General features: G+C 50.7%; 1 protein-coding gene and 1 pseudogene across 2 annotated transcripts; one reads left to right on the forward strand and one right to left on the reverse strand.

The window, feature by feature from the left end:
• Positions 1 to 15,581: 15,581 nt before the first annotated feature.
• LOC142919845 (large ribosomal subunit protein eL43-like) lies at positions 15,582 to 25,382 on the reverse strand (annotated as a pseudogene).
• Positions 25,383 to 28,717: 3,335 nt separating this feature from the next.
• On the forward strand, positions 28,718 to 57,212 carry LOC142919850 (uncharacterized). Of its 2 annotated transcripts, none has more exons than XM_076062508.1 (8): positions 28,718 to 28,912; positions 30,689 to 30,774; positions 31,624 to 31,831; positions 39,711 to 41,154; positions 44,182 to 44,309; positions 49,126 to 49,322; positions 52,039 to 52,551; positions 56,311 to 57,212. In XM_076062508.1, the coding sequence occupies exons 2-8, from the start codon at positions 30,697 to 30,699 to the stop codon at positions 56,383 to 56,385; spliced, it is 2,643 nt and encodes an 880-aa protein (XP_075918623.1). In that variant the 5' UTR covers positions 28,718 to 28,912; positions 30,689 to 30,696; the 3' UTR covers positions 56,386 to 57,212. The 2 variants fall into 2 exon arrangements, with proteins under 2 accessions (XP_075918623.1, XP_075918624.1); XM_076062509.1 differs by lacking the exon at positions 28,718 to 28,912 and adding an exon at positions 29,644 to 30,139.
• Positions 57,213 to 72,089: the final 14,877 nt, after the last annotated feature.

Here is a 72,089-nt window from a genome sequence, read left to right on the forward strand (position 1 = left end):
AGGGATATTAGGGCCAGGGATATTAGGGCCAGGGATATTAGGGCCAGGGATATTAGGGCAGGGATATTAGGTCCAGGGATATTAGGGCCAGGGATATTAGGGCCAGGGATGTTAGGGCCAGGGATATCAGGGCCAGGGATATTAGGGCCAGGGATATTAGGGCCAGGGATATTAGGGCCAGGGATATTATGGCCAGGGATATTAGGGCCAGCGATATTAGGGCCAGTGATATTAGAGCCAGGGATATTAGGGCCAGGGATATTAGAGCCAGGGATATTAGGGCCAGGGATATTAGGGCCAGGGATATGAGGGCCAGGGATATTAGGGCCAGGGATTTTAGGGCAAGGGATATTAGGGCCAGGAATATTAGGGCCAGGGATATTAGAGCCAGGGATATTAGGGCCAGGGATATTAGGGCCAGGGATATTAGGGCCAGGGATATTAGGGCCAGGGATATCAGGGCCAGGGATATCAGGGCCAGGGATATTAGGGCCAGGGATATTAGGGCCAGGGATATTAGGGCCAGGGATATTAGGGCCAGGGATATTAGGGCCAGGGATATTAGGGCCAGGGAGATTAGGGCCAGCATTATTAGGGCCAGGGATATTAGGGCCAGGGATATTATGGCCAGGGATATTAGGGCCAGGGTTATTAGGGCCAGGGATATTAGGGCCAGGGATATTAGGGTGAGGGATATTAGGGCCAGGGATATTAGGGCCAGGGATATTAGGGCCAGGGATATTAGGGCCAGGGATATTAAGGCCAGGGATTTTAGGGCAAGGGATATTAGGGCCCAGGGATATTAGGGCCAGGGATATTAGAGCCAGGGATATTAGGGCCAGGGATATTAGGGCCAGGGATATTAGGGCCAGGGATATTAGGACCAGGGATATCAGGGCCAGGGATATTAGGGCCAGGGATATTAGGGCCAGGGATATTAGGGCCAGGGATATTATGGCCAGGGATATTAGGGCCAGCGATATTAGGGCCAGGGATATTAGGGCCAGGGATATTAGGGCCAGGGATATTAGAGCCAGGGATATTAGGGCCAGGGATATTAGGGCCAGGGATATTAGGGCCAGGGATATTAGGGCCAGGGATTTTAGGGCAAGGGATATTAGGGCCAGGGATATTAGGGCCAGGGATATTAGAGCCAGGGATATTAGGGCCAGGGATATTAGGGCCAGGGATATTAGGGCCAGGGATATTAGGGCCAGGGATATCAGGGCCAGGGATATCAGGGCCAGGGATATTAGGGCCAGGGATATTAGGGCCAGGGATATTAGGGCCAGGGATATTAGGGCCAGGGATATTAGGGCCAGGGATATTAGGGCCAGGGAGATTAGGGCCAGCGTTGTTAGGGCCAGGGATATTAGGGCCAGGGATATTATGGCCAGGGATATTAGGGCCAGGGATATTAGGGCCAGGGATATTAGGGCCAGGGATATTAGGGCCAGGGATATTAGGGCCAGGGATATTAGGGCCAGGGATATTAGGGCCAGGGATATTAGGGCCAGGGATATTAGGGCCAGGGATATCAGGGCCAGGGATATCAGGGCCAGGGATATTAGGGCCAGGGATATTAGGGCCAGGGATATTACGGCCAGGGATATTAGGGCCAGGGATATTAGGGCCAGGGAGATTAGGGCCAGCGTTATTAGGGCCAGGGATATTAGGGCCAGGGATATTATGGCCAGGGATATTAGGGCCAGGGATATTAGGGCCAGGGATATTAGGGCCAGGGATATTAGGGCCAGGGATATTAGGGCCAGGGATATTAGGGCCAGGGATATTAGGGCCAGGGATATTAGGGCCACGGATATTAGGGCCAGGGATATTAGGGCCAGGGATATTAGGGCCAGGGATATTAGGGCCAGGGATATTAGGGCCAGGGATATTAGGGCCAGGGATATTAGGGCCAGGCATATTATGGCCAGGGATATTAGGGCCAGGGATATTAGGGCAAGGGATATTAGGGCCAGGGATATTAGGGCCAGGGATATTAGGGCCAGGGATATTAAGTCCAGGGATATTAGGGCCAGGGATATTAGGGCCAGGGATATTAGGGCCAGGGATATTAGGGCCAGGGATTTTAGGGCAAGGGATATTAGGCCCAGGGATATTAGGGCCAGGGATATTAGAGCCAGGGATATTAGGGCCAGGGATATTAGGGCCAGGGATATTAGGGCCAGGGATATTAGGGCCAGGGATATCAGGGCCAGGGATATCAGGGCCAGGGATATTAAGGCCAGGGATATTAGGGCCAGGGATATTAGGGCCAGGGATATTAGGGCCAGGGATATTAGGGCCAGGGATATTAGGGCCAGGGAGATTACGGCCAGCATTATTAGGGCCAGGGATATTAGGGCCAGGGATATTATGGCCAGGGATATTAGGGCCAGGGATATTAGGGCCAGGGATATTAGGGCCAGGGATATTAGGGCCAGATATATTAGGGCCAGGGATATTAGGGCCAGGGATATTAGGGCCAGGGATATTAGGGCCACAGATATTAGGGCCAGGGATATTAGGGCCAGGGATATTAGGGCCAGGGATATTAGGGCCAGGGATATTAGGCCAGGGATATTAGGGCCAGGGATATAAGGGCCAGGGATATTAGGGCCAGGCATATTATGGCCAAGGATATTAGGGCCAGGGATATTAGGGCAAGGGATATTAGGGCCAGGGATATTAGGGCCAGGGATATTAGTGCCAGGGATATTAGGGCCAGCGATATTAGGGCCAGGGATATTAGGGCCAGGGATATTAGGGCCAGGGATATTAGAGCCAGGCATATTAGGGCCAGGGATATTAGGGCCAGGGATATTAGGGCCAGGGATATTAGGGCCAGGGATATTAGGGCCTGGGATATTAGGGCCAGGGATATTAGGGCCAGGGATATTAGGGCCAGGGATATTAGGGCCAGGGATATTAGGGCCAGGGATTTTAGGGCCAGGGATATTAGGGGCAGGGATATTAGGGCCAGGGATATTAGGGCCAGGGATATTAGGGCCAGGGATATAAGGGCCAGGGATATTAGGGCCAGGCATATTATGCCCAGGGATATTAGGGCCAGGGATATTAGGGCCAGGGATATTAGGGCCAGGGATATTAAGGCCGGGGATATTAGGCCCAGGGATATTAGGGCCAGGGATATTAGGGCCAGCGATGTTAGGGCCAGGGATATTAGGGCCAGGGATATTAGGGCCAGGGATATTAGGGCCAGGGATATTAGGGCAGGGATATTAGTGCCAGGGATATTAGGGCCAGGGATATTAGGGCTAGGGATATTAGGGCCAGGGATATTAGGGCCAGGGATATTAGGGCCAGGGATATTAGGGCCAGGGATATTAGGGCCAGGGATATTAGGGCCAGGGATTTTAGGGCAAGGGATATTACGGCCAGGGATATTAGGGCCAGGGATATTAGAGCCAGGGATATTAGGGCCAGGGATATTAAGGCCAGGGATATTAGGGCCAGGGATATTAGGGCCAGGGATATTAGGGCCAGGGATATCAGGGCCAGGGATATCAGGGCCAGGGATATGAGGGCCAGGGATATTAGGGCCAGGGATATTAGGGCCAGGGATATTAGGGCCAAGGATATTAGGGCCAGGGATATTAGGGCCAGGGATATTAGGGCCAGGGAGATTAGGGCCAGCGTTATTAGGGCCAGGGATATTAGGGCCAGGGATATTATGGCCAGGGAAATTAGGGCCAGGGATATTAGGGCCAGGGATATTAGGGCCAGGGATATTAGTGCCAGGGATATTAGGGCCAGGGATATTAGGGCCACGGATATTAGGGCCAGGGATATTAGGGCCAGGGATATTAGGGCCAGGGATATTAGCGCCAGGGATATTAGGGCCAGGGATATTAGGGCCAGGGATATAAGGGCCAGGGATATTAGGGCCAGGCATATTATGGCCAGGGATATTAGGGCCAGGGATATTAGGGCCTGGGATATTAGGGCCAGGGATATTAGGGCCAGGGATATTAGGGCCAGGGATATTAGGGCCAGGGATATTAGGGCCAGGGATTTTAGGGCCAGGGATATTAGGGGCAGGGATATTAGGGCCAGGGATATTGGGCCATGGATATTAGGGCCAGGGATATAAGGGCCAGGAATATTAGGGTCAGGCATATTATGCCCAGGGATATTAGGGCCAGGGATATTAGGGCCAGGGATATTAGGGCCAGGGATATTAAGGCCAGGGATATTAGGCCCAGGGATATTAGGGCCAGGGATGTTAGGTCCAGCGATGTTAGGGCCAGGGATATTAGGGCCAGGGATATTAGGACCAGGGATATTAGGGCCAGGGATATTAGGGCAGGGATATTAGGTCCAGGGATATTAGGGCCAGGGATATTAGGGCCAGGGATGTTAGGGCCAGGGATATTAGCGCCAGGGATATTAGGGCCAGGGATATTAGGGCCAGGGTTATTAGGGCCAGGGATATTACGGCCAGGGATATTAGGGCGAGGGATATTAGGGCGAGGGATATTAGGGCCAGGGATATTAGGGCCAGGGATATTAGGGCCAGGGATATTAGGGCCAGGGATATTAGGGCCAGGGATATTAGGGCCAGGGATTTTAGGGCAAGGGATATTAGGGCCCAGGGATATTAGGGCCAGGGATATTAGAGCCAGGGATATTAGGGCCAGGGATATTAGGGCCAGGGATATTAGGGCCAGGGATATTAGGGCCAGGGATATTAGGGCCAGGGATATCAGGGCCAGGGATATTAGGGCCAGGGATATTAGGGCCAGGGATATTAGGGCCAGGGATATTATGGCCAGGGATATTAGGGCCAGCGATATTAGGGCCAGGGATATTAGGGCCAGGGATATTAGGGCCAGGGATATTAGAGCCAGGGATATTAGTGCCAGGGATATTAGGGCCAGGGATATTAGGGCCAGGGATATTAGGGCCAGGGATTTTAGGGCAATGGATATTAGGGCCAGGGATATTAGGGCCAGCGATATTAGAGCCAGGGATATTAGGGCCAGGGATATTAGGGCCAAGGATATTAGGGCCAGGGATATTAGGGCCAGGGATATTAGGGCCAGGGATATCAGTGCCAGGGATATCAGGGCCAGGGATATTAGGGCCAGGGATATTAGGGCCAGGGATATTAGGGCCAGGGAGATTAGGGCCAGCATTATTAGGGCCAGGGATATTAGGGCCAGGGATATTATGGCCAGGGATATTAGGGCCAGGGATATTAGGGCCAGGGATATTAGGGCCAGGGATATTAGGGCCAGGGATATTAGGGCCAGGGATATTAGGGCCACGGATATTAGGGCCACGGATATTAGGGCCAGGGATATTAGGGCCAGGGATATTAGGGCCAGGGATATTAGGGCCAGGGATTTTAGGGCCAGGGATATTAGGGCCAGGGATATTGGGGCCAGGGATATTAGGGCCCCGGATATTAGGGCCAGGGATATTAGGTCCAGAGATATTAGGGCCAGGGATATTAGGGCCAGGGATATTAGGACCAGGGATATTAGGGGCAGGGATATTAGGGCCAGGGATATTAGGGCCAGGGATATTAGGGCCAGGGATATTAGGGCCTGGGATATTAGGGCCAGGGATATTAGGTTCAGGGATATTAGGGCCAGGGATTTTAGGGCCAGGGATATTAGGACCAAGGATATTAGGGCAGGGATATTAGGGCGAGGGATGTTAGGGCCAGGGATATTAGGGCCAGGGATTTTAGGGCCAGGGATATTAGGGCCAGGGATATTAGGGCCAGGGATGTTAGGACCAGGGATATTAGGTCCAGGGTTATTAGGGCCAGGGATATTAGTGCCAGGGATATTAAGGCCAGGGATATTAGGGCCAGGGATATTAGGGCCAGGGATATTAGGGCCAGGTGTATTAGGGCCAGGGATATTAGGGCCAGGGATATTAGGGGCAGGGATATTAGGGCCAGGGATATTAGGGCCAGGGATATTAAGGCCAGGGATATTAAGGCCAAGGATAATAGGGCCAGGGATATTAGGGCCAGGGATATTAGGACAGGGATATTAGGGCCAGGTATATTAGGGCCAGAGATATAAGGGCCAGGACTATTAGGGCCAGGCATATTATGCCCAGGGATATTAGGGCCAGGGATACTAGGGCCAGGGATATTAGGGCCAGGGATATTAGGGCCAGGGATATTAGGACAGGGATATTAGGGCCAGGTATATTAGGGCCAGGGATATAAGGGCCAGGACTATTAGGGCCAGGCATATTATGCCCAGGGATATTAGGGCCAGGGATACTAGGGCCAGGGATATTAGGGCCAGGGATATTAAGGCCAGGGATATTAGGGCCAGGGATATTACGGCCAGGGATATTAGGGCCAGGGATATTAGGGCCAGGGATATTAGGGCCAGGGATTTTAGGGCAAGGGATATTAGGGCCCAGGGATATTAGGGCCAGGGATATTAGAGCCAGGGATATTAGGGCCAGGGATATTAGGGCCAGGGATATTAGGGCCAGGGATATTAGGGCCAGGGATTTTAGGGCCAGGTGTATTAGGGCCAGGGATATTAGGGCCAGGGATATTAGGGGCAGGGATATTAGGGCCAGGGATATTAGGGCCAGGGATATTAAGGCCAGGGATATTAAGGCCAAGGATAATAGGGCCAGGGATATTAGGGCCAGGGATATTAGGACAGGGATATTAGGGCCAGGTATATTAGGGCCAGGGATATAAGGGCCAGGACTATTAGGGCCAGGCATATTATGCCCAGGGATATTAGGGCCAGGGATATTAGGGCCAGGGATATTAGGGCCAGGGATATTAAGGCCAGGGATATTAGGCCCAGGGATATTAGGGCCAGGGATATTAGGTCCAGCGATGTTAGGGCCAGGGATATTAGGGCCAGGGATATTAGGGCCAGGGATATTAGGGCCAGGGATATTAGGGCAGGGATATTAGGTCCAGGGATATTAGGGCCAGGGATATTAGGGCCAGGGATGTTAGGGCCAGGGATATTAGCACCAGGGATATTAGGGCCAGGGATATTAGGGCCAGGGTTATTAGGGCCAGGGATATTAGGGCCAGGGATATTAGGGCGAGGGATATTAGGGCCAGGGATATTACGGCCAGGGATATTAGGGCCAGGGATATTAGGGCCAGGGATATTAGGGCCAGGGATTTTAGGGCAAGGGATATTAGGGCCCAGGGATATTAGGGCCAGGGATATTAGAGCCAGGGATATTAGGGCCAGGGATATTAGGGCCAGGGATATTAGGGCCAGGGATATTAGGGCCAGGGATATTAGGGCCAGGGATATCAGGGCCAGGGATAATAGGGCCAGGGATATTAGGGCCAGGGATATTAGGGCCAGGGATATTATGGCCAGGGATATTAGGGCCAGCGATATTAGGGCCAGGGATATTAGGGCCAGGGATATTAGGGCCAGGGATATTAGAGCCAGGGATATTAGGGCCAGGGATATTAGGGCCAGGGATATTAGGGCCAGGGATATTAGGGCCAGGGATTTTAGGGCAAGGGATATTAGGGCCAGGGATATTAGGGCCAGGGATATTAGAGCCAGGGATATTAGGGCCAGGGATATTAGGGCCAGGGATATTAGGGCCAGGGATATTAGGGCCAGGGATATTAGGGCCAGGGATATCAGGACCAGGGATATCAGGGCCAGGGATATTAGGGCCAGGGATATTAGGGCCAGGGATATTAAAGTGCCACAATAAGCCCATCCCTCTTGAAACAAGACCCGGAAGAAAATCCCAGCTTGGACACTTTTAAAGGTATCGAGGTGAAATATGAAGAGGTGATGGTGAAGAGGGAAGAAGTGAAGGTGAAGAGGGAAGAAGTGTACACATAGTGTACACACTGTACACACATACAGTGTACACACGTAGTGTACACACAGGGTACACAGTGGACACACACACAGTGTACACACAGTGACAGTGACACACACACAGTGTACACACAGTGTACACACACAGTGTAGATACACAGTGTACACACAGGGTACACAGTGACACAACAACAAACGCCATTCGCCACTAAGTGGCGGTGACGTCACCACGACGTTTGTGCCAGGCACAGTGACACACACACAGTGACACAGTGACACAAACAGTGTACACACACACGCAGTGTACACACTGTGTGTACACACACACAGTGTATACACACAGTGACACACATAGTGTACATACACAGTGTCCACACACACAGTGTATACACAATAATGTCCACGTTGTTGCTGAGCTCACACACCCAAGGGAGGGAGCAATGTAAAATGAATCTAAATCAACTTAGACTTCAACTCTGTGACGTCACCACTCTGCATTCCCTCATCGGCGTGAAACGCCAGGGGGAGGTGTACCTCGCTAGTGACGTCACTGCGCTCTTGAGCGTGACGTCACCTCCGCTTGTGTCACTGCCGATATCGTTCCAGTGGCAATCCTTATTAGGGCAAAGCAACGCCCAGTGACTGGCGGCTCATTAACATAATGTATCCGTTAAAGCCGTCGCGAGTTTATTGCGACAGGTTGAGCGACCACGCACCCAGCCCTCGACATATGTGCCGGCCTCATTAACATAATTTATTCAGTTACAGAGCCGCTCTTGGGAGAGAAGTGACGTTATACTACTTCCTGCTGTCGCGAGGTAACAGGAAGCTTCCGTGTGCGCGCTTGCACTGAAATCTGAGGTGAGAAATTCTCATCGTTGTGGTGGTGGTTGTGGTGGTGGTTGTTGTTGTTTACCAAAGTAGAGCCTCTCTCTCTCGTAGGGATGTCAGTTGAGTAGCAGCGAGCATGGGAATCGATGTCCAGGTTGGAACTTTACAACGCGGGGCCTAGCCACGCGGGGCCTTGCCTCCTGCCCTCGCCTGATTGCATTCACTTTAATTATCTCTCTTAAGTTTAATTTGTCTTCACCCGGCTTGCCACTTTGTAACTTTGTTTTATTGTAAATATTCACGGAGTTTTTTATTTTCTTTTGTTAGCAGGCCAAGCCCGCTTGAGCTGCTATACCGCTCTTGTTATCAGAAGCGACCTGCCCACAACAACACAAGGTGAGGCTTTGTCAACGTGTGTGAATGTTTTGACTTAAAACTTTGGTGACTGCAGGAATTAATATTCTTGGTTCTTTCGGTAAAGTCACGTAGATAGGAAATAAAATAAAAAATAAAATAAAAAAATAAAATAAAGCAAAAAACCCACGACGTTTCGATCGCAACACAAGTGGTCTTTATCTTATTGAATTTAATCTGTTATTTTTATTTTCTATCTACGTGACTTTACTGAAAGAACCAACAATACGTGCGTCAATGTATCTATCGGTCAAAGACGCTAAGCGCGTGCCGCTGTTGACTCTGAATGTGTGGAAGGGAACACCTTCACCAAGGGGAGAGAGAGACAGAGACACGGATAGCCTCGGCTATGTTGATTGATCCTCGATTCATTACTTGGTGGAGTGAGGAAGAATTAATGCTGAGCAGATGAAGGTGGCCAGGCATGGTTCTGGTCACACCACCACCTGTTTACTCATGGCAGTGTGTGACAGTGTCAAGTTTGTGTTTGCAGTAAAGTCTATTAACTCTGTTAAACACGGAGGTTATATCAAAACAATAGTTTATTTTTCGTTTTCCTCTGGAACTCTTATTAGAATGGAAACAGGAGGTGAACATAGCACACACATTCAGCTGATGTCGGATCTGTTCATCCCAGCATTCAAGGACATCTGAGCCTGGATTCACACCTCTAAGTTGTGATTGAACATTAATTTCTGCATAACACAAATAGTATTGTTTTCATATTCTTAGGTCTTTCGGTAAAGTCACGTTGAAGGAAAACAATAAAATAATAAAATATATATAAAACTATAAAAATTATCATGACGTTTTGACCATAACACAAAAGGTCGTCATCAGGTGTGGCAGTTTATTTTTAAAACGGTGTTTTTATTTATAAAAACGTCAGCGCCATGCGCAGCGATTTGGCAGTTTATTTAGAAGGACGAGTCCATCTATGTTCTGAAAAGAGGAGGGGGGAGACGAAAAATTAATGTATGCTGTCTGAAAGGCACCGTAAGCGTGAACAATAAATTAGGACCTGAAATCGTTTATCAAATCCTTTCAATAATTGCTAAGCCAGAATCCATCTTCTAGGTTGAAATTGTCTCTGTGCTTGTATATGTGGATAGCCTCATGAACGAATCTCTCATGGTAGCCAGATGGCTTACAAAGAACCCCTGTCTTGGAAAAGTCAATGTCATGTGAGCCTACTGAATTATAACAATGATCTGCCACGGCCGAGGTGTTGGTCCTACCGTGGTTAAGGTCTGCTTTGTGTTCACGAATGCGGTCCGAGACATGGCGTTTGGTTTCTCCAATGTAACTACTACCACAGAGGCAACTTAGTTTGTAGACACCAGGGTACTGTATGTCCGGAATCACATCTTTTACAGACGGAACCAGATCACGTATTTTATGTAATGTGTTGAAACGGACCTGGATCTTGTGTTTATTCAAGATTTTGGAGATCTTTTTGTGAGCCCCGCAATGTAGAGTAAAGTGATGGTTTTGAAATGCTCCTCAAGAGGGTCCTTCTTCATGATTTGAGTGATAGCTTTGCGGATTGTATAGGCGGAGTAACCATTAGCCTTAAGAGCTTGGTGTACGTGCTTAGAGCCCAATGCATATCCGACCAGGAACACATAGGCAGTCACTTTACCCTACATTGCGGGGATCACAAAAAAGATCTCCAAATTCTTGAATAAACACAAGATCCAGGTCCGTTTCAACACATTACATAAAATCCGTGATCTGGTTCCGTCTGTAAAAGATGTGATTCCGGGCATACAGTACCCTGGGGTCTACAAACTAAGTTGCCTCTGTGGTAGTAGTTACATTGGAGAAACCAAACGCCATGTCTCGGACCGCATTCGTGAACACAAAGCAGACCTTAAACACGGTAGGACCAACACCTCGGCCGTGGCAGATCATTGTTATAATTCAGTAGGCTCACATGACATTGACTTTTCCAAGACAGAGGTTCTTTGTAAGCCATCTGGCTACCATGAGAGATTCGTTCATGAGGCTATCCACATATACAAGCACAGAGACAATTTCAACCGAGAAGATGGATTCTGGCTTAGCAATCATTGGAAGGATTTGATAAACCATTTCAGGTCTTAATTGATTGTTCACGCTTACGGTGGCTTTCAGACAGCATACATTAATTTTTCGTCTCCCCCCTCCTCTTTTCAGAACATAGATGGACTAGTCCTTCTAAATAAACTGCCAAATCGCTGCGCATGGCGCTGATGGTTTTTTAATAAGTAAATACACCTTTTTAAGAATTAATAAATTAATGCAAACCGACACTTCTTTCTAATGTTTCTTGCCATTGGTTTTTTCACACCTGATGACGACCGTTTGTGTTATGGTAGAAACGTCATGATAATTTTTTTTGTTTTATATATATTGTATTATTTTACTGTTTCCCCTCAACGTGACTTTACCGAAAGAGCTAAGAATATGAATTACTGCACTCACGAAAGCTTTAAATCAAAAAGTATTGTTTTCAACACCCTTTGCTATGTCAGCTGAATTTAGCTTTCATAAATATTCCTTTTGTAGCCAGACAGCCGAAATTGTGTGCTTAGAGTTTTGAGTTAACATTCATCTTGAAGATATGAAGGCTTCCAGGCATATTAATGACATTTTCCCTCTCATTGTGTGACATAACAGCCCGTGGAGAGAAACCCTTCAGGTGCACTCTGTGCGGGAAGGCGTTTGCACGTTCATCAAATCTGATGAATTTGGGAAACTTTTCACTACATCATGAATATATTAATAAGTATAGACGTGTAAGTCACGTGTGCATTCCTCTGTGCCTGACGTGTAGATGGTGTGGATATTATTTTTTTCTGTCTGCGGCTGACGCTTCCTCTGCAGATTTGGTCTGATGAAGCAAAGGCACTCAGCGCAGCTCGGTACGACAAGTCAACAATGCGACCGGCGTGCATACAGCACGGACCGGACTGGAAATTTGACACGGCACCAGAGAACTCGCACAGGAGAGAAACCCTTCAAATGTACTGTGTGTAACAAGGCATTTGCATGGCCATCAGTTTTTCAGAACCACCAGAGAACACACACGGGAGAGAAACCCTTCAGGTGCACGATGTGCGTGAAGGCGTTTGCACAGTCATCTGATCTTGTAAAACACCAGAGAACACACACGGGAGAGAAACCCTTCAGGTGCACGATATGCGCGATGGCGTTTACACAGTCATGTAATCTTGTAACACACCAGAGAACACACACGGGAGAGAAACCCTTCAAGTGTACTCTGTGTGGGAAGGCGTTTACACTTTCATCCTCTCTTGTAATACACCAGAGAACACACACGGGAGAGAAACCCTTCAGGTGCACTCCGTGCGGGAAGGCGTTTGCACAGCAACCACATCTTATAGAACACCGGAAAACACAGAAGCATCAGATGATCCACAAGGAGTGGAGTCTGAAATCAGCTTGTGAAAGTCAAAGTGCCACAATAAGCCCATCCCTCTTGAAACAAGACCCGGAAGAAAATCCCAGCTTGGACACTTTTAAAGGTATCGAGGTGAAATATGAAGAGGTGATGGTGAAGAGGGAAGAAGTGAAGGTGAAGAGGGAAGAAGTGATGGTGAAGAGGGAAGAGGTGATGGTGAAGAGTGAAGAAGTGAAGGTGAAATGTGAAGAAGATGAAACTCTAAAATGGGACCTTCACATCGATGGAGGCAACGTGAAGCAGGAGGAGAATTCTGACTGTGAGGCAGAGCGAGGCAACTCCCAGCAGTTTGTGGAAGTGGAGGTGTGGGTGGACTTCCTAGACAATACAAAGTCAAGTGGAGACCCGGTAGATGTGTAAGCCAGAGACAATGTCGCTACAATAGATGCACCTTTGTCACAGGCCTTTAATGACAAGAACGTGAAGTTGAACACTCTGCTCCTAGTAAGAGCGGCCAGTCTTTGTGGACCTGTGGGTTGGGTCAATCTCTCACCAGGAGCGAGAGACAATAAGCCCCCAAGCATTCACTATGTTATCATAATAATTGCATTTACACGGTGCTTGCTTAACTGCCTCAGCAACTCGGGAGTTTTGTACCTCGTCTGAAGCACTCGAAGAGCATCCCCAAGTAGCAGCTGCCCCTGTGTGGCACAAGGTGGTGGCCCTGCACCGGCCTGCATGTGAACAAGAGCCTGTCAGTAGGGGGCGATGATTGATGCGTCATCTCAGTTGTGTCGTTTATAGGCAATCTTGATTCGACGCTTTCGTGACTGCAGGAATCCACACTCTTGAGTTCTTTCGGTAAAGTCACCACGTGGGTAGAAACATAACAGATCACGGCGTTTAGATCACAACACAAGCAATCGTCATCAGGTGGGACAACCACAGCAAGAGAAACTGCTGAAGTAGTAGGCGCCTACTCCAGCAGTTTCTTATTGCTGCTGTGCTTGTCCCACCTGATGATGATTGCTTGTGTTGCCATTCGAAACGCCGTGATCTATTATTTGTAGCGTAATGTTTAGAATTTGCTACATTTTGACCCAGACGCCAGCATGCAACGGCCTTCTCGTTTTGAATGACGCAACAATAGTTTGTTGTACATACACTGTTAAGCAGACGGTGCGTATTTGTAAAATTACTTCTTGTTAATACGATGTAACGTGATGCAGTCAATTTCGCTGCAGTAATTCAATGTTGTTAATATGCCCGTCAATGATTTAGAATGAATACTTGTCTGATTGTGCGCGTACATGTATCATTTTGTCTGAGGTCACACATTGAATAAGTGATGTTAGGACAAAGTGTGTGTGTGTGTTTTGGAAGTAACCTGTACAGAGAAGTCAGGTGAGACCCGTTGTTCTTGTGATACAGGTCAAAGGGTACTTTTGTGTTTCACGAAGCGTTTGCCTCTGGAGCAACTCATTTTCCTTGAAATAGGGAGCACGCTCGGATCATTCATCAGTTACAAGGCATACCACTTGAAGGTTACACGTATAGGAGGAGGTACATTCTCTACAACACAAATTGTAGTTTTGTCTTACGTGTTGACGTTGATTTTGTCTAACTGGGACTAGATATGGTCCTTGCTGATTCACGTCTGGATGTTCGTAACCATCGGTTGAAGCAAACCCCACTGCTGTTGTTGAGACGCTGTGCACCAATAAAGGTCCAACACGTTGACGGCCTTCAGGCCAGGAAAGTCACAACATTTGCACACGAAGGACGCATTCAACATTTGCACACGAAGGACGCATTCACGCAAGTACCCCATGCTCCGTTTTGAAGTTTTAGAATGAAACATCTTTGAATTGTGTTGTGTTTTGAGTTAGATGATTTTATTTCTTCATTAAAAGCTTGTATCAATTTACATCTGGAAGACTTCATTTCGTGTGAATTTTCTCTCGTCATTAAGTAGATGGCCTTGCCGGGGGTTCGGTTCAATGCGGACACACACTGTATACACACACACAGTATACACACACAGTGTACACACACACAGTGTACACACACAGTGTACACACAAACAGTGACACAGTGTACACACACACAGTGTACACACACAGTGTATACACAATAATGTCCACGTTGTTGTTGCTGAGCTCACACACCCAAGGGAGGGAGCAGTAGAAAATGAATCTAAATCAACTTAAACTCCAACTCTGTGACGTCACCACTCTGCCATACCTCATCGGCGTGAAACGCAAGGGGGAGGTGTACCTTGCTAGTGACGTCATGTCACCAAGGTATTCACCCCTCCTCTGTCCACCGAGCTCTTGAGCGTGACGTCACCTCCGCCTGGGTCACTGCCGATATCGGTCCAGTGGCAATCCTTATTTGGGCAAAGCTACGCCCAGTGACTGGCGGCTCATTAACATAATGTGTTCGTTAAAGCCGTCGCGAATTTATTGCGACGGGTTCAGCGCCCACGCCCCCATCCCTCGACGTATGGTCTGGTCTCATTAACATAATTTATTCACTTCGAGAGCCGCTCGTGGGAGGGAAGTGACGTCATACTACTTACTGCTGTCGCGAGGCAACAGGAAGCTGCCGTGTGCGCGCTTGCACTGAAATCCGAGGTGAGAAATTCTCATCGTTGTGGTGGTGGTGGTTGTGGTGGTTGTTGTTGTTTACCAAGGTAGAGCCTAGCTCTCTCTCGTAGGGATGTCAGTTGAGTAGCAGCGAGCATGGGAATCGATGTCCAGGTTGGAACTTTACAGCGCGGGGCCTAGCCACGCGGGGCCTTGCCTCCTGCCCTCGCCTGATTACAAAATCTAAACGTGTTGGTTTGTGATGTTTCAAATACTTGTTCATTACCAATGTCCTCAACACTTAATACAACTCTGCAGTACAACTTGAGATGCCTTGCACCAGCTCACCCAAGTGGCACCATGTGAATGAACGCAGCATCACTGGTCACTAAGTGGGCATTAGCGATGTGAGGGGGGGGGTGGCAGCAATGGTGCTTTGTCATTTCCCAATTCGCGAGCAATGATGCAGAAATGAAGAGCACACTGCACAGAACAAAAAACGCACAGGCACTGATGCTGGTTCATATACACTTTATTGTGATCTCCCTGGTGTGCTAGGACGGTGGTGTGAGCAGTGTGGGAAGGGTCCCTCGCTGGTCCTTCAGCTCACGCAGGCGGCGGATGGCAGACCTCACTGTGACAGCCGAGGTCGTGCTGAAGGAGGAACGGGCGGTTACACACATTGGGTGACATCGTAATAAACACTTCTAAACCTTCATCCTAATAATACACACCTTGGTCATTTTGAAAATAATTACCTTTGAAAATATTACAGAAAACGATAAGGAACGGTAAAAGCATCTTAGGCTTTGGCTCAACATAGCGTGCAAGACGTACTTGTAGGTCCATGCACCTCCTGCCACGGTCTTCGTGCACGAGCCGCAGTGCCAGATGCCCACCACCCTCCTCTTCATCTTGGTCTGGCTTTCACAAGGACAACACGAGCACCACAGGTACACTGAGCGGAAATCACCGGTCAAGGCACACAGTTAACAAGCGTGAGCACAACACGTGTGCGTGTACTAAAACACGAGGACCCCAATTTGTTAAGGACAACACGAGGGCAATTTATGGGAATTGTGGATGGAAATCTTCACTGGTAGTGCATTTATCATGAGCAACCACGGCAAATTGGTAGGGCAGAGGAAGCGATGGGAGTTGTGTCTAGCAAATGAGAATGTCTAGAAGAGTGTTTAATGAACAGTGATCGGTGTACACAGGCGACAAAACCCTGGGTTAGTCACGTGTAACGTCTGAAATTAAAATTGAAATAAGCCATATCCCATTTACCCAGACAGAAACAGCCACTGCCACTCCTTGGGGTAACGACGTTTAACTTTTTATCGGTCCTTTAAAGTCTTGCTTTATTAGCCGATGACCTGTTATTGTAGTCGGTTTAAGGGTCGAGGCAGTCGTACCTGAGACTGCTTTTTCTGCCCTGCAACTCCAAGGACAGTAGTCCAGGCCCAATTTTATTCGCAAAAAAACCTATTGAGGCAACCATTGCCGGTGACGACCACCACCCAATTGCAATCTTGACCTTTGCAGGCTGGCACTCACAACTTGACCCAACCAGCGCGAGCCACCGGATAACGCCCAGACGTGCCCCTATTGCCACGTGGGTTGGCGCCCCTCACCTTGCCGCAGAAGGAGCACGTGTACTTGGCGTGCTGGCTGATCTAGATTTTCTTCACCATCTTACGCAGGGACGCGCCGTACCGCGTGCCATACTTGCCCACAATGCCAACCTTCTTCGTGCGCTTTGCCTAACGGAGAAAGAGAGCCGAAAGCAAAGACCACACAAAACGTCATTTTCCTGGACACGCAGCGTTTTATATCCGCTCAGATGCTTCGCACCAAGGTCACATTACGACAGACTTCCCAAACAAAACAATATTCAAGTTTATATTTTACTCGCCCTTATAAGAACAATTGCCACCCATAAGTCTACAATTACCTATGGCACGCTTTCAGCACGAAGAGGTTGGGCAAAATCGAATAGGTCGCAGTAGACAAAGGCTAAAGGATAGTTTAACGAACCACACCACCAGAACGGTTTACGTACAACAGTAAACATTAAGGTCTGGTGGCGTGGAATACCCTACACATCGGCAATTTACTGCATTGCAGATTAAACATTAAGTTTAACACGTAGGCTTTCGCGACCACTATCATCCATAGTAGAGTGTTTTGGGTTAGATGGCGTAAATATATAAAAGTGTCGATAAAACCCGCCACCACCCGACAGCCAACTAGTAAGGGTTGTCACGTAAACTGAACATGCCAATTCGTTACTAGTACAGCACTAGTGTATTGTATAGTGTAGTGTATTGTGTAGTATACTAGTACAGCACATCAGTGTTGGAGAGCCAAGCCACAACATTTACAATCTGAGTACGACGTTTTGCCAGTAATTACACCTAGCTTCATCAGGTGACAACCAGATTTGTGCCGTACTAGTAACGAATTGGCATGTTCTGATTACGTGACAAACCTTACTAATCGGCCGGTGGCAGGTTTAACGATACATTTGCATATTTACGCGATCTAATCCAAGAAGACCTGTACGGAGATTAAACATTGTCAACACTCGGGAAATTATTTAAATCCGCACAAAAACGTTAAATATATTATTCAGATGCCTGGTCTCGTGTGTTGAGCCATGTGCACATAAAACCAATCAAGAACCCAGCGAGGAATATTTTTGAAGGGAAACCTGCGGCAACTCTCCAAGCAGGTTTGGGACGCCAACAGTCATCAGGTCAATACACTGCTGGATCAGAGAATGACCGCGCCAACACGCACGTCTCGTGCTGCTGCTACTCTCCCACACCAAGTTGGAAGGTGTCGAGGCATCACAAGCACCGTACAAGGGTAGTACTACTGCACCGATCCCCAACCGAGTCCCGCGGCCTATATGATGCTTATGGCGTTTTCTGTCCACAGCTGCTGGACACGCGGTTTCTTAAGACGCCATCACTTGCGGTGCAACCTGCAGCCAAACCGGCTACTTGCGCGAGCTCGGTGGCGGGTTGAATACATGCTCGTCCAACCGATGAAATAGATCGACACCGTGGCCGTCTAAGCCACACTCGCAACCCAGCGAAGGCGTCTGTCACCATCAATCGTTTCGCCGCGCAACACAAACAGGCGAGTCGCAAGGTCGTTAAAAAGAGGCGGACTGCTTTCATCTAACAGTGGATAGACCACGGCAAAAACAACGCACATATAAAACTCGCACCAATGAATAAAGCAGCGCGGAACGTAATCGGCCCTAATATCCCTGGCCCTAATATCCCTGGCCCTAATATCCCTGGCCCTAACATCGCTGGACCTAATATCCCTGGCCCTAATATCCCTGGGCCTAATATCCCTGGCCTTAATATCCCTGGCCCTAATATCCCTGGCCCTAATATCCCTAGCGAGTGTCCATGTTGGTTAGGTCATTTTTCTAGTGTCCATGTTGGTTAGGTTATTTAGTGAGTGTCCATGTTGGTTAGGTTATTTAGCGAGTGTCCATGATGGTTAGGTTATTTAGCGAGTGTCCATGATGGTTAGGTTATATATTGAGTGTCCATGATGGTTAGGTTATTTATTGAGTGTCCATGATGGTTAGGTTATTTAGCGAGTGTCCATGATGGTGAGGTTATTTAGCGAGTGTCCATGTTGGTTAGGTTAGTTAGTGAGTGTCCATGATAGTTAGGTTATTTATTGAGTGTCCATGATGGTTAGGTTATTTAGCGAGTGTCCCTGATGGTGAGGTTATTTTGTGAGTGTCCATGATGGTTATGTTATTTAGCGAGTGTCCATGTTGGTTAGGTTATTTAGCGAGTGTACATGATGGTTAGGTTATTTTGCAAGTGTCCATGATGGTTAGGTTATTTAGCGAGTGTCCATGATGGTTAGGTTATTTAGCGAGTGTCCATGTTGGTTAGGTTATTTAGCGAGTGTACATGATGGTTAGGTTATTTTGCAAGTGTCCATGATGGTTAGGTTATTTAGCGAGTGTCCATGATGGTTAGGTTATTTAGCGAGTGTCCATGTTGGTTAGGTCATTTTGCAAGTGTCCATGTTGGTTAGGTTATTTAGTGAGTGTCCATGATGGTTAGGTTATTTAGCAAGTTGTCCCTGATGGTTAGGTTACTTATCGAGTGTCCATGTTGGTTAAGTTATTTATCGAGTATCCATGATGGTTAGGTTATTTAGCGAGTGTCCATAATGGTTAGGTTATTTAGCGAGTGTCCATGATGGTTAGGTTATTTAGCGAGTGTCCATGATGGTGAGGTTATTTAGCAGTGTCCATGATGGTTAGGTTATTTTAGCGAGTGTCCATGATGTTTATGTTATTTAGCGATTGTCCAAGATGGTTAAGTTATTTAGCGAGTGTCCAAGATGGTTAAGTTATTTAGCAGTGTCCATGATGGTTAGGTTATTTAGCGAGTGTCCATGATGGTTAGTTAATTTAGCGAGTGTCCATGATGGTTAGGTTGTTTAGCGAGTGTCCATGATGGTTAGGTTATTTAGCGAGTGTCCATGATGGTGAGGTTATTTAGCAGTGTCCATGATGGTTAGGTTATTTTAGCGAGTGTCCATGATGGTTAGTTAATTTAGCGAGTGTTTCATGATGGTTAGGTTATTTAGCGAGTGTCCATGATGGTGAGGTTATTTTGCGACTGTCCATGTTCGTTCGGTTATCTAGCGAGTGTCCATGTTGTTTAGGTTATTTAGCGAGTGTCCATGTTGGTGTGTATGTTGAACTTCTATCACACCGTACATAGCCATCCATGATCATCGGAGGTGCGGGGGAAGGACAACAAACTAAGCACAAAAGCAGTTCTCAAGAAAATGTATTTTCGATCGAGATTTTAAAAATGCGTAGCTCCAGTAACTTCCTAATATCGGAAGAACATTCCAGATGGCTGCAGAAGTGCATCTGAAAACGTGCAATGCAGCGACCGTCTTTATTCGACGACTAGCCAAAAGCTGGTGCGAGGATGACCAGAGTTTGCATGAGCGTTTATGCTTTTTGATGATACCAGCAAGGTATTGTGGTTCATTTGTGGCAAGCGCTTTGTATGTAATGGGTGCAACCTTATAATGAATGAGTTCGGGAACAGGAAGCCAATGCAGTTCAGTGAGCACTGGACAAACATGGTCGGATTTTGCAGTTCCCGTCATGACGCCTGCCAAATAATTTTGTACACACTGCAGCTTGGCAATGTTTTTTGGCAGATGTGCCTAACCCCTAACCTTAAACCCTAACCGCCGACCTTAACCCCTAACCCTAACCTCTAACCCTACCCATAACCCTAACAGCTAACGTTAACAGCTAACCTTATCCCCTAACCATAACCCCGAACGCTAACTCCTAAGCATAACCCTCTAACCCTAAAAATTAACCCTAACCCCTAACCCTTTCCCAACCCCGAATCCAAATGAACCCTAACCCCTAACCGCTAACCCTACTGTTGTATATATAGGTGTTATGAAAATTGATGAAAATAATGAAAATTAAATGAAATTTGAAATGTGCCTAATTTATCCGAAATTATGTTAATCAGTGTAATTATGCACATAAATTATGCAGATTCGAGAGATAATCGTATTAATTTATGAGAGTGGGCGTGGGTATGATAATGCAGGTCGTTATGGATTATGTGGTCGAGCCTCGGTGACGAGGTTTGGTTATGAATTGGAATAACGCAATTGATCGTATGCAGTTCTGTAGGTGTTGTGAGCATGAATGAAAGGGAGTCGATTCATGGTTTTAGTCGCCGGACGTTGACCACCATCTCCCGGCCTCTCTCCCCCCCTTGAATCAGTACCGTCCAGGGGGAGATCTGTCGTCCCACGGTCCAGGGTCCCCGCCAGTAGGTGGTTAGCTTCCCCGCCTGCCCGGCCCTGACGCGAGGGGTGTGCAGCCATACCTTAGAGCCCGCCGAGTAGAAGGAGGGCTCCATTCGGGGTCGGGTCCCCTGCTCCTGCCTCTGGTGTGCGGCCTCGCCTTGCGGGTAGGCCCGGCCCCTCGCTCCTCGTAGGGTCTCCATCAGATGCTCCACGGGGCGGCTCCCTTCCTCCCATTGCGGCGGAGGGACACCGAACAGCAGATCTGTGGGTAGGCGAGACTCACGACCAAACATCATTAGGAACGGGGTCTGTCCCGTAGATGTGTGTACCGTGGTGGTGTAGGCGAACAGAGCATAGGGGAGGTGTTCGTCCCAGTCCCGTTGATTCGGGGCCGCCATGCGTTTAAGCTTCCCGGCTAGAGTCTGGTTCATCCTCTTTACCATCCCATTTGCCTGGGGGTGGTACGCCGTAGTTGGTCCTTCTGGATCCCGAACTCCCGGCACAGCGCCTGGAATAGCTCTGCCTCGAACTCACTACCCTGGTCGGTAATGACTCGTTCGGGGATCCCGTGCTTCAGTACGTAGTGTTCCACGAACGCTCGGGCCACTACGAGGGCTGTCTTATCGGGGATGGCCACCGCTACGGGATAGCGTGTGAAGTACTCCACCGCTACGAGAATATATCGGTTGCCCCGGTGGGATCGCGGGAATGGCCCTTGCAGGTCGATCCCAACCAGCTGATTCGTTCGACTGATGCGGAACGGTCTCAGGGGTACCTGGTATCGCGCTGGTTTCGGCCCGCATTGCTGGCACGCGCGGCAGCCCTGTACCCAGGCGGGCACGTCTTGTGCTAACTTGGGCCAGAGATACTGGCGACGCAGGGTTTCCCGAGTGCGCCATTCCCCATCATGGCCCCCGAGCGGGTGGTCGTGCACCAGTCTTAGCAGCTGGGGTCGCACCTGGGCGGGAACACAGATGCACCCAGGCTGGCCGGCTTCAGTCAGCTCTCGTACTACCCCGTTCTGCATGCACAACCGGGCATACAAACCACTCCAGGGTCCTGGTAGGGCGTCCTTCTTCTCCCGTAGGGCCGCTTCCACCGCCGCCAGATCCGGATCCCGCAGCTGGGTCCGTCTCAGCTGCACGTCGTCCAGGCCCGGAAAGGCGCAGCCGACGTCCTCCTGGATCCGATCGGGTGGGGTTGCGCGACCCGTCGGGCCCCGGGGTGTGGGCCCCGTGCCCGCCGAGTGGTCCGCCAGGTCCCTGGTTCCTCCTACCGGGGTGTCTGTGGCACATACTGCACTGCCTCTCACCGGGGGAGGGTTAGTCTCGGTGCGCTCCTGGGGGCCTGCCACCTGCCGGCAACGCCCCCCCGTGAAGCACGGGCAGACTTCCTCCAACCTTGTCTCGGCGCACACCGCGGGCCGCCTCGACAAGGCGTCCGCGTTTGCGTGCGTACGCCCAGCTCGGTACTCTATTTGCAGGTTGTACTCCTGCAACTGCGCCAGCCATTGCGCCATCTGCCCCCCCCACCCTGCACCTGTGACAGCACCGCGGCCAGCCCACTGCTGCAGGCGTCGGTGTCCAAGATAAAGTCCGTGGTGAAATCTGGGAAAGCTAGGGTGGGGGTGTGGGTGAGGTGGTCTTTGAGGGCGGTGAAGGCCGTCTGGCAGGCCTCCGTCCATCGATAGGGGTTCTTAGGGGAGGTGAGTTGGGTGAGGGGAAGTGCAATCTCGCTGAATCCCTTTACAAATCGACGATAATAGGTGGCGAGTCCCAAGAATGACCTGATCTCCGTCAGATTCCTGGGCCGTGGCCATTCCACTACGGCGCGCACCTTTTCCGGATCGGTGCGCACCCCCGCCTCGCTGACTCGGTGTCCGAGGTACCCTACCTCGCACTGCGCAATGTAGCACTTACGCGGCTTGAGCTTGAGATGGGCTGCTCGTAGTCGCTGGAACACCTCTCGCAACCTGGACCAGTGCTCGGACAGAGATCTGCTGAACACTATCACGTCATCCAGGTAAATCAGGCACTGTTCCCACTGTAAGCCCCGCATTACCAACTCCATCAACCGCTGGAACGTCGCGGGCGCGTTAGTGAGTCCGAACGGAAGCACTCGAAACTCGAACAGCCCCATCGGGGTGGTAAACGCGGTTTTCGGCCGATCCTCCTCCGCCATCTCCACCTGCCAGTACCCGGACGCCAGATCGAGGGTGGAAAAATACCGTGCTCCTGCGAGGCTGTCAAAGGTGTCGTCGATGCGCGGTATGGGGAAGGCGTCGCCGAGGGTGACTGCTTGTTTCGTCACTAGCACCACCGGGGCAGACCAGGGGCTCGTCGAGGGGTGAATTATGTTATCACGTAGCATGTCCACGACTGCCTCCTTGATCTGGGTCCGTTCGGGCACGCCCACCCGGTATGCGGGGAGTTTGATCGGTCGGGCTGCACCTGTGTCAATTTGGTGCTTAACAAGGTCTGTTCGGCCTACATCTGAATCGTGCTCGCTGAACACGTCGGTGTACTCCCGTAACAACCCACACAGCTGATCGGCCTCCCCCTTAGGTAAATCTGCCCAAGGCACATGTAACGCATCATGCAGGGGAGCAATCTCGGCCCGGGGGGTTGGGCCAACCTGCCAGGCCAGATCCTGGTTGTCCTCGGAGTGGCCAGGGTCTTCCGAGTCGTTAGAGTGGCGCGCGTGCAGGGGGTGTATGGTGGCTACTGTGGCGCGTCGTCGTAGCAACGCCGGGGTACTGTGTGGGTTAAACACCCGCATAACGTATATGAACAGTCTAGGACGTATATAAACAGTCTAGAACGTATATGAACAGTCTAGAACGTATATGAACAGTCTAGAACGTATATGAACAGTCTAGAATGTATATGAACAGTCTAGAACGTATATGAACAGTCTAGAACGTATATGAACAGTCTAGAACGTATATGAACAGTCTAGAACGTATATGAACAGTCTAGAACGTATATGAACAGCCTAGAACGTATATGAACAGTCTAGAACGTATATGTTTGCAAGTTGAGGCTTTGCTACCCTGCAACTTTCACGCAAGGCGCTGCAGCGGCTGTTGCTGCCCGCTGCCAAATTCAACTCCCGCTTGCTCGAGTTGCATGAAGACCAAAACAACGAGAACTGATTGCTCTGTTTATGGCCAAAACGCTGCCGTGATGGCAAGCGTCATTCAATTCCTCGCCGTGTTCGCGGTAGCAACTATGTAACGCACGCGTTAACACGTTTGTAATCTTTCACCCTGTCCTGAAATTGTATTTAAATAAAATAATAATAAAATTTACATAAGTGCTTCCGAAATGCTCAATTTTACCAACGCTTACAATGCTGCCTCATTGAGGCCAGACTAACGTGAATTTAACGACTCCATTAAAGTAAAACAGTTGCCGTCCAACAGGAGCAATTTCCATTCGACCGTCGGGTTTTTCTCGCTGGGAAAGACGCAAACGCCTCGCTCGCACAGAGAGGTTCAAAACATTAACAAAGCACCGACAGGCCCCACAGAACGCGACCGACGGTTTGGCACCACGCACCCCGGCGGCCCGTCGCTCCCGTGCGGCAGGTTTTAACGAAACGGAAACTTAACGGGACAGCGAAGATCGGCACGCAAAACAAAAAAGCTGCATTTTAATTGAAAGCTTTCGTGACTGCAAGGATTCATCTTCTTTGGTTCTTTCGGTAAAGTCACGTAGAATGAGAATATTATTGTGTTATTTTATTTTATCAATTTATTATTTTATTCTCATTCTACGTGACTTTACCGAAAGAACCAAAGAACAAAAAAGCTGCATTTGCAAGCTGCATCTTTGCAAAGACTCCACCGCCACGGTAACGTTGAGCACCACAATTTAACTTTGCAGGGGAGGGGGGGGACGAGTGCCGCGTCCGTTCAGAGTCTCGATGTTTTTCCCCGCGGTCGCGGTAGCGGTGCTCCGTTTAGCTCGGCCGGAGGCGACGACGCCGTGGGGCACGCCGTGCACGGGAGCCGGACACGATTGGGGCCTAGTCCCGCTTGGAAGGTTCAGCAGAATCCGCCGAGGATCTTGCAAATGTATGTAGAAATACAATAAGATTATATTGAAACAAAAAACAATCACGACGTTTCGATCACAACGCAAGCGATCTTCATAAGGTGTCAAGAACAAATCACGGCGGTAAATACAGCAAAAAGATGAGAGACGAGAATTCAACAAACCTGAAAAATATTACGTGAAGCACATCCAGTCAGGCCAACAACACAGCTAGACACTTCCTGGCGGACCACGAATTTCAGAAGAGTGTTACATTTCGTGTTCAACCAATGAGTAATTTTATGCAGTCACGAAAGCTTTAATACTTTATGATCTTGCGAACGCCCAACGCGGCCAGACCCGCCACGGCCCCGAACCCCGCGACGGCCACCGGCGTGTTTCTGAGCGAGCTGCCGGGCAGTCCCCCGCCCATACTCCCGCACGAACCACCCGTCCCGCGTCCGGGGGAACGCGAGCGCAGTCCGCCGTCAGTACGGTCGTGCGTGTGCACGGCGTCGGTCCCGGAAATGGCAGTGGCACGGCTAGCGATTGTACAGGCGGTGCAACTGGCGCGCTCAAGAGGCAGATGAAGGCCCAGCTGCCGAAGTTCGAAAAGAGGAGAGTGGGACACATTTGCTCTGCAACGGCGTTTTCGCAAACTTAATATGCAGGTCTTGGATTGACGAATTGGGTTATTTTTTTTGGAAACATTTGACTGCTTCGAACAAACGCTTCTCCTAAAACATGGACCCGCTGAAGACCCCACAGGCAATGGCGAGAAACATATACAGATGGTATAAACGACGGGGCGATTTCTGCCGTCCGAGAGAGGGGATTAGGCGTCTCTCACGATTTAACAAACACACAAGCCGCTCGCTCCCCTGCCAGTCGCTCACTACTCTACACAGAAGCGCCAAGCTGTCTAAGCCGACGACATCTCGCAGCAACTTGGCAAAACTCAAATAAAAAACCAAATTAAATTTCTCTTCAGTCTCGCCTGGTAACAAAAACAACAACCCCCACCTGTTGTATATGAGCCTTTTCGAAAATTGATATTAACAATAATATTTGCCGTTATATATATCATATATTTTTTTAACAAACGAAAAAAATAATCAATAAAACCCGTAAGCCAGGCGCACGAAAAACCAGATGTCGGTCATAAACAGGCCATTAATAAATAAAGAAATAATAAAACTCTCGAAGCGAGGATGTTAGCAGCTATCTGCGAAGATCTCCAGATTAACAAGAGTTTGATGTGCCCTAAGGGAGGTCACGCAGAGGGAAGCCCTCCGCAAGCCAGAAATGAGGACGCCCACGGGTTAAACCATTTTTTTTTAAACAACAGTTAAAATTTAAAATGCAATAACAAGAATAAGCTAAAGTTAGCGGTCCTCGTGCTCACTCCAATTAAGACCAGGCCACCAGATACATCAGTGAATTATTATCCAATAATTAATTCGCTATCAAATGATTTTCACCTTTAATACTTTTACTCTTAAAACAAAGCTTGGAGACAAAATACAGTCACATCAAAGGTTTTCGAGAAGGAATGAGGCGAACGGGCAAACTTACGAAAGAGTTTAAACAATATCCCAAGCAACCCCGACCACCTTTGTCTCTCCCGAAGAGCGCGAGAGCCATCTGTACACACACACGAACTCACACACACAAACCCCACCCCCCCCCCCCCCCCTTTTCCACTGCGCAGAGAGAATTGTCTTTGAATATAACGGTCAGCCGCATTTTCAAAAGTCAGAGAAGTCAACAGTCAAGAGTGAAGACAGATCAGCGAGTCAAGACGTCCACAGGACGAGCAGTCGCATGGAGCGGCTGGCTCCGAGCCTCGCTGAGTAGCGAGGATCGCATGAGTCGCCATGTATCAACGAAAGTGAGTCATACAGCAGTGGAGAGAAACTGCTATCAGCGAATCAGCGCTGAGAGCGCTCGAGCATCTCCAAAAAGAAAGCACGTGCAACGTGGCTCAACCAGCAGCGGAAAAGCTTGGGCAGCCGCCAACAACTTCAGCTAACCAGTGACCAAGCGCGTGCGACTTGAGTCATACAGCAGTGGAGGAAACCTGCTGTCAGAGAGCCGCCAACAACCTCAACAAAGAGAGCGCGTGCGAATCGGCTCACTCAGCAGAAGAAAAAATTGACCTGTCGCCGGCGAGCGCAGCGTCAGATACTACAGCAGCGGAAAGAGCGCGCGCCGGCGTAGCTCATCCAGCAGTGGAGGAAACTGCTGTCAGCGAATCAGCACGGGCGCGTTCGCGCATCTTCAAGGAGAGGGAGCGCGCGCCACCAGCGTGCCATCAGCACCAGCATCAGCACCAGCGCGTGCCAACAGCGCGCCACCAGCGTGCCATCAGCATCAGCACCAGCACGTGCCAACAGCGTGCCACCAGCGTGCTACAGCACGCAACTTCGCGTCACCGTCGTCGGCGCGACGACGGCGAGCGTCGTGCTGACTCATCCAGCCAGCGGTGGACAGAAACTGGCAGTCGTTCGTATGCCCCTCCCCCACACTCCCTTCTCACTCCCCCACCGCTACACAACGAACAAACATTTTTTTTGGCAAGGAAATCAACCTAGGCGTTTGCTCAACGCAAGAAATCAACAACACTCCCATTAAACATACAAGACTCATGATAACTGCGTCAACTATTAGCTGATAACGAAAAACATCCCCACCCATTGAGTTACGTTGATGAGGCAATCATAATTATTTCAGTAGAACGCTTTAATTGCATAATCGTTGATGAATCAATGAACGAACATCGCCGTGGTACTGTGCTGACGATTTCAAGCATAATAATTTCGCATATCAGAATGTGTTAAGGATTGGATACGAATCAAAGACCGAGTGCCGTGTTGTGTAATCATTCAAGAATACGAGTTTGCATATTATAAGGTCAAGGTTTTGATAGAATAGTTCGCTTGTTTTTAATCTCTCTCTCAACAACCGATCGATTGCGTTACGCGTCGGGAATTAACCACAGGTGCCGCTATCGAGGTGAAACAACGCAATCGTGATGGTATCATGTTAACGCTGTGTTGAAATTCCAACATCCCGAGATTGAGTTTTCATATTATCCAAAAATTAAAGTTAGCTAGAAAATAAAATTGATCAAAGCAGGTTTGTGTGTGATTCTTCCTGAAATTCTGCATAATATTGTTCTGCGTATGAGATCTGAATCCTGGGGACCTATCATAAGCACACTATCACCACACATAATCCATAACACATAATTCATAATGTTCAATCGAGAGTAATCGTATCCTTATCGATAATACGGAATTAAAGAGCAGAGTGGAATCGACTCTCTCTCATTCACGCTCACAACGCCTGCGTCACTGCATACGATTAATTGCGTTATTCCAAATCATAACACAATCCTCGTCACCGAGGCTCGACCTTATAATCCATAATGACCTGAATTATCATAACCATGCCCACTCGCATAAATTAATACGATTATCTCTCGAATCAGCATAATTTATGCGCATAATTACACAATTAACATAATTTCGGATAAATTATGCAAATTTCATTTAATTCTCATTATTTTCATCAATTTTCATAACACCTATATATACAACAGGGGGATGACGTGACTCCCCCCTCCCCCCATCCCCAACGGCTAGAGCGCTCCTAACGGCCGCAAAGAGGATTCGATTGGATGCGTGGGATGACGTCACATGACCCGGGGGGGTTGGGGGGCGGGGTTAAGGGGCTTGCTACATATATAAGTGTGGTGCAGGAGGGAGAATTTGTGGCAGAGTCCTTCTGGAGCGGCGGCAGCGGAGAGAGAGAGGAGCTAGCCGTCCTCAGGGTCCGCGCTCGGGACGCCTGCAGGGTGGAGCTGAGAGCGATCGACGACACAAAGTCCCCCAAGGCGAGAGAGAGAGAGAGAAACATCTCCCTCGGCCCCGTCGGGCAGCGGCGGCAGCGGCCGCAGAGGTGAGCGGCAGACACGGACAAAGGAGGTCAGTTCGGTCGGCTCGGGCTCAGGCAGTGGACGCACTCTGAGACGGGTAGGTGAGAGAGGAGGAAGGGCTGCTGCTGGCTGGAGGGAGACATACACGGGAAATAAATTTTAGCGCAGACTGACTTTGTGACGCGTGTGTGCGTGCGTGTGTGTGTGAAGAGCGGTTACGGCCTTCATAGGTGCTGCTCGCTAACAGCACTTGCCCCTACAGTCTGTTAAGGCTATATGGGGGATCTTTGTGAAGAGCGGTGGGACAGCGATTGGCGTACCACGCTGTGCGTGTGTGTGGGTGGCTTTAATCAGCATAGGCACCCGTAAATAAATAATTAAACAGAGGGACGTTTGACTTTCACCGCAAGCGAGCGCGCAGAGATTAATTAATTAAGTGCTTACCGAGCGCGTGCAGAGATTAATTAATTAATTGCTTACCGAGCGCGCGCAGAGATTAATTAATTAATTGCTTACCCAGCGCGTGCATATTAAACTACCCTACTACGGCTGCCCGCACCCACGCGCGTGGGTGGGGGGGTCACGTGGGTGGGGGAGGGCCGTCCAGCCCCCGTTGGCTGTTGACACAACGGCTTAGTATAAATAAATAATTAACTCTGAGCAGCCGCCAGCGGCGAGTGGGGGGGGTGGAGGGGTGCTGACGTCACACCCCACCCGCTCGCGGGGGAGGGGGGAGGGGAAGATCAGTCCCCCCCACCTAATGGGGAGTGTGGAGGGGGGCACTAGCCCCCCACAGATGGAACCAGGGGGGTCGGTGTGTAAATGAGAGGCTGTGTGTGTGTAGTGTGAGGCTGTGTGTGTACTGTGAGGCTGTGTGTGTAGTGTGAGGCTGTGTGTGTGGTGTGAGGCGTGTGTTGCCCTGGCTTGCCCTGGCTTGCCCCAGCAACGTCACGTGGTGTGCCTCGTCACTGCTGCTGCTGCTGCTGCCACCACAACACGCTTAGGGCTTTAAGGCTTTTCTGTTTATTATGAATCTGTCATTTTCCATGATTAGTCTGTGGTTTTCATTATTAATCTGTCATTGTTGATTATGAGCCTGTCATTAATATGTCATTTTTCATTATTAACCTAATTTGTGTGTATTATTAATCTGTCATTTTTCATTATTAACCTAATTTTTGTTTATTATTAATCTGTCATTTTACGACGGCAAAAACGTGGTAGTCACGGCGACATTTGTCATCAGTGTTGTGAGTAGCCCGCACTGAGAGCACGACTACACACACAGACATACACAAACACACAGGTTGTGTGTCTGTGTGTGTGGGGTGAGGTTGCACAAGAGACACACACACAGACACACACAGACACACAGACACACAGGTTGTGTGTGTGTGTGGGGTGAGGTTGCACAAGAGACACACACACAGACACACACAGAGACACACACACACAGGTTGTGTGTGTGGGGTGAGGTTGCACAAGAGACACACACAGAGACACACAGAGACACACACACAGACACACACAGGTTATTGTGTGTGTATGTGTGGGGTAAGGTTGCACCAAAGACACACACAGACACACACACACAGAGACACAGGTTGTTGTGTGTGTGTGTCTGTGTGTCTGTGTGTATCTGTGTTTGTGTATCTGTGTGTGTGTCTGTGTGTGTGTGTGTCTGTTTGTGTGTCTGTGTGTGTGTGTGTCTGTGTGTGTCTCTGTGTGTGTGTCTGTGTGTGTGTATGTGTGTGTGTGTATCTGTGTGTCTGTATGTGTCTGTCTGTGTGTGTGTTAAGGTTGCACCATGTCGAGCCCATTGAAGCTGATCGTGAGCGCCGATTCCAACCGTGGGGGGCGGCGCTACATGGAGGACATCACAGAGGTGGGCGGAGTCTCTGTGTGTGTGTGTCTCTGTGTGTGTCTGTGTGTGTCTCTGTGTGTGTGTCTGTGTGTGTGTCTCTGTGTGTGTCTGTGTGTGTGTGTCTGTGTGTCTGTGTGTGTGTCTCTGTGTGTGTGTGTCTCTGTGTGTGTGTCTCTGTGTGTCTCTGTGTGTGTCTGTGTGTGTCTCTGTATGTCTCTGTGTGTGTATCTGTGTGTCTGTGTGTGTCTCTGTGTGTGTCTGTGTGTGTCTCTGTGTCTCTGTGTGTGTGTCTCTGTGTGTGTGTGTGTCTGTGTGTGTGTCTGTGTGTCTCTGTGTGTGTGTCTCTGTGTGTGTCTGTGTGTGTCTCTGTGTGTGTGTCTGTGTGTCTCTGTGTGTGTGTCTCTGTGTGTCTCTGTGTGTGTCTGTGTGTGTGTGTCTCTGTGTCTCTGTGTGTGTCTCTGTGTGTGTCTCTGTGTGTGTGGGGAGCGATAGTGTAGCGGTTAGCGCGCTGCACTATGAACCTGGCGACCCCGAGTTCGATTCCCGCTCACGGCCAACACCCAGTGGCGATTATCTGAACCGGTCCTGGGCCTCCCCCTAGGTCGATTCGGCCTCAAACGAGTACCCGGTGCGGTGCGTGAACATCGCCACCGGGGAGACAAAGGCGGCCGGGCGTGGTGCCGGCCACCCACCCCCTCGTGTGCCCTCGCGGCCATCGCTGGCGCCGCTCGCTAACGGCACTCGCCTCTACGGTCCGCCAAGGCTGCACGGGGGATCTTTGTCCGCCGGGTCGCCGGTCGAGGCCTAGGACCGACCCACAATGCACCGCTCGCGTCACGTGACGTTCCCCTCGCCGCCCCGTGCCCGCAGGTCTCCACCGAGGGCGACGGGGACGCCATCTTCCTGGCCGTGTTCGACGGCCACGGCGGCCCCCAGGCCGCTCGATTCGCCCGCCGCTGCCTCTGGCCCTCGATCCGTGCCCAGCCCGGGCTGTGGGGCGCCACCGACCCCGCGGGAGTTTGCCACGCCATCCGTGACGGCTTCCTGGCGTGCCAGCGTGCCATGTGGGAGGAGCTGGGTGGGTCTCACGCGTGCTGCGTTATACACTACACTATACACTACTATACTATACACTACACTATACACTACTAGATATACTACACTATACACTACTATACTATACACTACACTACTATACACTACTATATACACTACACTATACACTACACTATACACTACACTATACATTACTATACACTACACTATACACTACTATACACTACACTATACACTACACTATACACTACACTACTATACACTACACTACTATACACTACTATACACTACACTATACACTACACTATACACTACACTACTATACACTACACTATATACTACACTATACACTACACTATACACTACTATACATTACTATACACTACACTATACACTACACTACTATACACTACTATACACTACACTATACACTACACTATACACTACTATACACTACACTACTATACACTACACTATACACTACACTATACACTACTATACACTACTATACGCTACACTACTATACACTACACTATACACTACACTACTATACACTACACTACTATACACTACACTATACACTATACACTACTATACACTATACACTACACTATACACTACTATACACTACACTACACTATATACTACACACTACACTACACACTACATTACACTATACACTACACTATACACTACACTAAATTAACGTTTTGTTCCACCATTGGAACCTCGTTTGCCTGTAACACAATATGATAATTATTTTTTTTTAACCCTTTCATCTGGCAACAAAACTGACACCATTTTTTTCGTATACAAGGAGTCATTGTTTGTACATTGAGCACAATACCTGCGGTCGGAATGCAAACACAAAACACGCAGCTCTGATAATGCATTGGCGGTGGAATTGATAAGTCCACACCCGAGACAGCTTCCCTTAGAGCCTCGTCTCACACGCGGTGTTAGACCAGGTGATGATGATGACGTCTCACACGCGGTGTTAGACCAGATGATGATGATGACGTCTCACACTTGCGGTGTTAGACCAGGTGATGATGACGTCTCACACGCGGTGTTAGACCAGGTGATGATGACGTCTCACACGCGGTGTTAGACCAGATGATGATGACGTCTCACACTTGCGGTGTTAGACCAGGTGATGATGACGTCTCACACTTGCGGTGTTAGACCAGGTGAAGATGACGTCTCACACACGCGGTGGTAGACCAGATGATGATGACGTCTCACACTTGCGGTGTGAGACCGGATGATGATGATGTCTCACACTTGCGGTGTTAGACCAGGTGATGATGACGTCTCACACTTGCGGTGTTAGACCAGGTGATGATGATGTCACACACTTGCGGTGTTAGACCAGGTGATGATGACGTCTCACACTTGCGGTGTTAGACCAGGTGATGATGACGTCTCACACTTGCGGTGTTAAAGCAGATGATGATGACGTCTCACACTTGCGGTGTTAGACCAGATGATGATGACGTCTCACACTTGTGGCGTTAGACCAGATGATGATGATGACGTCACACACTTGCGGCGTTAGACCAGGTGATGATGACGTCTCACACTTGCGGTGTTAGACCAGGTGATGATGACGTCTCACACTTGCGGTTTTAGACCAGGTGATGATGATGTCACACACTTGCGGTGTTAGACCAGGTGATGATGACGTCTCACACACGCAGTGTTAGACCAGATGATGATAATGTCTCACACTTGCGGTGTTAGACCAGGTGATGATGACGTCTCACACACGCAGTGTTAGACCAGGTGATGATGACGTCTCACACAGGCGGTGTTAGACCAGGTGATGATGACGTCTCACACTTGCGGTGTTAGACCAGGTGATGATGACGTCTCACACTTGTGGCGTTAGACCAGATGATGATGATGACGTCACACACTTGCGGCATTAGACCAGGTGATGATGACGTCTCACACTTGCGGTGTTAAAGCAGATGATGATGACGTCTCACACTTGCGGTGTTAGACCAGATGATGATGACGTCTCACACTTGTGGCGTTAGACCAGATGATGATGATGACGTCACACACTTGCGGCATTAGACCAGGTGATGATGACGTCTCACACTTGCGGTGTTAGACCAGGTGATGATGACGTCTCACTCTTGCGGTGTTAGACCAGGTGATGATGACGTCTCACACTTGCGGTTTTAGACCAGGTGATGATGATGTCACACACTTGCGGTGTTAGACCAGGTGATGATGACGTCTCACACACGCAGTGTTAGACCAGATGATGATAATGTCTCACACTTGCGGTGTTAGACCAGGTGATGATGACGTCTCACACACGCAGTGTTAGACCAGGTGATGATGACGTCTCACACAGGCGGTGTTAGACCAGGTGATGATGATGTCTCACACACGCGGTGTTAGACCAGATGATGATGATGACGTCTCACACTTGCGGTGTTAGACCAGGTGATGATGACGTCTCACACTTGCGGTGTTAGACCAGGTGATGATGACGTCACACACACGGTGTTAGACCATATGATGATGACGTCTCACACTTGCGGTGTTAGACCAGGTGATGATGACGTCTCACACTTGCGGTGTTAGACCAGGTGATGATGATGTCTCACACACGCGGTGTTAGACCAGATGATGATGACGTCTCACACGCTGTGTGAGACCAGGTGATGATGACGTCTCACACTTGCGGTGTTAGACCAGGTGATGATGACGTCTCACACTTGCGGTTTTAGACCAGGTGATGATGATGTCACACACTTGCGGTGTTAGACCAGGTGATGATGACGTCACACACACGGTGTTAGACCATATGATGATGACGTCTCACACTTGCGGTGTTAGACCAGGTGATGATGACGTCTCACACTTGCGGTGTTAGACCAGGTGATGATGATGTCTCACACACGCGGTGTTAGACCAGATGATGATGACGTCTCACACGCTGTGTGAGACCAGGTGATGATGACGTCTCACACTTGCGGTGTTAGACCAGGTGATGATGACGTCTCACACTTGCGGTTTTAGACCAGGTGATGATGATGTCACACACTTGCGGTGTTAGACCAGGTGATGATGACGTCTCACACACGCAGTGTTAGACCAGATGATGATAATGTCTCACACTTGCGGTGTTAGACCAGGTGATGATGACGTCTCACACACGCAGTGTTAGACCAGGTGATGATGACGTCTCACACAGGCGGTGTTAGACCAGGTGATGATGACGTCTCACACTTGCGGTGTTAGACCAGGTGATGATGACGTCTCACACTTGCGGTGTTAGACCAGGTGATGATGACGTCTCACACTTGCGGTGTTAAAGCAGATGATGATGACGTCTCACACTTGCGGTGTTAGACCAGGTGATGATGACGTCTCACACTTGCGGTTTTAGACCAGGTGATGATGATGTCACACACTTGCGGTGTTAGACCAGGTGATGATGACGTCTCACACACGCAGTGTTAGACCAGATGATGATAATGTCTCACACTTGCGGTGTTAGACCAGGTGATGATGACGTCTCACACACGCAGTGTTAGACCAGGTGATGATGACGTCTCACACAGGCGGTGTTAGACCAGGTGATGATGACGTCTCACGCTTGCGGTGTTAGACCAGATGATGATGATGACGTCTCACACTTGCGGTGTTAGACCAGATGATGATGACGTCTCACACTTGTGGCGTTAGACCAGATGATGATGATGACGTCACACACTTGCGGCATTAGACCAGGTGATGATGACGTCTCACACTTGCGGTGTTAGACCAGGTGATGATGACGTCTCACTCTTGCGGTGTTAGACCAGGTGATGATGACGTCTCACACTTGCGGTTTTAGACCAGGTGATGATGATGTCACACACTTGCGGTGTTAGACCAGGTGATGATGACGTCTCACACACGCAGTGTTAGACCAGATGATGATAATGTCTCACACTTGCGGTGTTAGACCAGGTGATGATGACGTCTCACACACGCAGTGTTAGACCAGGTGATGATGACGTCTCACACAGGCGGTGTTAGACCAGGTGATGATGACGTCTCACGCTTGCGGTGTTAGACCAGATGATGATGATGACGTCTCACACTTGCGGTGTTAGACCAGGTGATGATGACGTCTCACACTTGCGGTGTTAGACCAGGTGATGATGACGTCACACACACGGTGTTAGACCATATGATGATGACGTCTCACACTTGCGGTGTTAGACCAGGTGATGATGACGTCTCACACTTGCGGTGTTAGACCAGGTGATGATGATGTCTCACACACGCGGTGTTAGACCAGATGATGATGACGTCTCACACGCTGTGTGAGACCAGGTGATGATGACGTCTCACACTTGCGGTGTTAGACCAGGTGATGATGACGTCTCACACTTGCGGTTTTAGACCAGGTGATGATGATGTCACACACTTGCGGTGTTAGACCAGGTGATGATGACGTCTCACACACGCAGTGTTAGACCAGATGATGATAATGTCTCACACTTGCGGTGTTAGACCAGGTGATGATGACGTCTCACACACGCAGTGTTAGACCAGGTGATGATGACGTCTCACACAGGCGGTGTTAGACCAGGTGATGATGACGTCTCACACTTGCGGTGTTAGACCAGGTGATGATGACGTCTCACACTTGCGGTGTTAGACCAGGTGATGATGACGTCTCACACTTGCGGTGTTAAAGCAGATGATGATGACGTCTCACACTTGCGGTGTTAGACCAGGTGATGATGACGTCTCACACTTGCGGTTTTAGACCAGGTGATGATGATGTCACACACTTGCGGTGTTAGACCAGGTGATGATGACGTCTCACACACGCAGTGTTAGACCAGATGATGATAATGTCTCACACTTGCGGTGTTAGACCAGGTGATGATGACGTCTCACACACGCAGTGTTAGACCAGGTGATGATGACGTCTCACACAGGCGGTGTTAGACCAGGTGATGATGACGTCTCACGCTTGCGGTGTTAGACCAGATGATGATGATGACGTCTCACACTTGCGGTGTTAGACCAGGTGATGATGACGTCTCACACTTGCGATGTTAGACCAGGTGATGATGACGTCACACACACGGTGTTAGACCATATGATGATGACGTCTCACACTTGCGGTGTTAGACCAGGTGATGATGACGTCTCACACTTGCGGTGTTAGACCAGGTGATGATGATGTCTCACACACGCGGTGTTAGACCAGATGATGATGACGTCTCACACGCTGTGTGAGACCAGGTGATGACGACGTCTCACACTTGCGGTGTTAGACCAGATGATGATGACGTCTCACACGCGGTGTTAGACCAGATGATGATGATGACGTCTCACACTTGCGGTGTTAGACCAGGTGATGATGAAGTCTCACACTTGCGGTGTTAGAGCAGATGATGATGACGTCTCACACTTGCGGTGTTAGACCAGGTGATGATGACGTCTCACACTTGCGGTGTTAGACCAGGTGACGATGACGTCTCACACTTGCGGTGTTAGACCAGGTGATTATGACGTCACACACTTGCGGTGTTAGACCAGGTGATGATGACGTCTCACACTTGCGGTGTTAGACCAGGTGATGATGACGTCTCACACTTGCGGTGTTAGACCAGATGATGATGACGTCTCACACTTGCGGTGTTAGACCAGATGATGATGATGACATCTCACACTTGCGGTGTTAGACCAGGTGATGATGACGTCTCACACTTGCGGTGTTAGACCAGGTGATGATGACGTCTCACACACGCAGTGTTAGACTAGATGATGATGATGTCTCACACTTGCGGTGTTAGACCAGGTGATGATGACGTCTCACACAGGCGGTGTTAGACCAGATGATGTCTCACACTTGCGGTGTTAGACCAGATGATGATGACGTCTCACACTTGCGGTGTTAGACCAGGTGATGATGACGCCAAAAGGCGCAACGTTTTGTCGTGTATGATTGGGGCCAAATGTAGCTGATAGAGGCAAAATAAACATTGAAATTGGTTTAATTTGTTGATCAGGGAAGTCTTCTGTATCTTCCACAATAGACGAAGGGGGAACATTCTCTGTGCCTGCTGCGCAATTTGAACAACCCCCCCCCCCCCCGTAACTTCACCTTAGCGCTGTTTTCAATCACCCGAAGCTGTTAACTGACGAATTTGATCTTAGTATAGGAATAGGTTTTACCCTTTTAACTGGCACAAAAACTGACACCTTTATTCAAGGCATCATGTTTGCAATAACCACAACACAAGCAGTCAAAATGCAAACAAAAGAGACAACTCTGATAATAAAAAGGGTAAAAACTATTACTAGGTTGTAAATGCTCACCCCGAGCCCTCAATACTCTGATAGTACGCTGTTTTTGAGTTGTACGCCTTTTGGCGTCTTCTGGTCCAACACCAGTGGAGACTAGGCTCTAAGAAAAGCCGTCTCGCGTGTGGACCAATCAAATTCAAGGACAGTGCCAATATTATTATCAGAGTTGTCTCTTTTGTTTGCATTTTGACTGCTTGTGCTGTGGTTATTGCAAACATGATGCTTTGAATAAAGGTGTCAGTTTTTCTGCCAGTTAAAAGGGTAAAACCTATTACTATATATTGTTACTGGCAAAGGAGGTCTCATAATGAATTTGATCTTCTCCGATGGACGCTGCTTGATAGCGGAGAGTGAAGAAACGTGAGTGTGGCTGATGCTGTCTGAAGTTACCTAGGAAATAACGAAGAGCAAAGAGAAGCGGTAGAGTTACCAATAAATTGATCAGAGTCTAATTTTATTTTGTCTCAATGTAATGGCAGGGAATATTGACAGAAATAACGTCATCAAACACTTCGCTGCATTTCACTGTAGCACTGCATTAATGGCAGTGAATGTTGCACGATACATTTATTTCGCCCATGGCTAATGTGTAAGAGATTCTCGCAACATTTTTCATATTTGATATATTTTTGTTCAATAACATTGAAAATTGTAAAACGTTTCAAAATACAAAAAAAACTTTTACAATTTAATTTTTGTTATAACAAATTTAATAACATAAAATTCCTAGCAACAATTGTCCATCTTACCTTCCAGAGGTTTTTTTTGGCACACTCACCCACCCACTCAATCACTCACCCACCCACCCACTCACACAGTCACTCACCCACACAGTCATTCACCCACCCACCCACTCACACAGTCACTCACCCACTCAGTCACTCACCCACCCACACAGTCACTCAATCACTCACCCATCCACTCACACAGTCACTCACCCACTCAGTCACTCACTCACCCACTCAATCACTCACCCACCCACCCACACAGTCACTCACCCACTCAGTCACTCACCCACACAGTCACTCACCCACCCACCCACTCAATCACTCACCCACCCACTCACACAGTCACTCACCCACCCACCCACTCAATCACTCACCCACTGACAGAGTCACTTCCCACTCAGTCACTCACCCACCCACTCAATCACTCACCCACCCACCCACTCACACAGTCACTCACCCTCTCAGTCACTCACCCACCCACTCAATCACCCACCCACCCACTCACACAGTCACTCACCCAGTCAGTCACTCACCCACCCACCCACTCAGTCACCCACCCACCCACCCACACAGTCACTCACCCACTCAGTCACTCACCCACCCACTCAATCACCCACCCACCCACCCACTCACACAGTCACTCACCCAGTCAGTAACTCACCCACCCACTCAATCACCCACCCACTCAGTCACTCACCCACTCAGTTACTCACCCACCCACTCAATCACTCACCCACCCACCCACTCACTCACCCACCCACTCAATCACTCACTCACCCACCCACCCACACAGTCACTCACCCACACCCCTGTCTAACTCCCCCCCCCCCCCTACAGGAGGCAGCTGGTCGCGCACACGGCAGGGCCATCCCAGCACGACAGGCACCACGGCTTGCTGCTGCCTCATCAGGGGCGGTGACGAGCTCTACGTCGCCCACGTGGGAGACTCGCGAGCCGTCATCGCCCAGCGCCACCCCCGGGGGGGGGGCACCCCCACAGACGGACCCCCCCCCCCTTCAACGCACCCCGTCTATTCATTGGCCCCCCCTTCCTCACTGCGACCCATTTATTCAGCGGGCCCCCCTTCTTCCTTGCGCCCCATTTATTCAGCGGACCCCCCTTCGGACATGGGCCCCCCTTCTGTGAAGGCCCACCTAGCCTGGGACGGAACCCCACCTACGCATGGCCAAGTCGTGGCGGACTTCATAGCGGCCATCGGCCAAGCCGTGGCAACACCGCAACCACCGCCACTGTCACAACCACCACAACTACAACCACAACCACCACTGTCACAACCACCACAACCACAACCACCACTGTCACAACCACCACCACCACTGTCACAACCACCACCACTGTCACAACCACCACAACCACAACCACCACCACTGTCACAACCACCGCCACTGTCACAACCACCACAACTACAACCACAACCACAACCACCACTGTCACAACCACCACAACCACCACCACCGCCACCACCACCACTGTCACAACCACCACCACCACTGTCACAACCACCACCACCACCACTGTCACAACCACCACCACCACCACGGCCACCACTGTCACAACCACCACCACCACCACTGTCACAACCACCACCACCACGGCCACCACCACTGTCACAACCACCACCACTGTCACAACCACCACCACCACCACGGCCACCACTGTCACAACCACCACCACTGTCACAATCACCACCACCACCACGGCCACCACCACTGTCACAACCACCATCACCACCACCACGGCCACCACCTCTGTCACAACCACCACCACCACTGTCACAACCACCACCACTGTCACAACCACCATCACCACCGCCACCACCACCACTGTCACAACCACCACCACTACAACCACCGCCACCACCACGGCCACCACTGTCACAACCACCACCACCACTGTCACAACCACCACCACCACTGTCACAACCACCACCACCACTGTCACAACCACCGCCACCACCACGGCCACCACTGTCACAACCACCACCACCACCGCCCCGGCAGGAGGTGGACAAGGAGGAGGTGGTGGACGAGGTGGAAGAGGAGGAGGTGGACAAGGAGGTGGTGGTGGACAAGGAGGTGGATAAGGTGGTGGAGGTGGACGAGGTGGTGGAGGAGGTGGACGAGGTGGTGGATGAGGAGGTGGACGAGGTGGAGGAGGAGGTGGTGGACGAGGTGGTGCCGCTACTTGCCGTGGCGTTGACGCGCGACCACAAGCCGGAGGATCCAGTGGAGAGGGAACGCATCGAGAGGCTGGGCGGGCGGTAAGACATTCGTGTGTATGTGTGTGTGTGCCTATGATACCATCAGTAGGCCTGGGCTCTGGGTCGTTCTTCGTGCTTTTGGAGTACCTGACCCTCTGCTCACGATCATTAAGGACCTTCATGATGGTGAGCGGGCCCGGGTAAAACTACGTGGCCGGGAGTCAGAGCCATTCCCTGTACACCTTGGGGTGCGACAGGGATGTCCTCTGGCTCCCACATTATTTAACATCTATTTTGACCGCGTAGTTCGTGAAGCCTTCAATAGCTGTACCGGGGGAATCTCCATATGGTACAGATATAATGGGAGGCTGATCGATGCCCGGGTGCGGTCAAGGGATGGCTCCCTATTGCTCAACCACGTTATGTCTGCTGATTTGGTAATAGCTGCTCATTCAGAGGAGGAGTTGGAGACGCTGCTGCTGAGACTGGAGCGTGCCACTAAGAGGTGGGGCCTTACCATCAGCCCCACCAAAACTAAGCACCTGCCTGGGTATTTTGTACCATCGGACACTCCACCCCCACAACTCCCTATCAGGGATGGGGCAGTTGTGGAGAGTGTGGAGAGTTTCCCATACCTGGGCAGTGTGCTTATGACTGGCTCCAGTTTAACAGCAGAGGTCTCACTCCGAATCAGTCGAGCAGCAATATCTTTTCATCGGTTGCGTAACGCTGTGTGGAAGCTACCTGGTTTGTCGCTCCGCACTAAGCTTCAGGTCTTCTCGGCCACGGTCATTCCCTCCCTTCTATACGCTTGCGAAACATGGACCCCCCTAATGGAACATCTTCGCCGGTGTGAAACATTTAGGCTGGCCTGCCTACGATCCATCCTGGGTTTAACCAGACTGGATTGTGTGAGGAGCTCACAAATCCTTGAAAGATCTGGACAAGGTCCCATCGGTGAGCTCCTCCGGCGGGCAAGGCTGCGATGGCTGGGTCATGTAGCCCGCATGCCCAGCCACCTCATACCGAAACAGCTTTTGTTCGGCCAGATTGAGGGGGCTAAGCGGGCGCGGCACGGGCTAGAGAAGAGATGGAGTGATGTGGTACAAGAGGACGTGGAGCTGAGTGGACTTGCCGATGACTGGTACCAGCGGTGTCAAGATCGGCCTCTGTGGAGGAGGCTCGTGAAGGACGCTACTGGGCAGTTGGAGGCAGTCGCCCACCAACAACAACGGAGGGCAGAGGAGCGACGCTCACAACAACGAGCGGAGCGCCGGGTGGCTAAAGCACAGCAGGTTGGCACAGTAGGGGGCACAGGTGCTGCATCAGCCAGTCATCTCAGTCAGTCGACCCGTGGCACCTGGGTCTGCCCCGTGACCTCCTGCCAGCGGGCGTTCGACACTTCACGTGGCCTCAGGGTGCACATAGCCTGGCACAAGCGTCGTGGTGACGTCACCGCCACTTAGTGGCAAATGGCGGTTGTTGTTCTTGTGTATGTGTGTGTGTGTATGTGTATGTGTGTGTGTATGTGTGTGTATGTGTGTGTGTCTGTGTGTGTATGTGTGTGTCTGTGTGTGTGTGTGTGTATGTGTGTGTGTATGTGTGTCTGTGTGTGTGTATGTGTATAATACCCAGGCACCTGCCTGGGTATTTTGTACCATCGGACACTCCACCCCCACAACTCCCAATCGGTGATGGGGCAGTTGTGGAGAGAGTGGAGAGTTTCCCATACCTGGGCAGTGTGCTTATGACCGGCTCTAGTTTAACAGCAGAGGTCTCACTCCGAATCAGTCCAGCGACAATATATTTTCATCGGTTGTGTAACGCTGTGTGGAAGCTACCTGGTCTGTCGCTCCACAGTAAGCTTCAGGTCTTCTCGGCCACGGTCATTCCCTCCCTTCTCTACGCTTGCGAAACGTGGACCCCCCTAATGGAACATCTTCGCCGGTGTGAAACATTTAGGCTGGCCTGCCTACGATCCATCCTGGGTTTAACCAGGCTGGATTGTAGTGAGGAGCTCACAAATCCTTGAAAGATCTGGGCAAGGCACCATCGGTGAGCTCCTCCGGCAGGCAAGGCTGCGATGGCTGGGTCATGTAGCCCGCATGACCAGCCACCGCATGCCGAAACAGCTTTTGTTCGGCCGGATTGAGGGGGCTAAACGAGCTCGGCACGGGCTAGAGAAGAGATGGAGTGATGTGGTACAGGAGGACGTGGAGCTGAGTGGACTTGCCGATGACTGGTGCCAGCGGTGTCAAGATCGGCCTCTGTGGAGGAGGCTTGTGAAGGACGCTTCTGGGCAGTTGGAGGCAGTCGCCCTCCAACAACAACGGAGGGCGGAGGAGCGACGCTCACAACAACGAGCGGAACGCCGGGTGGCTAAAGCACAGCAGGTTGCCACAGTAGGGGGCACAGGTGGTGCATCAGCCAGTCGTCTCAATCAGTCGACCCGTGGCACCTGGGTCTGCCCCGTGACCTCCTGCCCGCGGGCGTTCGACACTTCACGTGGCCTCAGGGTGCACATAGCCTGGCACAAGCGTTGTGGTGACGTCATCGCCACTTAGTGGCGAATGGCGGTTGTTGTTGTGTGTGTGTATATATGTGTGTGTATGTGTGTGTGTATGTGTGTATGGGTGTATGGGGAGGAGTAGTGTAGTGGTTAGCGCGCTGTGCTACGAACCTGATGACCCGGGTTCGATTCCCGCTCACAGCCAACACCAGTCACGATTATCTGAACCGGTCCAGGGCCTCCCCTAGGTCGACTAAGCCTCAAATGAATACCTGGTACGGTGTGTAAACATCGCCACTAGGGAGACAAAGGCGGCCGGGCGTGGTGCTGGGCACCCACCCCCTCGTGTACCGTTCCGGCCTCCGTAGGTGCTGCTCGCTAACAGCACTTGCCCCTACAGTCTGTTACAGGCTACACGGGGGATCTTTGTGTGTGCTCGCTAACAGCACTTGCCCCTACAGTCTGTTACAGGCTACACGGGGGATCTTTGTCTTTGTGTGTGCTCGCTAACAGCACTTGCCCGTACAGTCTGTTAAGGCTACACGGGGGATCTTTGTCTTTGTGTGTCTGCCCACCAGGGTGATGAGGAAGCCAGGGGGGCCTTGCCGTGTGGCCTGGAGGAGGCCCCTTGTGGCTCACTGCGGCCCTGGGCAGCAAAGCTCAGCCACGGAGGACATCCCCTTCCTGGCCGTGTCACGCTCCCTCGGTACACACACACACACCTACACACACACCTACACACACACCTATACACACCTACACACATACACCTACACACACACCTACACACACACCTACACACACCTACACACACACACACCTACACACACACACCTACACACACACACACACCTACACACACACACAGCTACACACACACCTATACACACACCTACACAACAACAACAACAACCGCCATTCGCCACTAAGTGGCGGTGACGTCACCACGATGCTTGTGCCAGGCTATGTGCACCCTGAGGCCACGTGAAGTGTCGAACTCCCGCTGGCAGGAGGTCACGGGGCAGACCCAGGTGCCACGGGTCGACTGACTGAGATGACTGGCTGATGCACCACCTGTGCCCCCTACTGTGCCAACCTGCTGTGCTTTAGCCACCCGGCGCTCCGCTCGTTGTTCTGAGCGTCGCTCCTCTGCCCTCCATTGTTGTTGGAGAGCGACTACCTCCAACTGCCCAGTAGCATCCTTCACGAGCCTCCTCCACAGAGGCCGATCTTGACACCGCTGGTACCAGTCATCGGCAAGTCCACTCAGCTCCACCTCCTCCTGTACCACATCACTCCATCTCTTCTCTAGCCCGTGCCGCGCTCGTTTAGCCCCCTCAATCCGGCCGAACAAAAGCTGTTTCGGCATGCGGTGGCTGGGCATGCGGGCTACATGACCCAGCCATCGCAGCCTTGCCCGCCGGAGGAGCTCACCGATGGTGCCTTGCCCAGATCTTTCAAGGATTTGTGAGCTCCTCACACAATCCAGCCTGGTTAAACCCAGGATGGATCGTAGGCAGGCCAGCCTAAATGTTTCACACCAGCGAAGATGTTCCATTAGGGGGGTCCACGTTTCGCAAGCGTAGAGAAGGGAGGGAATGACTGTGGCCGAGAAGACTTGACGCTTAGTGCGGAGCGACAGACTAGGTAGCTTCCACACAGCGTTACGCAACCGATGAAAAGATATTGCCGCTCGACTGATTCGGAGTGAGACCTCTGCTGTTAAACTGGAGCCGGTCATAAGCACACTGCCCAGGTATGGGAAACTCTCCACTCTCTCCACAACTGCCCCATCACCGATTGGGAGTTGTGGGGGTGGAGTGTCCGCTGGTACAAAATACCCAGGCAGGTGCTTAGTTTTGGTGGGGCTGATGGTAAAGCCTCACCTCTTAGTGGCACGCTCCAGTCTCAGCAGCAGCGTCTCCAACTCCTCCTCTGAATGAGCAGCTATTACCAAATCATCAGCATACATGACGTGGTTGAGCAATAAGGAGCCATCCCTTGACCGCACCCGGGCATCGATCAGCCTACCATTATATATGTACCATATGGAGATTCCCCCGGTACAGCTATTGAAGGCTTCACGAACTACATGGTCAAAATAGATGTTAAATAATGTGGGAGCCAGAGGACATCCCTGTCGCACCCCAAGGTGTACAGGGAATGGCTCTGACTCCCGGCCACGTAGTTTTACCCGGGCCCGCTCACCATCATGAAGGTCCTTAATGATCGTGAGCAGAGGGTCAGGTACTCCAAAAGCATGAAGAACAACCCAGAGCCCAGGTCTACTGATGGTATCATAGGCCTTGACCAGGTCAAGAAAGCAGATATGTAGGTCTTTTTGGAATTCCCTACACCTCTGCTGTAGCAGACGGACAGAAAATATGGCATCTTTGCAGGACCGCCCTTTCCTGAAACCGCATTGGGGCTCCGCAAGCCTCTCCTCAGCGTGCCTGGCAAGGCGATGTTGAATAATCCTTGCCAGGACCTTTCCCGGCACACTGTAGTTGTTACAGTCTGTGCGGTCCCACTTCTTAAAAAGGGGGACCACCAGGGCATCCTTCCAATCCTGCGGACCCCGTCCAGTGGTCCAGACTGTTGTTATGATGTCATATAGGGCAGTCTGTGCACAAACGCCGCCCTCCCTCAGCATTTCGCTTGGGAGATCATCTCTGCCCGCTGCCTTTCCTGGTCTCAGACTCCAGATCGCCTTCAGTACTTCCTCAACAGATGGCACCTTAGCCAGCCACTCACAGGGGGTGACTTCTTCCAATATTTGAGGCACCGTAGCCTCAGCAGGGTCATCCTCACTTTGTGCCACGATGTTTTCCCGATTGAGGGATTTTCCCTCCCCCAGGACCTCACAGAAATGCTCAGCAAATCTGCAAACCTGTTCCTGGGGGTCGAAGATTGGGTCACCGTTTTTTTTCCTAATGATGGTAATAGGTGTGGCGCTGCAGATTACTTTTTTGATGGAGTTAAATAGAGATTTGTGATCACGGGCCACTGAGGCAGACTCCATCTCCTCAGCAACCCGCGACCACCACCCATCCTTGCAGCACCTCATGGCTCTCCGAACCTCCGAGCGAAGGCTGCGGTAAGCCTCCTCATTCTCTGACATGGGATTCTGTAACTGATGACAGTGGGCCTGTCGTTTTTTCTCAACCATCCTGAACACCTCCTCTGTCAGCCAGGGTCTCTGGGGAGGTCTGGACCGCGTACCCAAAGCAGCCATTGCAGCTGCATGAGTCACAGTCCTAAACCTCGCCCATTTACCCTCGACATCAGGAGGAGTCGGGGACGATGCCAATCCCAGCCGCAAGCGATGATGAAATTCTCGCTTGCAACTTTCATCAGATAACTGAGACCAGGCCACTTTAGGTTGGAATGGGGTCCTGGGTGTACACCCACCACCGGAGTTGAAGAATAGCAGGCACATCTTACAGATGACTAGTCGGATGGTCAGAAGGCAGATCAGCTCCACGGTAGGTCCTGGTGTCAAGGACATGGGCTCGCATCCGCTGGTCCGTCACTATCTAGTCCAGCAGATGTTCTTGCTTGGACTCGGCATGCATCCATGATGTTGTGTGGATGCGCCGATGCCGGAACAGCGTGTTGGTAATTACTAGCCCATGGGCTGCACAAAAATCTAGCAGCCTTCTACCGTTGTTATTGAGCTGATCTGGCCCATGCCCTCCAATCACTCCAGACCAGGTGCCAGTATCATGACCAACTCGGGCATTGAAGTCACCCAACATGATGACTCTATCCCGAGGGGCCACTTTAGCCAGCACCTGTGACAGGAGGTCATAGAAGTCATCTGACTCATCGGCTTTGCCTGCATCCCTCCACGGATGTTCATCTTCGGTGGGGGCATAAGTAACCACGACCACCATTCCTCGCCTCCAGTTGATGGGAAGGCGAGCCCAAAGTAGCCTGGGACTTACAGCTTCCCACACCTCACCGCCATGTTCCCACGCCCCTTTATTCTTTTGTTCAAAAGAAGAGCCACACCCTGTTGTTTGGCAGTCTGCTGCCCCGAGTAGAGGACTGTCCACCCCTCATAGTGGCAGGAGCCAGAGCCGGTCCACCGGACCTCCTGAATGCCACATAGATCCAGGCGGTACCGGTCCAGCTCCCGACAGAGGAGTGGCAGCCTCTCCTCCGCAGTGAGTGTTCGAACATTCCACGTGGCCACCCGTAGTGGTTTTTCGTTGTTTCTGGAGGAGCCCCGAGGGTAGATATTCAATCTCCTGGCTCCGCCAATTGGGGTTTGGCCAGGAGACGTCATAGACGCCTGGCCTCCCGGGGCCTCCGGCACAAGCTTATTAGTAATATATTCTTAATTCGTGGTTTAGTGGTAATTAATTGAAGGTGGAGGGGTTACCAGCCCCTCGCATCCATCCAGAGCCCCCGTTTAGCCCCTGTGTGTGTATGTAGAGGAGCCAATCAAAATTGGACCTCCCCCCACAGCACTGTCCACGACAGAGTTGCCCGTCCGGCACACACACCTACACACACACCTATACACACACCTACACACACCTACACACACCCCTACACACACACCTACACACACCTACACACACACCTACACACACACACCTACACACACACACTTACACACACACACCTACACACACACCTACACACACCTACACACACACCTACACACACACACACCTATACACACCCGTGGCACCTCCTGGCGACCTCCTGCCAGCGGGCATTCGACACTTCATCTGGCGTTAAAAGTGCACGTAGCCTGGCACAGGCGCCCTGGTTATGTCATCGCCACCTAATGGCGAATGGCGGTTGTTGTGAAACGTGTGTTCATGTATATGTGTGTGTACGCATAGGTGTGTTTACGTGTGTGTTTACGAGTGTGTGTACATGTGTGTACGTGTTTGTGTGTACGTGTGTGTGTGTACGTGTGTGTGTACGTGTGTGTACGTGTGTGTGTACGTGTGTGTACGTGTGTGTGTGTGTACGTGTGTGCGTGTGTGTGTACGTGTGTACGTGTGTGTGTACGTGTGTCCGTGTGTGTACGTGTCCATGTGTGTGCGTACGTGTGTACGTGTGTGTGTACGTGTGTGTACGTGTGTGTGTACGTGTGTAAGTGTGTGTGTACGTGTGTGTACGTGTGTGTGTGTATGTGTGTGTGTACGTGTGTGTGTACGTGTGTGTACGTGTGTGTGTGTACGTGTGTGTGTGTGTACGTGTGTGTGTGTACGTGTGTGAGTGTGTACGTGTGTGTGTGTACGTGTGTGTGTGTACGTGTGCACGTGTGCGTGTGTGTACGTGTGTGTGTGTGTACGTGTGTGTGAGTGTGTACGTGTGTGAGTGTGTACGTGTGTGAGTGTGTGTGTGTACGTGTGTACGTGTGTGTGTACGTGTGGGTGTGTGTACGTGTGTGTGTACGTGTGTGTGTGTGGTACGTGTGTGTGTGTACGTATGTGTGTGTACGTGTGTGTGTACGTGTGTGTGTGTGTACGTGTGTGTGTGTTGGCGATATCCCACAGGGGACCTCTGGAGCTACGACTTTGCGAGCGCCCAGTTTGTGGTCTCCCCCGAGCCGGACGTCAGCGCCTACAGGCTGGACCCAGGGCACCACCGCTACCTGGTGCTGGCCACCGACGGAGTCTGGGATGTCCTCACGCCCACAGAGGCCGTGGCGCTCTGTCATCGTGCGGACGCACAGCAGCAGCAGCGAGCACGGGCACGTCTACATACACACACACACGTCTACATAGACACAAACGTCTACATACACACACACACGTCTACATACATACACACACACGTCTACATACACTCACACACGTCTACATACACGCACACACATATACACACACACACACGTCTACATACACACACACACACGTCTACATACACACACACACATATACACACACGTATACATACACACACACACACGTCTACATACACACACACGTCTACATACACACATACGTCTACATGCACACACACACACACGTCTACATACACACACACGTCTACATACACACACACACGTCTACATACACACACACGCCTACATACACACACGTCTACATACACACACACTATACACTTACACACGTCTACATACACACACACACGTTTACACACACACACGTCTACATACACACACGTCTACATACACACACACACGTCTACATACACACACACGTCTACATACACACGTCTACACACACACACGTCTACATACACACACACGTCTACACACACACACACGTCTACACACACACACTATACATACACACACACACACACGTCTACATACACGCACACACGTCTACATATACACACACGTCTACATACACACACACATCTACATACACACACACACACGTCTACATACACACACACACGTCTACATACACACACACACGTCTACATACACACAAACGTCTACATACACACACACACGTCTACATACACACACACACATCTACATACACACACACACGTCTACATACACACACACACGTCTACATACACACACACACGTCTACATACACACACACGTCTACATACACACACGTCTACATGCACACACACACACGTCTACATACACACACACGTCTACATACACACACACACACGTCTACACACACACACACGCCTACATACACACACACACGTCTACATACACACACACACACGTCTACATACACACACACTATACACTTACACACGTCTACATACACACACACACGTTTACACACACACACACGTCTACATACACACACACACTATATATACACACACACACACGTCTACATACACACACACGTCTACATACACACGTCTACACACACACACGTCTACATACACACACACGCGTCTACATACGCACACACGTCTACATACACACACGTCTACATACACACACACGTCTACATATACACACACGTCTACATACACACACACACGTCTACACACACACACACACGTCTACATACACACACACACGTCTACATACACACACACGCGTCTACATACGCACACACGTCTACATACACACACGTCTACATACACACACACGTCTACATATACACACACGTCTACATACACATGTCTACACACACACACTATACATACACACACACACGTCTACATACACGCACACACGTCTACATACACACACACACATCTACATACACACACACACGTCTACATACACTCACACACGTCTAAATACACGCACACACGTCTACATACACACACACACACGTCTACATACACACACATATACACACACGTCTACATACACACACACACGTCTACATACACACACACGTCTACATACACACACACGTCTACATACACACACACACGTCTACACACACACACGCCTACATACACACACACACGTCTACATACACACACACACGTCTACATACACACACACTATACACTTACACACGTCTACATACACACACACACGTCTACATACACACACACGTCTACACACACACACTATACATACACACACACACGTCTACATACACGCACACACGTCTACATACACACACACATCTACATACACACACACACGTCTACATACACACACACACGTCTACATACACACACACACGTCTACATCCACACACACACATCTACACACACACACACATCTACATACACACACACACGTCTACATACACACACACGTCTACATACACACGTCTACACACACACACGTCTGCATACACACACACACGTCTACACACACACACTATACATACACACACACACGTCTACATACACACACACGTCTACATACACACGTCTACACACACACACGTCTACATACACACACACACGTCTACATACACACACACGTCTACACACACACACTATACATACACACACACACGTCTACATACACGCACACACGTCTACATACACACACACATCTACATACACACACACACGTCTACATACACACACACACGTCTACATACACACACACACGTCTACATCCACACACACACATCTACACACACACACACATCTACATACACACACACACGTCTACATACACACACACGTCTACATACACACGTCTACACACACACACGTCTGCATACACACACACACGTCTACACACACACACGTCTACATACACACACACACGTCTACATACACACACACGTCTACATACACACGTCTACACACACACACGTCTGCATACACACACACACGTCTACACACACACACTATACATACACACACACACGTCTACATACACGCACATACGTCTACATACACACACACATCTACATACACACACACACGTCTACATACACACACACACGTCTACATACACACACACACGTCTACATCCACACACACACATCTACACACACACACGTCTACATGCACTTACACGTCTCATCCTGCAGGCCAGCGGTGGTGGTGGTGCCGGTGGTGGTGGTGGTGATGTCGGTGGTGGTGCCGGTGGTTGTGCTGGTGGTGGTGCCGGTGGTTGTGCTGCTGGTGGTGCCGGTTGTTGTGCCGGTGGTGCCAGCAGCAGCAGCAGCGGTGTAGACCTGACGCTGGCGCAGGCGCTGGTGGCGGAGGCGCTGTCCCGCTGGCACCGGCTCGGCACCAAGGCCGACAACGTGAGCGCCGTGGTGGCGCGGCTGTGCCCGTCGGCGGCGTCGCCGGCGCCCCGGCTCGGTGCCGACGGCGCCGCCGGCGCCGTGCTCGTTGCCGGCGGAGGAGGAATGGTCGCTGGTGGTAGTGGTGGTGGCGCCGTCCGTGCGTCAGCCCTGGCCAGGAGTGGAACCGAGGTTCTACGAGGGCCGGGCACCGAGGAGCTACCCAGCAACAACAGCAGCAGCAGCAACAACAACAGCAACAGCAGCAGCGGCAACAGCAGCAGTGGGAAGTTCACTCCACTGCTGGCTGACCTGGTGAGGGCACCGTCACGATGCGTGGTGTGTGTGTGTGTACATGTGTATGTGTGTATGTGTGTGCGTGTGTACGTGTGTTTGTGTGTATGTGTATTTGTGTGCGTGTGTATGTGTGTTTGTGTGTATGTGTGCGTGTTTGTGTGTGTGTACGTGTGCGTGTGTGTGCGTGTGTTTGTGCGTGTGTGTACGTGTGTTTGTGTGTATGTGTGTACGTGTGTGTGTGTTTGTGTGTATGTGTGCGTGTTTGTGTGTGTACGTGTGTGTGTATATGTGTTTATGTGTGTTTGTGTGTATGTGTGCGTGTTTGTGTGTGTACGTGTGTGTGTGTGTATATGTGTTTGTGTGTGTATGTGTTTGTGTGTATGTGTGTTTGTGTGTATGTGTGTGTGTTTGTGTGTACGTGTGTGTGTGTGTGTGGATGTGTACGTGTGTGTGTACGTGTGTTTGTCTGTAAGTGTGCGTGTGTTTGTCTGTCCAGCGAAACGATCCCCTACCTCATTGGTGTCGGACGGTAATGCTGTGACTCTGTGTGTGGTGAGTCTATGGGTCTTTGTGTGTGGTGAGTCTATGGGTCTCTGTGTGAGTGAGTCTATGGGTCTCTGTGTGTGGTGAGTCTATGGGTCTCTGTGTGTGGTGAGTCTATGGGTCTCTGTGTGTTGTGAGTCTATGGGTCTCTGTGTGTGGTGAGTCTCTGGGTCTCTGTGTGTGGTGAGTCTATGGGTCTCTGTGTGTGATGAGTCTATGGGTCTCTGTGTGTGGTGAGTCTATGGGTCTCTGTGTGTGGTGAGTCTATGGGTCTCTGTGTGTGCTGAGTCTATGGGTCTCTGTGTGTGGTGAGTCTATGGGTCTCTGTGTGTGGTGAGTCTATGGGTCTCTGTGTGTGGTGAGTCTATGGGTCTCTGTGTGTGGTGAGTCTATGGGTCTCTGTGTGTGGTGAGTCTATGGGTCTCTGTGTGTGGTGAGTCTATGGTTCTCTGTGTGGTGAGTCTATGGGTCTCTGTGTGTGGTGAGTCTATGGGTCTCTGTGTGTGGTGAGTCTGTGGGTCTCTGTGTGGTGAGTCTATGGGTCTCTGTGTGTGGTGAGTCTATGGGTCTCTGTGTGTGGTGAGTATATGGGTCTCTATGTGTGGTGAGTCTATGGGTCTCTGTGTGTGGTGAGTCTATGGGTCTCTGTGTGAGTGAGTCTATGGGTCTCTGTGTGTGGTGAGTCTATGGGTCTATGTGTGTGGTGAGTCTATGGGTCTCTGTGTGTTGTGAGTCTATGGGTCTCTGTGTGTGGTGAGTCTCTGGGTCTCTGTGTGTGGTGAGTCTATGGGTCTCTGTGTGTGATGAGTCTATGGGTCTCTGTGTGTGGTGAGTCTATGGGTCTCTGTGTGTGGTGAGTCTATGGGTCTCTGTGTGTGCTGAGTCTATGGGTCTCTGTGTGTGGTGAGTCTATGGGTCTCTGTGTGTGGTGAGTCTATGGGTCTCTGTGTGTGGTGAGTCTATGGGTCTCTGTGTGTGGTGAGTCTATGGGTCTCTGTGTGTGGTGAGTCTATGGTTCTCTGTGTGGTGAGTCTATGGGTCTCTGTGTGTGGTGAGTCTATGGGTCTCTGTGTGTGGTGAGTCTGTGGGTCTCTGTGTGGTGAGTCTATGGGTCTCTGTGTGTGGTGAGTCTATGGGTCTCTGTGTGTGGTGAGTATATGGGTCTCTATGTGTGGTGAGTCTATGGGTCTCTGTGTGTGGTGAGTCTATGGGTCTCTGTGTGATGAGTCTATGGGTCTCTGTGTGTGGTGAGTCTATGGGTCTCTGTGTGTGGTGAGTCTGTGGGTCTCTGTGTGTGGTGAGTCTATGGGTCTCTGTGTGTGGTGAGTCTATGGGTCTCTGTGTGTGGTGAGTCTATGGGTCTCTGTGTGTGGTGAGTCTATGAGTCTCTGTGTGTGGTGAGTCTATGGGTCTCTGTGTGTGGTGAGTCTATGGGTCTCTGTGTGTGGTGAGTCTATGAGTCTCTGTGTGTGGTGAGTCTATGGGTCTCTGTGTGTGGTGAGTCTATGGGTCTCTGTGTGTGGTGAGTCTATGAGTCTCTGTGTGTGGTGAGTCTATGGGTCTCTGTGTGTGGTGAGTCTATGGGTCTCTGTGTGTGGTGAGTCTATGGGTCTCTGTGTGTCATGAGTCTGTGGGTCTCTGTGTGTGGTGAGTCTATGGGTCTCTGTGTGTGGTGAGTCTATGGGTCTCTGTGTGTGGTGAGTCTATGGGTCTCTGTGTGTGGTGAGTCTATGAGTCTCTGTGTGTGGTGAGTCTATGGGTCTCTGTGTGTGGTGAGTCTATGGGTCTCTGTGTGTGGTGAGTCTATGGGTCTCTGTGTGTGATGAGTCTGTGGGTCTCTGTGTGTGGTGAGTCTATGGGTCTCTGTGTGTGGTGAGTCTATGGGTCTCTGTGTGTGGTGAGTCTATGGGTCTCTGTGTGGTGAGTCTATGGGTCTCTGTGTGTGGTGAGTCTATGGGTCTCTGTGTGTGGTGAGTCTATGGGTCTCTGTGTGGTGAGTCTGTGGGTCTCTGTGTGTGGTGAGTCTATGGGTCTCTGTGTGTGGTGAGTCTGTGGGTCTCTGTGTGGTGAGTCTATGGGTCTCTGTGTGTGGTGAGTCTATGAGTCTCTGTGTGTGGTGAGTCTATGGGTCTCTGTGTGTGGTGAGTCTATGAGTCTCTGTGTGTGGTGAGTCTATGGGTCTCTGTGTGTGGTGAGTCTATGGGTCTCTGTGTGTGGTGAGTCTATGGGTCTCTGTGTAGTGAGTCTGTGGGTCTCTGTGTGATGAGTCTGTGGGTCTCTGTGTGTGGTGAGTCTATGGGTCTCTGTGTGTGGTGAGTCTATGGGTCTCTGTGTGTGGTGAGTCTATGGGTCTCTGTGTGTGGTGAGTCTATGAGTCTCTGTGTGTGGTGAGTCTATGGGTCTCTGTGTGTGGTGAGTCTATGGGTCTCTGTGTGTGGTGAGTCTATGAGTCTCTGTGTGTGGTGAGTGTATGGGTCTCTGTGTGTGGTGAGTCTATGGGTCTCTGTGTGTGGTGAGTCTATGAGTCTCTGTGTGTGGTGAGTCTATGGGTCTCTGTGTGTGGTGAGTCTATGGGTCTCTGTGTGTGGTGAGTCTATGGGTCTCTGTGTGTCATGAGTCTGTGGGTCTCTGTGTGTGGTGAGTCTATGGGTCTCTGTGTGTGGTGAGTCTATGGGTCTCTGTGTGTGGTGAGTCTATGGGTCTCTGTGTGTGGTGAGTCTATGAGTCTCTGTGTGTGGTGAGTCTATGGGTCTCTGTGTGTGGTGAGTCTATGGGTCTCTGTGTGTGGTGAGTCTATGGGTCTCTGTGTGTGATGAGTCTGTGGGTCTCTGTGTGTGGTGAGTCTATGGGTCTCTGTGTGTGGTGAGTCTATGGGTCTCTGTGTGTGGTGAGTCTATGGGTCTCTGTGTGGTGAGTCTATGGGTCTCTGTGTGTGGTGAGTCTATGGGTCTCTGTGTGTGGTGAGTCTATGGGTCTCTGTGTGGTGAGTCTGTGGGTCTCTGTGTGTGGTGAGTCTATGGGTCTCTGTGTGTGGTGAGTCTGTGGGTCTCTGTGTGGTGAGTCTATGGGTCTCTGTGTGTGGTGAGTCTATGAGTCTCTGTGTGTGGTGAGTCTATGGGTCTCTGTGTGTGGTGAGTCTATGGGTCTCGGTGTGTGGTGAGTCTATGGGTCTCTATGTGTGGTGAGTCTTTGGGTCTCTGTGTGTGGGTAACTCCCCACCCCCTCCCTTTCCAGGGCTGCAGCCAGGAGGAGATTCCCAGCAAGCGCAGCCGCAGGAGCGGTCCTCACGAGGGCACCGCCTCAGACTAGCACCTCAGACTAGCGCCGCAGACTAGTACCTCAGACTAGCGCCTCAGACTAGCACCTCAGACTAGCGCCTCAGACTAGCGCCTCAGACTAGCGCCTCAGACTGGTGCCTCAGACTAGCACCTCAGACTGGCGCCTCAGACTAGCGCCTTGGACTAGCGCCTCAGACTAGTGCCTCAGACTAGTGCCTCAGACTAGCGCCTCAGACTGGTGCCTCAGACTAGCACCTCAGACTAGCGCCTCAGACTAGCGCCTCAGACTTGCGCCTCAGCCCAGCGCCTCAGACTAGCGCCTCAGACTAGCGGGGACCCCGGTAGAGGGACCCTGGGACCCTGGTAGAGGGACCCTGGTAGAGGGACCCTAGTAGTGGGACCCTGGTAGAGGGACCCTGGTAGAGGGACCCTGGTAGTGGGACCCTGGTAGAGGGACCCCGGTAGAGGGACCCCGGTAGAGGGACCCTGGTAGGGGGACCCTGGTAGAGGCCTGGTAGTGGGACCCTGGTAGTGGGACCCTGGTAGTGGGACCCTGGTAGTAGGACCCTGGTAGAGGGACTCCGGTAGAGGGACCCTGGTAGTGGGACCCCGGTAGAGGGACCCCGGTAGAGGGACCCTGGTAGAGGGACCCTGGTAGAGGGACCCTGGTAGTGGGACCCTGGTAGAGGGACCCCGGTAGAGGGACCCCGGTAGAGGGACCCTGGTAGAGGGACCCTGGTAGAGGGTCCCTGGTAGAGGGACCCTGGTAGAGGGACCTTGGTAGTGGGACCCTGGTAGAGGGACCCTGGTAGAGGGACCTGGTAGAGGGACCCCAGTAGAGGGACCCTGGTAGAGGGACCCCGGTAGAGGGACCCTGGTAGAGGGACCCTGGTAGAGGGACCCTGGTAGAGGGACCCTGGTAGTGGGACCCTGGTAGAGGGACCCTGGTAGAGGGACCCCGGTAGAGGGACCCTGGTAGGGGGACCCTGGTAGAGGGACCCTGGTAGAGGGACCCTGGTAGAGGGACCCTGGTAGTGGGACCCCAGTAGAAGGACCCCGGTAGAGGGACCCCGGTAGAGGGACCCTGGTAGAGGGATCCTGGTAGAGGCCTGGTAGTGGGACCCTGGTAGTGGGACCCTGGTAGAGGGACCCTGGTAGAGGGACCCTGGTAGAGGGACCCCGGTAGAGGGACCCCGGTAGAGGGACCCTGGTAGAGGGACCCTGGTAGAGGGACCCTGGTAGTGGGACCCTGGTAGAGGGACCCTGGTAGAGGGACCCTGGTAGAGGGACCCTGGTAGTGGGACCCTGGTAGAGGGACCCTGGTAGAGGGACCCTGGTAGAGGGACCTCGGTAGAGGGACCCTGGTAGAGGGACCCTGGTAGAGGGACCCTGGTAGTGGGACCCCAGTAGAGGGACCCTGGTAGAGGGACCCTGGTAGTGGGACCCCAGTAGAGGGACCCCGGTAGAGGGACCCCGGTAGAGGGACCCTGGTAGAGGGATCCTGGTAGTGGGACCCTGGTAGTGGGACCCTGGTAGAGGGACCCTGGTAGAGGGACCCTGGTAGAGGGACCCTGGTAGAGGGACCCCGGTAGAGGGACCCTGGTAGAGGGACCCTGGTAGTGGGACCCTGGTAGAGGGACCCTGGTAGAGGGACCCTGGTAGAGGGACCCTGGTAGTGGGACCCCAGTAGAGGGACCCCGGTAGTGGGACCCCGGTAGAGGGACCCTGGTAGAGGGACCCTGGTAGAGGGACCCTGGTAGGGGGACCCCGGTAGAGGGACCCTGGTAGAGGGACCCTGGTAGAGGGACCCTGGTAGAGGGTCCCCGGTAGAGGGACCCTGGTAGTGGGACCCTGGTAGAGTGACCCTGGTAGAGGGACCCTGGTAGGGGGACCCCAGTAGAGGGACCCTGGTAGTGGGTCCCCCTCGTCCGCGTGCCACTCTCGTCACGTCCCGGTCGTTGGCGGCGATGGCGACGACGTCGCGAGTGAAGGTTTTGTTTTTGGCGTGAGGGAGAGCTGCCCAGGTCCTGGGGGGCTGTCCCCCCTCCTCCTCCCCCCCCAATCCTCCCCCCCCCCCCGGTTGCCGTAGCCCCCCACGAAACTCTTTAGTCGGACGTGGCGGCGGTGTGGACGACGACGGTGGCGAAGGTGGCGAAGGTGGCGAAATTGGCGAAGGTGGCGAAGGTGATTCACGCGAACACGGAGGAGGGCGATGATGGGTGGTGGCGGCATCTCTCTCCAGGGCGATGTCTCGTCTCTCTCTGGGCGTGCGATCCGCATGGCTAGCGCATCGATGTTAGGGGTTTGATCGCTGTGTGTGTCTGTGTGTGTGTCTGTGTCTGTGTGTGTGTCTGTGTGTGTCTGTGTGTGTCTGTGTGTGTGTCTGTGTGTGTGTCTGTGTGTGTGTCTGTGTGTGTGTCTGTGTGTGTCTGTGTGTGTGTGTGTGTGTCTGTGTGTGTGTGTCTGTGTGTGTGTCTGTGTGTGGTGAGCGGGCCCGGTAAAACTACGTGGCCGGGAGTCAGAGCCATTCCCTGTACATCTTGGGGTGCGACAGGGATGTCCTCTGGCTCCCACATTATTTAACATCTATTTTGACCACGTAGTTCGTGAAGCCTTCAATAGCTGTACCGGGGGAATCTCCATATGGTACAGATATAATGGGAGGCTAATCGATGCCCGGGTGCGGTCAAGGGATGGCTCCCTATTGCTCAACCACGTTATGTATGCTGATGACTTGGTAATAGCTGCTCAGTCAGAGGAGGAGTTGGAGACGCTGCTGCTGAGACTGGAGCGTGCCACTAAGAGGTGGGGCCTTACCATCAGCCCCACCAAAACTAAGCACCTGCCTGGGTATTTTGTACCATCGGACACTCCACCCCCACAACTCCCAATCGGTGATGGGGCAGTTGTGGAGAGAGTGGAGAGTTTCCCATACCTGGGCAGTGTGCTTATGACTGGCTCCAGTTTAACAGCAGAGGTCTCACTCCGAATCAGTCGAGCGGCAATATCTTTTCATCGGTTGCGTAACGCTGTGTGGAAGCTACCTGGTCTGTCGCTCCGCACTAAGCTTCAGGTCTTCTCGGCCACGGTCATTCCCTCCCTTCTCTACGCTTGCGAAACGTGGACCCCCCTAATGGAACATCTTCGCCGGTTAGAAACATTTAGGCTGACCTGCCTACGATCCATCCTGGGTTTAACCAGACTGGATTGTGTGAGGAGCTCACAAATCCTTGAAAGATCTGGGCAGGGTCCCATCGGTGAGCTCCTCCGGCAGGCAAGGCTGCGATGGCTGGGTCATGTAGCCCGCATGCCCAGCCACCGCATGCCGAAACAGCTTTTGTTTGGCCGGATTGAGGGGGCTAAGCGGGCGCGGCACGGGCTAGAGAAGAGATGGAGTGATGTGGTACAGGAGGACGTGGAGCTGAGTGGACTTGCCGATGACTGGTACCAGCGGTGTCAAGATCGGCCTCTGTGGAGGAGGCTCGTGAAGGATGCTACTGGGCAGTTGGAGGCAGTCGCCCTCCAACAACAACGGAGGGCGGAGGAGCGACGCTCACAACAGCGAGCGGAGCGCCGGGTGGCTAAAGCACAGCGGGTTGGCACAGTAGGGGGCACAGGTGGTGCATCAGCCAGTCATCTCAGTCAGTCGACCCGTGGCACCTGGGTCTGCCCCGTGACCTCCTGCCAGCGAGCGTTCGACACTTCACGTGGCCTCAGGGTGCACATAGCCTGGCACAAGCGTCGTGGTGACGTCACCGCCACTTAGTGGCGAATGGCGGTTGTTGTTGTTGTTGTCTGTGTGTGTGTGTGTCTGTGTGTGTGTCTGTGTGTGTGTCTGTGTGTGTGTCTGCGCGTACACTTATTTGTTAATTGTTTTAAATAAGTATTAAATAGTTGTTGACGATTTTGCTGCGTTTGAAATTGTTCATTTGTTTGGGCTGCCAGAATTGAGGCCCATTTTGCTTAGTCGTAACGTGTGTAAGTTAGACCTTACGTATCGCTTGATTGATGAATGATCGCGAGCGTTATCGGTTCTAGTTAACGTAAGCTCTGCAGTGATTCTCACAGTGCTAAGATATTCGTATTGTCCCTCTCAGTCACGGCGGGGCTGTTTAGTGCTTATCATAGACGTGATAAGTCGGGCAATACAAATGATAGCCAGGATAAGATTCAGACTTTAAATCCTAGTCTGGATAGGTAATATAATGAATTTCGTAGATAGGATGAGTATGGTAATACAAATGATAGCTGAAACATGTGTTAAGGGGCCGTCCATAAATGACGTAACCCAGCTGGGGGGGTGGAGGAGAGGTCAGACATTTGTGACGATGTGTGAGGAGGTGGGGGGGGTGTTTGAGAAATGTGACGTCACGTCAAAATGCGCAACTTTAAATAAACACGTCCTGCTGAATTAAAGAGTAAACAGACTTCTTAATAAACGTTTCCTGATGACAGTGAACACACACCCAGCATGCACGTGCCTTGACACTCACTACAGTCAGGACACAGCAAGAACATTTATTTGATGAAGTGGGAGAGAGATGCTGTGGTAAGAGGTTATACAGTTTTGATTTAAATCTTTCATGACTGCAGTAATTCATATTATTAGTTTTTTCGGTAAAGTCACGTTGAAGAGAAACAACAAAATAATAAAATATATATAAAACAATAAAAAATTCTCACGACGTTTCGACCATAACTCAAACGGTCATCTTCAGGTGTGTTGGTTTGCATAAACACCTGAAGATGACCGTTTGAGTTATGGTCGAAACGTCGTGAGAATTTTTTATTGTTATATATTTTATTATTTTGTTGTTTCTCTTCAACGTGACTTTACCGAAAAAACTAAGAATGTAGGTTATACAGTGTCGGTAAGAGAGGGGGGTAGGGGGAGGGGAGCGTCCACGCAATTCTTGCTGTGGTTTTCCCAATGATGATGATGGACGCTTGTGTTACAATCGAAACGTCATTTATTTTATTTGATTACCTACGTGACTTTACCGAAAGAACCAAAGAGCATGTTTCCTCTTTGCGATAAGATATCATTAAACCTGGGTACAATGTATATGTGTGTGCACCCTAGTGGAGATAATGCATACTAGAATTTAAATAAAAACCTAGTGCCATTTGGTACGCTTCGTACCAAGACAGTTATATATCCATACGGTTTTATTTTCTGGGTGAGATCACTTCAATACAAATGTGCCGTTAAACCCGCCAACCAATTGGTATGGTGTCACGTAAATAGAACGTGGACAATTCCTTACTAGTACAGTACAGCGGTATGTTTCAGTGTAAATAGAACGTGGACAATTCCTTACTAGTACAGCACACCGCTGTGTTTGAGGGTAAATAGAACGTGGACAATTCCTTACTAGTACAGCACAGCAGTATGTTTCAGTGTAAATAGAACGTGGACAATTCCTTACTAGTACAGCACACCGCTGTGTTTGAGGGTAAATAGAACGTGGACAATTCCTTACTAGTACAGCACACCGCTGTGTTTGAGGGTAAATAGAACGTGGACAATTCCTTACTAGTACAGCACACCGCTGTGTTTGAGTGTAAATAGAATGTGGACAATTCCTTACTAGTACAGCACACCGCTGTGTTTGAGTGTAAATAGAACGTGGACAATTCCTTACTAGTACAGCACACCGCTGTGTTTGAGGGTAAATAGAACCTGGACAATTCTTTACTAGTACAGCACGCCGCTGTGTTTGAGGGTAAATAGAACGTGGACAATTCCTTCATAGTACAGCACACCGCTGTGTTTGAGGATAAATAGAACGTGGAGAATTCCTTACTAGTACAGCGCACCGCTGTGTTTGAGGGTAAACAGAATGTGGACAATTCCGTACTAGTACAGCACACCGCTGTGTTTGAGTGTAAATAGAATGTGGACAATTCCTTACTAGTACAGCACACCGCTGTGTTTGAGTGTAAATAGAACGTGGACAATTCCTTACTAGTACAGCACAGTGGTGTGTGTGAGGGTAAATATAACGTGGACAATTCCTTACTAGTACAGCACACCGCTGTGTTTGAGGGTAGATAGAACGTGGAGAATTCCTTACTAGTACAGCACACCGCTGTGTTTGAGGGTAAATAGAACGTGGACAATTCCTTACTAGTACAGTACACCGCTGTGTTTGAGTGTAAATAGAACGTGGACAATTCCTTACTAGTACGGCACACCATTGTGTTTGAGTGTAAATAGAACGTGGACAATTCCTTACTAGTACAGCACACCGCTGTGTTTGAGGGTAAATAGAACGTGGACAATTCCTTACTAGTACAGCACACCGCTGTTTTTGAGTGTAAATAGAACGTGGACAATTCCTTACTAGTACAGCACAGCGGTGTGTGTGAGGGTAAATAGAACGTGGACAATTCCTTACTAGTACAGCACACCGTTGTGTTTGAGGGTAAATAGAACGTGGACAATTCCTTACTAGTACAGCACAGCGCTGTGTTTGAGGGTAAATTGAACGTGGACAATTCCTTACTAGTACAGTACACCGCTGTGTTTGAGTGTAAATAGAACGTGGACAATTCCTTACTAGTACAGCACACCGCTGTGTTTGAGGGTAAATAGAACGTGGACAATTCCTTATTAGTACAGTACACCGGTGTGTTTGAGTGTAAATAGAACGTGGACAATTCCTTACTAGTACAGCACAGCGGTGTGTGTGAGGGTAAATAGAACGTGGACAATTCCTTACTAGTACAGCACACCGCTGTGTTTGAGTGTAAATAGAACGTGGACAATTCCTTATTAGTACAGCACACCGCTGTGTTTGAGGGTAAATCCACAACATTTACTATTTGAGGACGACGTTTCACCAGTGATTACAGCCGGCATCGTCAGGCGACAGCCAGATTTGGCTCCCCAACACACAGCCGGTGTCGTGCTGCACTCGTAACGAATTGGCACGTCTTGTTCACGTGACAAACCTCCCTGTTTGGCTGTCGGGTGGTGGCGGGTTTCACGACACACATTTAAGTGATCTAACTCCCCCCCAAAAAAACCCCCTCATGGATAAAATTGGTCGCAAAAGCTTCCTACTTCTACCACGTGTTCAAGTGTTTATACATTTCGTTTATTTTGACGGTAACTTTTTTTTTTACGTCTGTTGCAGTCGTGAAAAACCGAACATTAAAACGTTAATAACGGACATGAATACCGAGTCTGTGGTTTTCTCTCCCGTGATGGAACGTTCATATATCGCGACAATCGTCGTACCTAATAGCGAGAACTGGTATCGTACCGTGCACAACGACACCACGACAACACTCGTCACAACCCAGCTGGTACAGCAGGTTATGGTTGCAGCTTGTTGTGCTAAGTGCCTCCTGTAAAGCTGCCCTCTTGCATTCCTTGAAGCAATGACAGCTGAAAAGAAATCACTGGAAGTCTTAGAGCAGGGGTGGGGAACATTTTTTCTGCCAAGGGACATTCGGATATTTATAACATCATCATTCGCAGGGCCATACAAAATCATCAACTTAAAAATTTGCCCGTTAATATTTGGTCAAACATTTAATTAACTCGCCCCCTAATGCGATGGGCTGGAACTGCTTCTCTTTGGTGAGGCGTGTGATGATGTTAGCTGGTATTGATGATGTTAGCTGGTATTGATGTTAGCTGGTATTGATGATGTTAGCTGGTATTGATGATGTTAGCTGGTATTGACGATGTTAGCTGGTATTGACGATGTTAGCTGGTATTGATGATGTTAGCTGGTATTGACGATGTTAGCTGGTATTGATGATGTTAGCTGGTATTGATGATGTTAGCTGGTGTTGACGATGTTAGCTGGTATTGACGATGTTAGCTGGTATTGATGATGTTAGCTGGTATTGACGATGTTAGCTGGTATTGACGATGTTAGCTGGTATTGATGATGTTAGCTGGTATTGATGATGTTAGCTGGTATTGATGATGTTAGCTGGTATTGACGATGTTAGCTGGTGTTGACGATGTTAGCTGGTGTTGACGATGTTAGCTGGTATTGACGATGTTAGCTGGTGTTGACGATGTTAGCTGGTATTGACGATGTTAGCTGGTATTGATGATGTTAGCTGGTATTGATGATGTTAGCTGGTGTTGACGATGTTAGCTGGTATTGACGATGTTAGCTGGTATTGACGATGTTAGCTGGTGTTGACGATGTTAGCTGGTGTTGACGATGTTAGCTGGTATTGACGATGTTAGCTGGTATTGATGATGTTAGCTGGTATTGATGATGTTAGCTGGTATTGATGATGTTAGCTGGTGTTGACGATGTTAGCTGGTGTTGACGATGTTAGCTGGTATTGACGATGTTAGCTGGTGTTGACGATGTTAGCTGGTATTGACGATGTTAGCTGGTGTTGATGATGTTAGCTGGTGTTGACGATGTTAGCTGGTATTGACGATGTTAGCTGGTATTGACGATGTTAGCTGGTATTGATGATGTTAGCTGGTATTGATGATGTTAGCTGGTATTGATGATGTTAGCTGGTGTTGACGATGTTAGCTGGTATTGACGATGTTAGCTGGTGTTGACGATGTTAGCTGGTGTTGACGATGTTAGCTGGTATTGACGATGTTAGCTGGTGTTGACGATGTTAGCTGGTATTGACGATGTTAGCTGGTGTTGATGATGTTAGCTGGTGTTGACGATGTTAGCTGGTATTGACGATGTTAGCTGGTATTGACGATGTTAGCTGGTATTAACGACTTAAATTTACAGCACAATTGTGGAGTTCTGACAATACGCCCCCACGTGCACCACCGTCTAAAGTTACAGATGTATTAATTTCCGGCCTGTCTGCTTGCAGGCCAAGGACAGCAAATGTAGCGGAAGCCAACCAACGGGTTTTGGGGCGTGACTGCCTCGCCCAATGGGGGTCATTTAATGGCACGTCAATCAAAACCAAGAGCCGCAAGCCGCCGTGCACTTTGTCTCTCGGGACGGATGATCCCGGTGCACGCAAAAAAACACGGAAATAAACAAAACGAGAGGATCGACGGGGAGACCTGGGAGGGGTCGCGAGGGACACACGAGAGAGAGGGAGGCAAGACGAGCCGGAGGGGTCGAGTCGATGAAGACAGAGGACGAGAGAAGCCGGACCGGCCAAGCTCGCCAGGCTGAGAGTAGCCCTGTGTGGCCCTGCGTAGCTGCCTAGGGTAGGGCCGCTAGGGGGTTAAGCGCGGTCCGTACGTCGGCACGCTTGACCCCCCGGGGGCTGCTGAGACACGGCGAGACACGGCAGCCGGGAGGGGTGAAACGGGGAGAGTAGGGAAGGAGAGCAGTGAATAGGATCGGGAAGGAGAGTAGTGAATAGGATCGTGAAGGAGAGTAGTGAATAGGATCGGGAAGGAGAGTAGTAATAGGATCGGGAAGGAGAGTAGTGAATAGGATCGTGACGGAGGGTAGTAATAGGATTGGGAAGGAGTGTAGTAATAGGATCGTGAAGGAGAGTAGTAATAGAATCGGGAAGGAGAGTAGTGAATAGGATCGTGAAGGAGTGTAGTAATAGGATCGGGAAGGAGTTTAGTAATAGGATCGTGAAGGAGGGTAGTAATAGGATCGTGAAGGAGTGTAGTAATAGGATAAGGACGAGGCGAGTGAGGGAGCGAACGAGCGACGGGCCTAGCAGGTGAGTGTTGTGTAACGAACTGTGATAAAGTGGCCCGGACAGAAGACAAGAAATCGTCTTTATTTTCCACGCTGCAGGTAAGCACGAAGAGGCATACAGCAGCACGCATCAACTGGTTCAAGGCCAGCGTGCTTTGTCAACAATCTCGGCAAAAGCACCGGCGCTTGTGTCGCCGCAGAGTATCTCCTATGGGGATGGAAAAATAAAAAAATTAATGCGGTCAAGCAATTGGCTTATTGCCCCCCCCCCCAATCACTTTCGACTCAAGAGCTCACTCAGCATCTGGCTGTGATCGTGCTGCTGCACGCTGAGCGGCTGTCCAAGAGAAGCAAACAGCGGCTTCTTGACACCACCACCACCACCACCGCTACCCCCAGCACCACCACTCTCGGTGTCAGCGTCGGCTGATTGACGTCGTTTGGATGCTCACCGAGGAGCAGCGGCGGCGGCGGCAGCTTGCCGCTCCGCATGCTCCAGGTCAAGCTCCATCCGCTGCAGCTTGCTGCCACTCCGGATGCTCCAGCTGCTGCTGCCGCTGCTGCTCCCGAAGATCCAGCTGCTCCAGCCGCTGCTGCTCCCGGAGCTCCAGCTGCTGCGGCTGCTGATGCTGCCGGTGCCTCAGCACCAGGTGCAGCTCCAGGTGTGGGTCCAGCTGCTGCTCCTCAAACTCAAGCCGCTGCTGCTGCTGCTGCTGCTCCAGCTGATGCTGCTGCTACAGCAGCTCCAGCTGCTGCTGCAGCTCCAGCTCCAGCTGCTGCGCCAGCTGCTGCTGGTGCCGCAGCTCCAGCGGCTGCTGCTGCTGCTGCCGAAGTTCCAGCGGCTGCTGCTGCAGCTGCTGCTGCAGCTCCAGCTCCTGCTGCTGCTGCTGCTCCAGCGCCTGCTGGTGCCGCAGCTCCAGATGCTGCTGCTGCTCCTGCTGCTGTTGCCGGAGCTCCGCCTGCTCCAGCCACTCGTGGTGCTGAAGCCTCGTCACCAGGTGCAGCTCCAGGCTCGCGTCCAGCTGCTGGAAAAGCAGCTCCTCCTGCTGACGCCTCAGCTGCTGCTGCTGCTGCTGCAGCTCCAGCCGCTGCTGCTGGAATTCCAGCTGCTGCTGCTGCAGCTCCAGCTGCTGCTGCAGCTGCGGGAGATAACGCAGGAGCTCTAGGCAATACACTCCCCTATTCATCATCATCATGCAGTAACAAGCAGCATCATCATCAGCAGCAGCATCCATCATCACCCATCATCATGCAGTAACAAGCATCATCATCAGCAGCAGCATCCATCATCATCATGCAGTAACAAGCAGCATCATCATCATCAGCAGCATCCATCATCACCCATCATCATTCAGTAACAAGCATCATCATCATCATCCATCATCACCCATCATCATTCAGTAACAAGCATCATCATCATCAGCAGCATCATCACCCATCATCACGCAGCAACAAGCAGCATCATCATCAGCAGCAGCAGCAGCACCATCATCACCCATCATCATGCAGTAACAAGCAGCATCATCATCATCAGCAGCAGCATCCATCATCACCCATCATCATGCAGTAACAAGCAGCATCATCATCAGCAGCAGCAGCATCATCATCACCCATCATCATGCAGTAACAAGCAGCATCATCATCAGCAGCAGCATCATCACCCATCATCATGCAGTAACAAGCATCATCATCAGCAGCAGCAGCAGCATCGCTGTTTGCCTTTTCCGAAAATGTAACGAAGAATGATTCTGCCCGTTTGGGTGTCATCAGGACGTAGCGCGGGGGCGTGGAGAGGGAGCACACCGCTCACGGCCCGCTGCATCACCCCTCGCCACAGACACAGAGAGATAACACAGAGACAACAACAACAACAACCGCCGTTCGCCACTAAGTGGCGGTGACATCACCACGACGCTTGTGCCAGGCCATGTGCACCCTGAGGCCACGTGAAGTGTCGAACGCCCGCTGGCAGGGGGTCACGGGGCAGACCCAGCAGGTGCCACGGGTTGACTGACTGAGATGACTGGCTGATGCACCACCTGTGCCCCCTACTGTGCCAACCTGCTGTGCTTTAGCCACCCGGCGCTCCGCTCGTTGTTGTGAGCGTCGCTCCTCCGCCCTCCGTTGTTGTTGGAGGGCGACTACCTCCAACTGCCCAGTAGCGTCCTTCACGAGCCTCCTCCACAGAGGCCGATCTTGACACCGCTGGTACCGGTCATCGGCAAGTCCACTCAGCTCCACTTCTTTCTGTACCACATCACTCCATCTCTTCTCCAGCCCGTGCCGCGCCCGTTTAGCCCCCTCAATCCATCCGAACAAAAGCTGTTTAGACATGCGGTGGCTGGGCATGCGGGCTACATGACCCAGCTAACGCAGCCTTGCCTGCCTGGAGGAGCTCACCGATGGGACTTTGTCCAGATCTTTCGAGGATTTGTGAGCTGCTCACACAATCCAGCCTGGTTAAACCCAGGATTGATCGTAGGCAGGCCAGCCTAAATGTTTTTAACCGGCAAAGATATTCCATTAGGGGGGTCCATGTTTCGCAAGCGTAGAGATGCTGAGCGACAGACCATGTAGCTTCCACACAGCGTTACGCAACCGATGAAAAGATAATGCCGCTCGACTGATTCGGAGTGAGACCTCTGCTGTTAAACTGGAGCCGGCCATGAGCACACTGCCCAGGTATGGGAAACTCTCCACTCTCTCCACAACTGTCCCATCACCGATTGTGAGTTTCGGGGGTGGAGTGCCCGATGGTACAAAATACCCAGGCAGGTGCTTAGTTTTGGTGGGGCTGATGGTAAGGCCCCACCTCTTAGTGGCACACTCCAGTTTCAGCAGCAGCACCTCAAACGCCTCCTCTGAGTGAACCCCAATTACCAGGTCGTCGGCATACATAACGTGGTTGACCAATAGGGAGCCATCCATTGACTGCACCCGGGCATCGATCAGCCTCCGATTGTATCTGTACCAGATGGAAATTCCTCTGGTACAGCTACTGAAGGTTTCACGAACTACGTGGTCAAAATAGATGTTAAATCATGTGGGAGCCAGAGGACATCCCTGTCGCACCCCAAGGTGTACAGGGAATGGCTCTGACTCCCAGCCACGTAGTTTTACCCGGGTCCGCTCACCATCATGAAGGTCCTTAATGATCGTGAGCAGAGGGTCAGGTACTCCAAAAGCACGAAGAACAACCCAGAGCCCAGGCTTACTGATGGTATCATAGGCCTTGACCAGGTCAATAAAGCAGAGATGTAGGTCTTGTTGGAATTGCCTACACCACTGCTAACACAGAGACAGAGACACACAACATAGACACACAGACAGACACAGAGAGAGAGAGACAACACAGAGACACAGAGAGAGAACACAGAGACAGACACAAAGAGAGAGAGAGACACAGCAACAACACAGAGAGAAACAGAGAGAGAGAGAAACACAGCAACAACACAGAGACACAGAGAGAGTTCATAGTTCATAGTTCATTTATTTGGTATAGCCCTGTGAGACATTATATCGCTCGCCGAAATATTGACAAGTGCGTGCCCGAGAGCGTTGCGATCGCGAATTTCGCAAACGACATTCAGCGGAGTTGTGCAGGGTGGCCGTGCGGTGGCCGGCTGCGGCCGCGCCGTTGAACTCGGCGCGCCCCAGGGTTCCGTCCTTGAACGTCGTGGCCGACGTCGCTCGGCGAGTGACGTCACGCGAGCGCCCCCCGTTGATCCGTCGCGCGGGTTGAGGGCCCGAGACTCCCCCCCCCTGGAGTCGTGGGGGGGCTCGCGGAATTCACCTCGTGGGTTTAGCTTCACGAGCCTCCCGGCGGGAGGGGGTAGGGGGCTACTGACGTGGTGGGGTGGAGTGGAACGATGCGAGCGGCTGGATACATTGGCCCCCCTCCTCCTCCACCACCACCTCCCGTTGTTGTTACGATGGAGCACGATTAACACGCCGCCGTGCAGGAAGTCCACGCTCGTGTTGCGAGGCACTCGCTCGCCATCGGTGTAACGGTGCTCAGCAGCCTTCTGTGAAATCGAGGCAGGCCGCGTTTTCCACTCGGAGGAGGAAACTCCCTGCGATGGATGTTCAGGCTGCTGCTGCTGCTGCTGACAGCTGAATGCAGCCGCAGCTTTTCGCTGGCGAGCAGCACACACAGGAAGCATTGAGCGGACAGGAGAGTTGGGGGGGTGGGGTGGTGGTGGGGGGTGGGGTGGTGGTGGTGGGGGTGATGGTGGTGACGGTGGTAGTGGTGGTGGTGGTGTGGGTGGTGGTGGGGGTGGTGGTGACGGTGGTGACGGTGGTGACGGTGGTGGGGGTGATTGTGGTGGTGGTAGTGGGGGGTGGCGGTGGGAACACATCAAAATTAAACAGCTAGATGGCGAATCGGTCAGAGGCGGAGCCAACTCCACTTTGAATCGAACATTTTCCTTTCCGTGGTCATTGTGCGCTCGACAAAAATTCTGGAATGTTCCAGACGATGGGGAAATCGAGACCGGCAAAATTTTTTGCGTTTTTATTTTTTTTCTACAAAGGGTGAGGAGAGGCGAGCGGGGGAATGCCGCGTCAAATTTCAGAAATGCGCTTAAAATTTTTTTTTTTACGTAGATAAAATTTCGCAAAAAAAGCACGCAAGCTCCTTGCTTTGCAGCACGAGCCATCAAAACCTGCACTCTTTGGTTCTATTCGGTAAAGTCACCACGTAGGTAAAAAAATAAAACAACAAAAATCACGACTTTTTGATTTAAAGCTTTCGTGACTGCAGTAATTCATATTGTTAGTTCTTTCGGTAAAGTCACCACGTTGAAGGGAAACAATAAAATAATAAAATATATATAAATATAAAAATTCTCACGACGTTTCGACCACAACACAAACGGTCGTGAGAATTTTTGTATTGTTTTATATATATTTTATTATTTTATTGTTTCCCTTCAACGTGACTTTTCCGAAAGAACTAAGATTATAAAAATCACGACGTTTCGGCCACAACACAAGCGGCCTTCATCAGGTGAAGGGACGAGACTGTCTGGTAGGACAGCGCTGGAGTGAAAGAGCCATGTTCAGATCACGGCCTTTAAGCTGTGTGAGAGGAAACAAAGCGCCTTGACAAAGGAATTAGCATAGAATTTAGCATTGAAATGGCTGAGTGATTAGCTTGTGACTGTTCACAGAAAAGGCTATGTTAAAGTTAAAGTATACACATCCGCAGAGGCACCCCTTGACAAAGGAATTAGCAAAGAATTTAGCATTGAAATAGCTGAGTTAAAGTATACACATCCGCAGAGGCACCCCGTGACAAAGGAATTAGCATAGAATTTAGCATTCAAATAGCTGAGTTAAAGTATACACATCTGCAGAGGCACCCCTTGACAAAGGAATTAGCATAGAATTTAGCATTGAAATAGCTGAGTTAAAGAATACACATCCGCAGAGGCATCCCTTGACAAAGGAATTAGCATAGAATTTAGCATTGAAATAGCTAAATTAAAGTATACACATCCGGAGAGGCACCCCTTGACAAAGGAATTAGCATAGAATTTAGCATTGGTTCTATTCGGTAAAGTCACCACGTAGGTAAAAAAAATGAAACAACAAAAATCACGATGTTTCGGCCACAACACAAGTGGCCTTCATCGGGTGAAGGGCCCGGGCTGTCTGGAGGACAGCGCTGGAGTGAAACACGGCCACGCTCAGACCGCGGACCTTTAAGCTGCGTGAGAGGGATATAAGGTGCCTCAACAAAGGAATCAGCATAAAAAAATTAGCATTTAATTGGCGGATTTAGCATGATGAAAGGTGTAGAGAGGGTGAACATGCGGGTGCACATGCACACGCATGTGCTGCGAAAGTTTGTGGTACCACTACTTGAACAATTGGCGGACTTAGCATCAAAACCTGTACGGCAACAGGCCCACGAAATGTCATCGAAAAGCGACGCTTTTTTTTGCCATAAAATTTGTGCAAAACTCCCCAACTCGACGTCAGTGGAATTTTGTTTCGGGTATGTCGAGATTAACCGATAAACTTCTACGTACAGTGAGGGAAAAAAAGTATTTGATCCCCTGCTGATTTTGTACGTTTGCCCACTGACAAAGAAATTATCAGTCTA

Source organism: Petromyzon marinus, unplaced genomic scaffold (genome assembly GCF_048934315.1).
Source record: "Petromyzon marinus isolate PM22_M1 ecotype Great Lakes invasive population unplaced genomic scaffold, UKy_Petmar_22M1.pri1.0 PM_G_Scaffold_64, whole genome shotgun sequence".
Lineage (NCBI taxonomy): Eukaryota > Metazoa > Chordata > Hyperoartia > Petromyzontiformes > Petromyzontidae > Petromyzon > Petromyzon marinus.

Excerpts from the sequence above, each read along its gene's own strand:
- LOC142919850 (XM_076062508.1), top strand. The coding sequence starts at position 30,697 with ATGTCGAGCCCATTGAAGCTGATCGTGAGCGCCGATTCCAACCGTGGG. Across the intron at positions 41,155-44,181 it reads ATCGAGAGGCTGGGCGGGCG|GGTGATGAGGAAGCCAGGGG; the intron begins GTAAGACATTCG and ends TCTGCCCACCAG. Across the intron at positions 44,310-49,125 it reads GGCCGTGTCACGCTCCCTCG|GGGACCTCTGGAGCTACGAC; the intron begins GTACACACACAC and ends GATATCCCACAG.